The sequence below is a fragment of the Pipistrellus kuhlii genome, unplaced genomic scaffold, assembly GCF_014108245.1.
Source record: "Pipistrellus kuhlii isolate mPipKuh1 unplaced genomic scaffold, mPipKuh1.p scaffold_m20_p_1, whole genome shotgun sequence".
NCBI classification, from domain to species: domain Eukaryota; kingdom Metazoa; phylum Chordata; class Mammalia; order Chiroptera; family Vespertilionidae; genus Pipistrellus; species Pipistrellus kuhlii.
The window spans coordinates 38,484,835-38,556,923 of NW_023425404.1; the positions used below are offsets into that span (position 1 = coordinate 38,484,835).

The following is a 72,089-nucleotide window of genomic DNA, read 5'->3' on the forward strand; positions in this document are numbered from 1 at the left end:
AAGGCACAGAATACAGTGTTTATAAACAGAAGCACTTTGTGCCAATTTTAGAAACAGTTAGAGAGTAGATCATAAAGCCTGAAAAATGCTCACATCCTATTATAATTAATGAACAATTAATTGTGAAATAAACAGACTATTAACCACCATTTCATTATTAAATATATGGCTATCACTATACAGACTGTGGATAATTGAAAAACATTTTTCAATATTAAAACCTGGTATAACTGTGTGGTCAATGTAGATATTGTGTCTTGCATTATCTACATAATTGTCTCTAGTTTCCATTTTCATTTGCAATCTATATGGTAGTTATCAATTTTTAAACTGCTCTCATTATATAAGTGGTGTTTTTCCCCCAAAAATGTTAAGTCCCTTCCCCCTAAAAAAGACAGAAGATTTACAATAAGTGTGGTGAAGACTTGAGCAGGGGTGTGGGGTGGAGGGGATCAACAATGGGGTCAGAAAAAGGGATATCTATAATATTTTCAACAATAAGGATAAATTTTTAAAAAAGAAATGCATAGACAACAATAATAAGATCCAAATATGGACTCCAAGGTTAAATTCTGATCTATCAGGACATTCTTTTAATTTAGGATGAGGAGCAAAACATTTCTGTGACAATTCATTAGTTTTTTAATTTAAAAAAAATTCACCATGACATTTTCAAAATAGCAAGGTCTTGGCCAGAGCATCAAGCACTGAAGGAAAATTAAATCTTTTCATTCATAAAATGAAGGGGATAAAGCCTTTCCAAATCAGAGAGGGAGGGAAGGATATCCCATTGAATTTAGAGAAATGGAATAAAGTGGTAAAAATTATATTTAATACTAGTGGCCTGGTGCATGAAATTTGTGCACGAGAGGGAGGGGGTCCCCTCAGCCCAGCATGCACCGTCTCCAATCTGTGACATCCTTCTCACAATCTGGGACTGCTTGCTCCTAACTGCTCCCCTGCCTGTCTGCCTACCTCCTGATCACCCCTAACTTCCCCCCCCCTACCAGCCTGATCACCCCTAACCACCTCTGCCTGCCGGCCCGATTGCCCCTAACTGCCCCCCTGCCAGCCTGATCACTCCTAACTGCCACCCCCCATCAGCCTGGTTGCCCCTAACTGTCCCCCCTGCTGGCCTAGCCACCCCAACACCCCCCCCTGCCAGCCTGGTCTCCCCATGCTGGCTGCTGTTCAGTCGTTTGGTTGTCCCTCACTAACCCCCCCTGCCAGTCTGGTTGCCCCACCAGCCAGCTGTTCTGTCATTACTGTGACAGAGTCCCAAACAATTTGCATATTCCTCTATTATTGGTGTAGATTTTTAAAGATAGAGTGTTTTCAAGACTCAAGGTAAACATTTAGACTCATGAAAACACATTTCTTGGCACATGCACGCCATGAATAGAACAATCCCAAATGCCACAACACCCTGGCTACAGAGGTCTTGAGCTCCCAGACCCACTGGCAAAACCACCTTTGCGGTCCTTGTCCCAACTCCCTTCACATGGGAGCTTCCAGCTTCTGCATCTGTTGGATTTGTTTCTGTAGCTGGTCCTTGTCCAATTTCATCTTGGCTTCAAGAACTTGTCTGAGGGATCCTATGCTTTCATAGATGGCTGTAAACCCTTTAAGAGGTAAATTCACAAGAGTTAATATTAAAAAACAATGCTGTATCAAACTCTGCAGTTGTATAGTCATAGTTGATTTGGGCAAACATTATTAGTAGATGCTAAAACTGCTGGAGTAAAACTTTGATGGGAAACAGGATAGTTTCACAGTATCTCCCTACCTATTAATTTAAAAATATATATATTTTTATTGATTTTAGAGCAGGAGAGATAGAAACATCAATGATTAGAGAAAATCACTGATCGACTGCCTCTTGCACACCCCACACCAAAGATTGAGCCCACAACAAGACCATGTGACCTGGCTAGAATCAAACAATATCTTCCTAGTTCATAGGTCAACACTCAACTACTGAGCCACACGAGCCAGGCCAAATTACTTTTTAATTATCAAGAGGAAAGGAATTATTACAATAGAGAAATCTGGCAGCTAGACTTTAACCAAGTGATCAAAGCTAACTGCACCGATACTGGGAAAAACCAACATCATGTACCCCCTGATAAGGTACCCTGGAAAGGACACATCCCTTCTGTCACATTTCTGTCCAAAACCTACAACCTGAATATAATTGAGAGGAAGAAAACAGACCCAAACTGTGGGACATTCCATTCTTATTGAATGGAGAGAATATATTACAAATTAAAAGAGTAGGTTATAAATCAGCGTACATAGCATGAGCTTTCATATGAAACAGTACATTTATGTATATCCTATATGTATAAAAAGATACTCATAAAGTGATCTCTGTGTAAAAGAAGGCACAAGTATTTTTTAAAATGTTTTGTGCTTTATGATTTTTCATTAAAAAATGTATTGATTTTGTAAGAAAAAAATTAAATATTGTAAAATATATTTTATTGATTTTACACAGAGAGGAATTGAGAGGGACAGAGAGTTAGAAACGTCGATGAGAGAAAAACATCGACCAGCTGCCTCTTGCACACCCCCACTGGGGATGTGCCAGCAACCAAGGTACATGCCCTTGTCCGGAATCGAACCCCGGACCTTTCAGTCCGCAGGCTGACGCTCTATCCACTGAGCCAAACTGGTCCCGGCAAAATTAAATATTTTTAATCTTAAAAAGGTTCATATGCATTTATTACTAGGTAATAAATATTAAAAAACTCAATGGTATATTGATTAAATCATAATAAATTTACTCAGGAAATGATGCAAAGTTAAAAACAGGTGAAATAGTCAAATACCATATTCTAATATTCCAAAAGACCAAGAAAGAAACTTCATGTTTGCATTAAGTTCCTCGGCACATAAATTTAATTGTGGTTTCTACTTAAATAAAACAATATACTTTGATGGTAACTACAAACTTTTTCTTGGAGTATCTAAGTACTTTTATCTCCATGTGGCCAAATTACAACAATTCCATAGAAGGAAATTATAGAATCATGGAACTGGAAGGAGCTAGGAGAAAACTTCGTCCACCTTCTCACGTTATAAGGTTGTTTTCTCTTTTCTGACCATATCAGCAGCTTCCGCTTGAATACCTTCAACGACAAAGAGCCTTCAAGCTCACCAAGCCACCCGTGTCGTTTTAGGACCCATTAACTGAGGGTATAGTTGGTCCTCACTTAACAATAGGCTCTGTGACTAAACAAATGGACATTAATGAAACTGACTTTTCCATAGGCTAACTGACATAAACAGGAGTTAAGTTCCTAGGGTAGCTCAGGAATGTTTCAACAAAATTGCCTTATTACAGGACCTGCTGTACTTCTGCCTCAGGTTGAGTTAAAATCTGTCTTCAAGGAGAACCAAGATGGTAGCGTAGGCAACTGCCTATATTCGTCACCTCCCACAACCGCATCAAAATCACAACTAAAATACAGAACAACCATCATCCAGAACCACCTAAAAGGTGGCTGAATTAAAGTTCTACAACTAAAGAACTAAAGAAGAAAGCACATTGAGTCTGTCAAGAGGGGGGCAGAGGCGTGGAACTGGCTGGACCAGTACCCATGTGTGTTTTTAATTGGCAGGGAGATCGTCTCTGCAGAGGCCACCCATGAGGAGTAAGGGGTCCCAGACCCACACCAGACCCACAGCCCAGGCTCCCAGAGGATGTAAATAAGGTCTCCATAACTATGGGCTGTAAAAACCAGTGGGGATTGAAGCTTAGTGGTATAGAGGCTGCTGGAGACCCAGTTGTTCCTCTTAAAGGACTGGCCGCATGAAGGAACTTACAAAGTCCACTTTCTCTGAGCTCCAGGGTGAAGCTTTGGTGGATACAGACACATACAAGGAGAAACTTGATTGTTTGGAATTGGAACTGGAATTCAGGGGGCTTTCTCCCAGATGGAGGTGTTTGCAAGGGTCATTGTTCCTATAATGGGACCTCCCCGGTGGCTGGGCTGACTGGCAGCCATTTCTGTTTGCTCTGCCCAGGTGATTCCCTGAGACCCTGCCCCATCCAATTTACAGCCTCATTCAACCTGTGGGCAGTGGCTTTTGCTGACCTTACTCAGTCTTCAGACTTTGCTAAAATCTCTCAAACAAGCTTCAGCTGGGTCAGGAGCCCCAAACCTATCAATAAGAGGCCCAAGACCCAGCACTAGCTTCAGCCTTCATAGCTGGGCCTTGCTTGGACACTTTAAACCCTGCCCAGTGTTTCTCAAACTTTTGACATATGTGTACCCCTTCTATAATTTTCGTAACGCTGAGAACCCCTCGTACTCATGAGAACGTAGAATTAGGTGCAGCTAAGCACAGTGCAGTGCATATCCCCACCAAACTTTGGTGTAATGTGTACCCCCACCAAACTCTTCCCGTACCCCTGGGGGTACACATACCACACTTTGGGAAACACTGCGCCTATACAAATAGTAGGAATCTGCAGATCTCTCTGTATCTCCTGATGGATGGTCCCAGGCAGTGGCTGACTTTGCACCTTCCTAGAGACCCAAGAGCCAGTATACCCATTGGTCAGTGTCAGAACATACTAGATTACAACTCTGCACATCCGTGAGTGACACACTCAAAGGGCAAACTCAATGAGCACCAAAGCCCCACTGAAGCAAGCCCTGCTCCATAGGGGTGTCTCTTGCATAGCAGCTCTCCCCCTGTATTTGAAGCTGGTCCCCACAGCCAATTTGGCCTGGAGATCAATCCCTCCCAATGATACCAACAGCAATCAAATTTCAGCTACAACACAACTGTGCACACAGCCCACAAAAGGGCGCACCTAAAGTGCCCAGCTCAGGTGACTGGGGAGGCTAACCCATTGGGCCCTATAGGACACCTACAACACAGGTCCACTCTACCAACTCAAGAATACATAGAAGCTCTATGCAATATATCGAAACAACCACGTGAAATAGTCAAAATGCAGAGAAAAAGAAACATGCCACAAATGAAAGAAATGGAAGAAAGCAAGCTCCTAGATAGAGTTCAAAACCACAGCTATAGATTACTCAAGAATCTTCCAAGTGCCTCCAAGTGCCTCCAAGGCACTTAGTGAGACCTTCAAGGATCTTAGTGAGAATGCCAAAATAATGGAAAAGGAACAGTCAGAAATTAAGTATACACTGATGAAATAAAGAATAATATATAGGGATCCAAGAATAGAGTAGAAGATCCTGAGAATCAAATCAAGTATTTGAAATATGAGAAAGCCAAAATCACCCCATCAGAGGAGCAAAAAGAATAAAAAAATATGAAGATAGTGTAAGGAGCTTCTGGACAACTTCAAGCCTACCAACATTCTCATTATGGGATTGCCAGAAGAAGAGAGAAAGGAAGATACTAAAAACCTATTTGAAAAAAATAATGACAGAAAACTTCCCCTATCTGGTGAAAGAAATAAACAAGTCCAGGAAGCACAAAGTCCCAAACAAGAGGAACCCAAAGAAGACCACACTAAGAAACATCATAATTAAAATTCCAAGGGCTAAAGACAAAGAGAATCTTACCAGAAGCAAGAGAAAAGCAATTATCAATAGTTACATACAAGGACGTGCCAATACAACTGTCATCTGACTTCTCAACAGAAACTATGTAGGCCAGAAGGGAGTGGCAAGAAATATTCAGCAAGATAAATAGCAAGGACCTACAACCAAGGTTACTCTACCCAGCAAAACCATCATTTAGAATTGAATGTCATATAAAGAGCTTCACAGACAAAAAAAATAAAAGCTAAACAAGTTCATCACACCAAACCAGTATTACAAAAAATGCTGAAGGGTATTCTTTAAAAGGAGGAAGAGGAAGAAGAAAAAGATAAAACATATAAACAATAAAAAGGCAATAAATACATTACCTGTCAACAATTGAACCTAAAAATCAAAATGAACAAATAAGAAATCTAATGAACACAATAAACTGGTAAATAAAATAGAATCAGAGGCATGGAAATGGAACAGACTAATGATTCTGAGGGAAGGGCAGTGGGGGTATGGGAAGAGATTAACCAAAGATCTTATATGCATGTATACATTACCTAAGGACACAGACAATAGAGTGGTGAAGGCCTGGGACAGGGCAGGAACTGAGTGGAGGGAAACTATAAGGGGGTGAGGGTGGGGGGAAAGGGACATCTGTAATGCTCTCAACAATAAAGATTTTTAAAAATAGCCGAAACCGGTTTGGCTCAGTGGTAGAGCGTCAGTCTGTGGACTGAAAAGTCCCAGGTTCTATTCCGGTCAAGGGCATGTACATTGGTTGTGGGCACATCCCCGTTAAGGGGTGTGCAAGAGGCAGTTGGTCGATGTTTCTCTCTCATTGGCGTTTCTAGCTCTCTATCTCTCTCCCTTCCTCTCTGTAAAAAATCAATAAAATATATTTTTTTAAAAAGATTTTTATAAATAAAATCTGTATTCGGGTCATTTTCACTTACTGGTTCCAGTTCTGTATTCCTGACTCAGAGGGTAAATCTAATTCCTCCTTTTATGTCAGCCCTTAGAACTTGAAATCAGTTCTAACATTTTCTCCTAAACAAGTGTGAATTAGTGGGCCCTGTTTACTTCTGAGTAGAGGGAAACAACTCATTACCATGATGGTCCTATTAGCAGTATACAATAAAGCCTTCAAAAGCCCCTCAAAGATATGTGCTTATTTATGAGACCTAGTGACCTTGGCTATGAACAGAAAGGAATCCATACACAGCACTAAAGAAAGTAGTACACATCACCTACAGGCTAAGCAATCCTCATTTTGTTTGCTTGTCCCTCATGGTGGCTTTTCATGTCCTTGGAATTAAAATGATGTTTTAGTTGAATACAGCATAGCTTCTTAGAAAATCACCCAAGGCCATTTCACTGTTCTTACCATTAGCCAGGGTCATGGGCAGTTATAGGGAATACTAATTAATTGGTTCCTAGATCAAATAGAAAATAAACCATAGGAGCTGTTTTCAGCCTACCAGCATCAACTTCTGCTTTCATTTCCTTCATGTCCTCCGTCATCTGCAACTCCAGCTTGCTGATTCGCCCATGCACCTTCTCTTCTTCTTGCTTTGTTCTCTGCCCTTCCATATGCTTCTTCTGACTCTCTTCTATTTTGTCCAGTCTGGCTGACATCTGGCTGAGCTTCTTCTCCATGTCCCTCTCACTGGCTCCCTGAGATCCGTGACAAGAATTGCACCTGATTACTCAAAAAAGAAACTCTGTATGGCATTGGCATCAGCTATAATGTGTTTAACAATAGTCTGCAGGGAACGGAATCGCAAAGGTTGCTCGTTGGTCACCCTAATATCTATGATCCTTTCCTTTTTAACAGATCCCCAATTTACAGCTGAGTATAAGGTCACCCGGAATACAGATGACATTTACTACTGTCCCCTGAGTGTGGGGTAGCCATATGATTAAGTTTGGCCAATGACATGCAAGTTCAAGTGTACCTGGAAGTTTCCAGGAAGAGTTAAAAGAGAGCTGAGGCATGTCCTTCTTTCCCCTCTTTCTGGAATTCAGACAATGACTGGAGCTCCAGCAACCTTCCTGAACTACGAGGACAGGGGTCACTCTCTAGGATTGGCAATTATGCCAGGAGGATCCTGAGACTCTGAGGACTGACAAGCTACCACACTGGCCCAGACATCTTCTATGTGAGAGAGAAATAAACATCTATCTTATTAAACCCCACTATCCTGGGGCTTACTGTTAGTTATTAGAACAGTCCTCATGTAAAAATAAGTGATCCAAAGACCCAGAGTCTACACATGTATTAGCATGAATCTAAGTAAATCAATCAGTAGATCTGATAAAAAAAAAAAAATAGAGAGAGAGAGAGGACATCTAAAGAAATATGTGATATGGTAACTCTTCCCTTCTCTTCCTCCCTTCCCTTCCCACCATGCTTTATTTTTATGGGCATCTGTCTGCAGGTGAGCTCTGGAGGCCAGGACCACAAACTCCAAGCTGAAAGCGGGTGGGCTATGGCAGGACAAAGCTCTCACAATGCTGGTCAATGCAGAGTCTGCAATTCAACAGTTGGGCTTTCAGAGGGCAGAGCTAGAGATGCAAACTGCATCAGTCGCTTCTGCTCCGTCAATGTTCAACAGGAGGAAGCAGTGCAAGAAAAGAGAAGGGAGAGGGAGATGCTTAGGCTAAATGACCAAACCAAAAATGCTGCCTGCCAAGTACCGGTTTCAGAGTTTACTGGTTTTGAATCCTATCCATGCAAGGTTTTCTCAATATGGTGTGTGAGCAGTTCTGCACACCTGAGTCCTCTGGAAGAGTGGAGTAAAAGGACAAGGAAGCTGGGAAAGAAAACAGTGGATTCTCTTTACGTGTTGCACCATGATGTCTCATACTGCGGTTACAGTGTGACAGAGGGAGAAATCTAGCCAAGACTGGTTATACCCGGTCATGAAATTAAAACAACCTAGGTTGAAGTCTGTCACTGTTTGATTTAGAAAAGCAGATGGACAGTTTGGTTCATTAGGTCTTCACTTAAATTCATCTTAGCTGAAGCTATTAAAGTTTTCTACTTAGCCTTTGTTAACCAAAACAAATCAGAGTGCTCCATCTCTTTATGACAAAGAACCAATATGAACCATGAAATGGATTCTAAGGCAAGCATTGGAACAGCCTAATGTGGTGCTAAACGAAGCGATGATAAATTACTAGGTATTACTCCAACATTGCAGACCCTCGGCAAATGACCATGTTATTGCTAAACATCAATACCTACACTGTTTTCCTTAACAACCAAGGATAGCTGATCGATTTTCTGTAAAAGTTCTTTTTCTATCCGTTCCTGTTCCTGCTGCAACCAATTCCGAGCAGATAAAATCTGGTTACTGAGTTCCTCAATTGTACCTTTAAATCTAAAATAAAAGAGTCAGCAAGTTAGATGTAAAACAATTCAAACAGCCTCTGATTATAAAATTTCTCATAAATATGTTGGCATTAAATTGAGCCCACCCAGAATTACATGCTTACCTTTTCATAGACTTGCATTTAGCATTATTTTGGGAAGGGGTTTGAAGAAGATGATATAACAAAAAAGCACCTGACAATATTTCCTATTCATGAAGAGCTGACAAAGTGGGCCCGGAGGTGTCAGAGTCACACAGAGCCACACCAGGTGCTAATATTGCAGTTCAGAGGGTCCCCCAGGGCTCCCAGCTCAGAAGTCATTGTCCTGGAACCCTTCCTAACTCCCCTATTTATCTGGGCTCTTCCTCATTCTCCCTTTTATCTCCCAGAACTGGAGCCTGGCTCTCTTTTTCTTTAATAGTCTCCAAAGAGCCACATGTGGCTTGCAAGTCACAGTTTTCCGACAACAACCCTAGACTATCAGCTACACAAGGACAAGAACAAGACCATCTGGTTCTATTCATTACTGATCCTCAACACCTTGGCCAGTGCTCAACTATTTATCGAATGAATGAATGGATGATTATCCAACCAAGAAAACAAAAATGAGGCAGGTGAAGCGACAGCATGCTGCACAGATAACTTTTCCTTTCGATTTCCAGTACTGTTGTCACTTTGTTTATGCAATAAATAAGAGGGGGAAGCTGTTGTATTGAATAAATTCATAAAGAACTCATACTATTAGAAATAAAATGTTTATAAATTGATTACTTACTTAGTATCCAAGAGCTGAAGCTGGTGGTTACTATCTCTGTGGGACATCTTCAGTTTGGTGCTTTGCTCAGATATTGACAAGTCCACTCTGTTCAAAAGCTGAGAAATCTGGAAAAGAGACTTTGTGTGGAATATCACATCGAGTTTTTCAGAAGTCATTTCAGAAAACATTTCGTAAGCTATGTTCTAGACAAATGGCATGAAGATTCAGTCTAATTTAATACAGCCGTTTAGGACTTCACCTCATCTCTCCACTTCCATTTTCTTTCATGTGCCCCATCAAAAAGCAAGACCAGCAGCTCTGCCAAAATGTTCCCTGTGCGCTGAGCACTGAGCTACAGATCTCTGAGGAACACTACTGCCACCTGCTGGCACAAAATATAGTGACTTTTATCCTGAAATTTCTACCAGGAACCTAGCTGCTAGTCACAGAGAATGGAATTCTTCTCACTTACAAAATCCATTAAGGTCCCAGATTTACCTCTGTATCGTTTAGTTACCAGAAAACATAATTTGTATGCAGCCCTCCTACTCCTTTCTCCTACTGCCTACCCATTTCCCTTGTCTTTTCACTACCATTTAACATAAAACGAGTGCTAGAGGAAATGTCTTAATTTTCTGCAATGGTCCTTAAAGATTCATGAAACAAATATTTTTCAGATCCAGGACAAAGAAAAAATATATCTCCTTTTATGGATTTCTAGATGTATTACTCATGGTTTGGCTATCAGAAAGCTTAATATTTCCTTAGTATTTATTTTCTGGTATAATAATTTTATCTACACTCATTCTGTGATTAAAAAAAAAAAGCATTGGGCTTGTCATTTTATTCTTCTTTTCATGGTTTTATAATGTCTGTGCTTTTCTCACACACAGATATACCTACTTATTGGATGTAGTTAGGACACAAGTCTTGTTAATCCAGTAAGTTGACCAGATGCCCCACTTCCCTGGCATAGTCCCTCTTCAAGTAAAGAAGAGCAAGCAGAGCACACACTGTGGGGAAGTCCAAGAAAGTCAGGTCCCATTATGGCAAAGGGAAAATCGTAAGTGGCCAAAAAGCAAACTGTTAAATACCAAGAATTTTTTGCTCTTTGAAATTAAACTGTGAATTTCAAGGTGGAATACTGACAATCCACTCGCCGGTCTATCCTCCAGCTTTGCCCTAATTTCCTCCCACATACACACTGCGGGTGCACCAGCACATGCAATGAGTTCCGGTGAATACAGCAACCTTTTCCCAAACCCCAAACTGCGACGACCGACCGGCATGTGAAAGAATGCTGACCACTTACCTGTGCGAGAGGTAGTTTGGTAGTTATAATTTGGGATGTAGTGATTGTTTTCAGAATAAGGGGGGGGGGGGGGATCTTTGGAATTAGGACTGTAAAGAAAAATCCCGGTGATTTGGTTGCCCTACTCACGAAGCGCCACTCCAGTGACGCAGGAGGAAGGAAGAAGCAGAGAAAAGAGGTAATGTGTAGGCCGGATAGTTTCCCCTGTAAAAGACAGGCCGCACCAAGGCGCTTTAAAGAACATGACCCTTTTTAAACGGCTACCTGAAACACATCATACCTGGCCCTCTGCGTCCTTGATCTTTGTTTCCAGGATAAGTTTGGCAGCTTGCTGTTCTTTGTTCAGGTGCTGAAGGCCCTCATAGGTTGATTTGTGCTCCGCGGAGAGTCTGGCTATGCTGGCGTCACATCTATCCAGGCAAACAACAAAGCTCATTCTCATTCAAGTTTCAAAACAAGTGCTCGGGCTCCCTTGCGTGCTCTACAATGCATGGCCCCACTCAAAGGAACTACGCGAGGAGCCCCTTGTTAGCAGAGGCTCAAATGAATTCAGAGCTGCCCTCACTATGGTCTTTACGTTAAACCACAGGGGTGTGCTTAAAAAGATTCGAGATGTAACCATCAAAGGGCCCAAGGCTTACAAGGATCGTGACTACAAAACCGTATCTGCAGTGAGGGCCCAATTACAAAACACGATGGAGTGTGCGGATGTGGTGTGTCATCTTCAGAACCACCTCCGCATTTTCATGTGTGTGTGTGTGTGTGTGTGTGTGTGTGTGCGCGCGCGCGCGCGCGCGGGGGGGGGGGGGGGGGAGGGGTTGCATTTTGGAGGCAATTTCTACCACCTTTGAAATGTTCCTCTGAACCTCTTACCAAACCACCTAGAAGGCTGCCTGCGCTGAGGGGTCCAGGGCCGGGGGAGGCTCTGCAGCTGGTCCACGCGGCCAGGGAAGTGGCTCTGCCCCTGGGACCTTACACCCATTGGCAGTTCCAGTAATGCCCCAAGTATCCGAGGCAGATACGCTGGGTACCAGCCTCTGTCCATGGGTGACAGACCTAATAGGAGGATCACAGGATAGATCCCGGGGGTTTTAGAGCAAAGCCATCCCTGTTCCAACACTCTCGGTCCTGCCTGGTGGAGACTGCACACAGGTGGGCATTGAGCAGCACTCCATCCTCGAGGGGAGGGGTACGGACAGACACCAAGCCTGAACAGATCGTGAAGGTTACGCAAACTGCATGAGGCCCGACGCCCATGGCATCCAGCTCTGATGCTTCACCAACTCTCTTCAATTCACACCTGCGGCCTCTTGAGGAGTTTTCTGATGCCCAAGTGGACTGGAGGGGGGAAAAGTCAGGCCTGCTTTACAGATGGTCATGCCCAATAGGCTGGCACCTTCTAGAAGGCTGCTGACACTTAAAAGCCTGCTCAGGAGTAGTTCTAAGGGCCTTACAGCAGGGAAACCCTCATAGTGGGCAGAACTTCAAACAGTGTATCTGGGGGTTCACTTCGCCTAGAACACGTGTCAAACACAAGGCCCGCGGGCCAAATCCGTCCCGCCAGGCCTTGCAATGTGGCCCGCACCGCGCTGTCATCACTGCACTCCGCTGCGTTTCCATCACAATGACAGTTTATGACTGTTCAGTAAACCATTCGGCCCGCGATTTAGGCTGGATTTTAGATTTTGGCCCCTTCTCTGATTGAGTTTGACACCCCTAGCCTAGAATAAGAGGTGGCCAGACATTTATGGAAATAACTCGTGGTGAGAGACTTAGAAAAAGATATAGGAAGGCTAGTGACAAGAGTAAGCAATCACACCAGTGCCACCCAGAGCTGACACGGCCTTTTTGCTCTCTGTACCTCCTCAGGACAGGAGCCCCCAGGTTACACTTCCTGGATCCCCTTACTAGCGTGGGCTGATTTAGGTCCCACCCGTAGAGGCAGGTACGCAGGAGGTGGAAGGTGGGAGAGAAGGGGAAGCCCTATTCCTCTCTGCAGCAGCGGCAGGCAGGCAGGCACGGGGGCACACTCCCGAAAAACCCTTACTTCATGCCGCAGCCAGCTGAGCCCCTTCCTGTGGTTCTCACACTGCCTGTTTTCCCAGAGCCAGTAGGCGTCCTGCACTTTGCTTCCTCAAAGCTTCCACTGCTTTTGCAAGCTGTGATTTTCTATATGAAATCCCTTCCTGCTAACATAGTGTCTTCTGAATGCTTCAGTGGACCTTGATGCATATAATCATTAAAATATCACACGGAAGCTTACAAACTATTAACCAACTATCTCTGGATCGTGTGTGGTTATTTTATTTTTTGTTATTTTCTGACGTGCACAACTTTCCTGCAATACATACATGTAATTTTTATAATCAGAGAAAAACAATTCCACAACAAACTTGTTTTGATCAATAGCCATGTAGAAAGATTATGTTATAATTTTATGGAATAAGCACTATCCCACTACCTTTGCCTGGGCCCCCATGAAGCAGAAATGGGCTGGAGTATAAGGAAGCCAGAGCTGGAGACAAGTGGGCATAGGTCCCTGCTATGAAAGGCAGATCGGGGTTCAAGGCAACATACAGTAAAGTGAAGAGGCTGTGGTTGGAACCCCCAGCCACAATCCATTCATTCACTCAGGAAGTATTTGTAGAATGTCTACTCCACCAAATATGCCCAATACAGGATGGTGAGAACTTTATCTCTCCAGTACATTCACTATAGCAGTCTAGATTTTTAAACTGTTATGCCACTACTACCAAATGTGATTCATTCTATACCTATATTTTCCTGTTATTGATGGGGATTACATTTGACATCTGTTCACTATGCCCCTGATTCAGACAAATACGCTCAGAAGATTGTTTGGGAACTTGCTGAATAAGTCATAAATACTCACGAAGAACAACCTGTGGCCAGTCACACTTGCAGTGAACCAGCAGTCTACAATCATCCTAAAAGCACCCAAGATGTGTTCTTTAAGATGCACGTATGCGCTGAGGCCTGAACAAGGGTTATGGGCTAATCCGTAAAAGATGTAGACACCGAAAAGAGTCTCACTTTCTAAATCACACCGACTATTTGCAATAAACTAACAAAAGTTAAATTATATCCCTCCAGAAGCTGGAGAAAATAAAATATCACAGGGTTATGCTTTATAAGCCATAAATAAAAATCAGAGAGCATGTCAGTGCTTGGTTGGCTTTCTAATAAGCTATAATATTTAACCAATGTAATAATCACTTTGTATTAAAATGCTGCAAATATGTTGTTCATTATATTCCATAAATGAGTAAAATCCTGTGATATTTATCTTTCTCAGACTGGCTTATTTTGCTTAGCATAATGCTCTCTAGTTCTATGTTGCAAATGGTAAAAATTTCTTCTTTTTTACCAAAAAAAAAAAAGTTACTGGCAAGAATGAAAGAGAAATTATGTTAAGTGCTAGACTCATCAGTGTCAAAATCTAGCACTGCTTCAAAGATCCCTTACTCTGCAGACTGTCATCACAGCTGTACCCATGAGCTAATCATCTTAATAGAGGCTGGTTTAAATGTAAAAATAATAATAAAAAAATAAAAAATAGAAAGAGCCTTAGGAAAAATTAGCAATAAAAATGTGTTAAGCACCATATGGATCAATGTATTCTGGGGAATGTGGTAGAATTATATTTTTTATTCTCTTAAAGTTATTTCTTTTTTAAATAAAGAAATACAGTTTTTTTTAAAATGTTACAAATAGGAACTACTACCTGGTATTTCAGTTAAACGTGGTAGACGACACACATGACCTCACCTTGGCTCACTCCTGAATATCTATCAAGATGACACCAATGAGTTTTATAAAAAAAAAAAAAAAAAAAGGTACAAAGCCGAGGGTAAAAAGAAATGGGAGAAAGTGGAAAGCAGAGAGAAATGGCACAGAAGACAGAGCAGAGCAAGTGCTTTGCTGGTGTCAGAGGCTTGCTGAGCTCTGCATCTGAAAGCCAGCAGTTGTAAGAAGAAATTTTAGTTTCCACGGGGCAGGAAGGGCATGAACTGGCTCTACTTATGACCAGGGTAACGGAACCAGAGACTTGAGTGGGGCTCCACCAGCTATGGAAAGCACAACTAGGATCAAATAAGTTTAAAATAAATATATTTAAGATACTACAAAATAACAAAGACAGATTAACATCCATCAAGAGGATGCTAAATTAGTAAACAAAAAACAGGCAGAGATGAAAGAAAAATGAGTATGTAAGAGAAAACATTAGAAATCCTGAAAATAAACTATATAGTTATCTTAATAGGCCAGTCAAACTCTAAATTAGACATGACTGAAGATAAAGTCAGTGAACTAGAAGATAGTACCCAGGAGCTCACTCAGAATGCAGTAAAGGTAGACAGAGATTCAAAACATGAACAATGGTTATAAAACAAGGAGGACAGATAAAGGAACGCTAACCTAAGTCCAGGAGGAGCTGTGGAGTTTCAAAAGAGAGAAATGGCCCTGGTCAGTGTGGCTCAGCTGGCTGAGCACTGTTCCATGCCCGGAGAGGTCACCAGTTCAATTCCAGCAGGGCACTTGAAGGTTGCAGGCTCTGTCCCCAGTAGGGGGCATGCAGGAGGCAGTCAATGATGTTTCTCTCTCCATCTCTCTTCCGCTCTCTCTAAGATAAAAAACACATTTAACAAAAACAAAGGAAGAGGAGGAAGAAATGCAGAGAATGACATATGCAGAGATGCAATATTTGAGGTCTGAGTGCTGGCAATTTCATTACACTGAAGACAGACATGAATTTTAAAGTATTTAATGAATACAAAGTAGGATAAGTAAAAATAAATGGAGCAGGGTGAGACTCAGATAGCCCATAGTAAAGGGAAAATTTTAAAAGCTACCAGAGACTAAATACTGGTAACCTGCCAAAAACTGACTGCAAGAGCACACAACACATATGAGAAGACCATAGATATCACAAGATGATGGAGAAATGTATTTTACTCAGGGAGAATAACCTATCATCCAAGAATAAGTGCAAAATAAAAACAGTTTCAGGCATACTAAGATTAAGAAATGTATCGCCCACAGCCCATATGGAAGGAGTCTCTAAAAATGCACTTCAGTAAAATTAAAATCACACTGTTAGGTAGTTGTTTTACTGCACATTATATTACTACAATGATAATTATTTTACAACAAAGTATATGAAAAATCTTAAGAGGACAGACACCAGATTGTTAACATTAGTTATCTCTAAGGAGTAAAACAAAGATGGAGCTGGTGAGCCTTCATTTTCCATTTTATATATTCCATAGTATGCCTGGTTGTTCATTGCCAGCATATATCACTTATGTACTTTTGTAAATAAAGGGGTAGGGTGGGCAGGGAAAGTAGAGAGACACACAGTGAGTGATAACAGAGCCTCTCATTAGAAAATGTACACAGTGAAACGGACTTGTGTTTCTAATGTCAAAAAGTGTTATTCTTACTCTCAAATGTTTCAGAAATAAATTTTATGAAAAAATAATAGAGTAAATGGGACAAAATGTTAACAAATGGTGAACCTTGTATATTTTATAAGTTTGAAATTATATACATAAATATGTATTTACATATATAAAATTACATATATATGCATATATATGGAAAGCAATATTGCTATTTCAGCTGATATTGAATTAAAGACATCATGCTTGTCTTTTCAAAAAAACATTCATAAAAGACAGCCTCAGCACTCTAACATAGCTGCGTGCATGCTCAATAACTTTAGCTAAACAAGAATTTGCAATGAATCTGATCAGCTGTCCTATTTCATCCTTGATGTTTGTATTACAGATTCCAAATTTTTTTCCTTTTTGTCTTTTGGCAGCTATCTCCCGGCTATCCTAGTTCTGGCCATCAGGTGGCAGAATGACTCTACCACTTGGCCAAAAGGGTCCCAAAGTCTAGCAACAGGTATGACAGGCAACATACTTACGCAAAACTTTTCTTACTGCTTGTGACATGGTGACATAGTAACCAAAAGCAATGACATTTAAAACATTTTCTCACCCTAACCAGTTTGGCTCAGTGGATAGAGCATCGGCCTGGGAATTGAAGGGTCCCAGGTTCGATTCCGGTCAAGGGCATGTACTTTGGTTGCAGGCACATCCCCAGTAAGGGGTGTGCAGGAGATAACTGATGGATGTTTCTCTCTCGTCAATGTTTCTAATTCTCTATCCCTCTCCCTTCCTCTCTGTAAAAAATCAATAAAAAATATTTTAAAAATATTTTCTCATCTTCCTATTATAATTAACATATATGTATGTATGTGTAATAATTAACACATACATGTGTATGTATACACACACATGTACTAGTAACTAGTGTATATACACATCATTAAAGGCATAAGTGCTGGCAATAATTTAATTGAATCAGATCACAGAGCAATGTATGCTCTAGGGCCCTTCAAAAACAGTAGAGCAATATGCCAGCAATTAGTAGAGCCTAAGATTTGAGTGTGGTTCCTACAGAGGCAGACGGCTTAATAACGATCAGGGAAAGAGACAGAGAGTCTTGCTGAAACCATTGTAATTCCAACGTGACTTTGTACCTTCTGAGGAGTGACACCTGAGGCTAGTTACTGCACGGGAAACAGACACCACTAAAACAGTCCAGCCAAGTCATTGAACACACAACAACAAACCCAATGGTGTGTGTCAGCACACCAGATTGCAGCACTCTATCACCTGAAATGCCCAGTTGTTAACAAAAAGCCTGAGAGATGCGAAAACAAACAAACAAACAAAAAACAAACAAACAGGAAAATGTGAGCTATCCACGGGGAAGGAGCAGACAGAAGCTCCTGTGAAAGAGCGGATGCCAAATTTAAACAACAAAGCTCAAGGCAGCCATTATGAATATAGTCAAAGAAACACACTTTAAAAAGTAAAATATAATGACTTTTTATTTGTCTCATTAAATAGAGAATAGCAATAAAGAGATAAAAATTTTAAAAAGTAGAACCAAATTGACCCAATTAAGGAAATGAAAAGAAAACAGAATGGGGAAACTTTTTTTTCAAATATCCGATCAGAGAATTGCATTTGGAATATACAAAGAACTCCTACAATAACAAAGAGACAAATAACCCAATTTAAAAATGGGCACAGGATCTGTGTAAGTTTTACAAAGCAGAGAAATAACCAATAAGCATATTAAATTTTGTTCAACCCTGTTAGTCATTAAAGGAAATGCAAATCAAAACCGCGTAATGCCACTTCACACCCCTAGGTTGACTGTAATAAAAAAGGCAGACAAGTGTTGAATGCAGAGAAATGGGAGCCCTCATACACTGCCGCTGGCAGTAAAATGACATGTCCACTTTGGAAAATAGTCCGACTGTTCTGTTCTTCAAAAATAGAGAGCTACCACATTACTCAACAATTGCACTCGTAGATGTAAATATGCAAGAGAAATGAAAACATATGACCACACCAAAACTATGTGAGTGTTCAGAGCAGCATTACACATCATCCCAAAAAGGTTTTAATCTGATGATGTCCAAATTTATCTGTTTTTTTCTTTACACCTGGGCTTGCGTCACAGCTGCCTTAGTATACCGATAATTCTCAAGGCTCTGACACCATGCAAACAGACTTCATAGAAGAGAGAGGATATGGGACTGAGTCTTGGAGAAATGAAGAAGACAGGGCAAAAATGGACCAAATATTCCAGTAAGAACAGGAAAGCCTTGAGTCCTGCTTTAGAGAGAAATGGGAACCTCTGTGAAAGTCTTTTTTAGGATGTACTATGCTTAGTGGGGGTAAGTGTTTCTCACCTCCATAGCAAATTTGTTTTTGTCTCTCCCAGCTGGATCTACATGGGAGGTATCAGGGTCTGTTCCCTATCAATTACATCACCAATGGATCCAAAACACTAAGAAATAAATCTGAAATAATATAGCAGCCCATCCCAACTGGTGTGGCCCAGTGGTTGAGCGTCAACCTATGAACCAGGAGGTCACGGTTCAGTTCCTGTTCAGGGCCCATGCCTGGGTTTCAGGTTCGATCCCCAGAGTAGGACATCTAGGAGACAGCTGATCAATCATTCTCTAATCATCCTCTCTCTCTCTCTCTCTCTCTCTCTCTCTCTCTCTCTCTTAATCTCTCTCTCTCTCTTAATCTCTCTCTTTCTCATTTTCTGTTTCTCTCTCCCTCTCTGAAATTAATTAAAAAATATATATATATATATATATTGCAGCCCAGTAATTTAAGAATATCATTTTAAAAATTCATTCAGATTCCTTCAATATAATAACATAACCAATTCAAGAAAGCCAAAAATTTGCCAAATAATTTTTACTTCACATGAGTTTATTTCAACAATTAAAGGCTCATTAACATTATAGGAGAAAGACAAATATAAAAACAAAGCAAAGACATGTGGTGCTCCTAATACACTTTTAATTGTTGCAGAATAAACGTATTTGTTACAGAGAAAGAACAAGCTGAGTAGAGCAGCTAATAAGAAATTGCAGGGGGGAAGGGGGAGACATAAAATTTCTGAAAGTATTTCGTAATAACTTCTCTGTTTTGTAATTAGAACCAGGATAATTTCACATGCCATTCCATGCACTGCACTAGGCCTCTTACATATATTGCTTCGCTTAATTTTCATCTGCAGGAAAAAAGTGACCAAGAAGATCCTCAAAGTTCTCCTAAGGTCTCTATTCTGCCCTGCAGCTCCGAAGTTCTAACTTCTCACTGTCCTGAGAGCTATAACAAAGCTGTGGTTTCCTTTAAGCTAATCTCCATGGAAAGAATTCAAGTTTTCCATCCTATTACAGTGATTTTCTAGATCTATTAATTTCCAGGGACTATTCCCAGACACTTGAGCTACAAAAGTAAAAGATGGCACTCCACTCCAAGACAGTGAAGACAATAGAAATACTCAATAGAACAAAGAATGCCAGGGGACCTCAGGAGCAAGGGCTATCTGGAAAGACTTCCTCGAGGAGGTGACATTTGAGCAGTATTTTAAAGGCTGATCAGAAGCAAGAAAAGAAGGAAAGGCAAGTTGGGTATAAGAATAGTGTATGCAAAGGCACTGAAATAGGAAGCATGGCCCATTTAAGAAATAACAAGCAGTTAGATGATCACTGCTGAAAGGTACAGTGCTAAGATAAAGAGGTGAGAAGTCAGCAGGGTCATATTAAGGAGATTGGAGTTCACCCAGAGGAGAATAGAAAACCACACAAGAGCAGTCAACGAGCCCTCCATTCAATCTCTGCTCTTAGACTACTGTTCACCCAACAGATGCAAATCCACAGGCCCAGCACGCAATGCCCTTCAGGTGCTGTCTGCAGACACCTCCCGTCACTAGTGCTCTCTGCTCCAGAGTCCTTGGTTCCTGAGTCCCTTTTTTTCACTCCTACCCTTTGCAGACCACTCGCAACTTCACCTCATGCTGACTCAAACTGCCTGTGAGCTCCACATCTCCTGTGCTTGACCCTTACCTGCAGCAGAGGGCGGGAGAGGCCTGCGAACACTTTAGGGACTACTGGCATTTCTAACAGGATCCCCGGTGATATGATGCTGTGGGTGCAACAAGTAGTGAAGGGCCAGAACAACACTTTCCAACTGAGATAACAGAGCTCTTTTTAAAATTTTCACCCTATGATGGACCAATACATTCAGAAAATAAAATAAAAATGTAGTCAATAATATTGTAATAACTGTGCAAAGTGTCAGGTTGGTACTATCCTTATTGGGGTATATTAATGACTAATCATTATATTGTACTAATGAAACTAATTAGTAAAGGGAAATGCTTAGTGGGGGTAAGTGTTTATATTGTACTAATGAAACTAATTATATTAGATGAAACTAATATAATATTGTATACTGACTGTAATTGAAAGATAATTTACTAATAAGTGAGTTATAAGAAAAAATATAATTAAAAATGACATGGAAGACTGCTGAATATCTGAGGGAATGGTGGGGTGGAGGGGTGGGAAGAGATTAACCAAAGAACTTGTATGCATATATGCATAACCCCTGGACACAGACCATAGTGTGGTGAAGGCCTGCAGGGGCGTGTAGATAGGGGGAAGGGTAGGGGACTGGCTATAAGAGGACAATGGGGGGAAAAAGGAGATATCTGTAATACTTTCAACGATAAAGATTGAAAAAATATTCTGAAGAAGTTAATTTTAATGCCAGACATCAACCAAATGGTGTAAGACTTGGCAAAATGTTATGCCATAATAATTAAAAATATTTTTCCAAGTTAAACACAGATCATTTTCAGAAAAGGCGGAGAAGTATTTGCTTAGAATTCTAATAAAAATTAAAGGAAATAGAATTATAGTTTATAAATAAATAAGATATGCAAAAATGTAAGTCCCAACTTTGTACATTATTGGCTTCAATAAACATAATAATCTTCATCTGCCCGATGGCACCGGTCAGCTGAGCTCTCCTGCCACTTCCTCACACACACACAGTTCCCGTTGCAGACACACAAGAAGTCATGGCATGCTCATGTCCAGGTCTAGTGTCCATGGTTAAATTTTATGGGCAAAGGAGGTGATGTACGAGAAGAATGCAAACAATTTGCTTTGGGATTTCATGGATATGTTCCCTACTAAAATGAAGGGTATGAAAAATAGCTTTTGAGGAGTGGAGTCCCAAACATTTGACCACCTACCTTGCCACTCTCCCTCGAAGATCCCCCAAACCGGACAGCTGCCGCATCTCCAGAGTCTTTAAGGCAGAATTAGTTCCGTAGCTAATGTTGTCCCGGGCACGGATCTGCTCCTGGAGGACCTGGGCAACACAAAACGCCACAGGAGAGTCACTTGAGAGTTTGCATGATTCCACAAAACCACTTTAGGCAAGGATGTTGAGCTCTTTTCATAAGAGGCTCCTTTTTAACAGCCACCGGTATGTACAGAGAGCCAGGGGCTTAGAGAGAAAGAGAGACCTTAAGGATCACACCCACACCACGTCCCTTAATTTACCGATAAAAACACCGAGACTCTGGTGTCAAGTGAGTTGATAGAGATCCAGACCGGGACCCTGGCCTCTTGGTATGTATTTCTATCACTCCATGATGTTTTTTAATAGTCACTGTTTTAGGACTTACATTTATTAAAAAGTAATAAATCAGGAGCAAGGAGGGGAACAGGGCATCGGACAATGGCGCCAAATTCTGGTTCCTCCAAATTCTGGGCAAGTGTGTAAAGTTCTCTGAGCTTCCTTTCCCTCGTCTGTTAACAGGAATGGTGACTATGCTTTTTTAAAAAAATATATTTTTTTTATTGATTTCAGAGAGGAAGAGAGAGGGAGAGATAGAAATATCAATGATGAGAATCACTGATTGGCTGTCTCTTGCACGCCCCCTACTGGGGATCGAGCCTACAACCTGGACATGTGTCCTGACCGGGAATCAAACTGTGACCTCCTGGTTCATGAGCCACATGGGCCAGGATGGTGACTAGACTTTTAAGGCCACTGTGAATATTACATAAGATACACATAAAGCACTTAGTGCAATGCCTGGTACACGGTAAATGCAGCAAATATTCTTTCGAGTATTAGATGACAATACTTCTCCTGGAATGGCCGAATGGTGTCCCATAGGAAAGACATTGAAATGAAAGCAGAACTGCTTGAAGGGTAAGTGTCCAGATCTAAGAGCATGGCCTCATGGAGCATCCATCTGGGGATCCTTCAAAGGAATGATGGGGCAATGAGAACATCATCTGAGCATGTGCTGGGAAGTGCTGACATGCACCAAATCCACACAGGTGCTCTGTGAAGGGGGACACTTGGGATGCCCGTGTTCCCCTCCAGGACATGAGGCACAAACAGCTGAAATGATACGGCCAAAGTCGCCCGGGTAGCCAGTGGCTCACCAGGACTGCCATGCTGACTGCCACAAACAGGCAGGAAAAGAAAGAAGCTGAGGCTGAAGCACTCTGACAGAGACAGACAGACAGACAGACAGACACTCTAGAAAACCCATGTTCTAAGTAGTGGGAGCAAAAGGTTACATCAGATGTTTCTTTTGAGCATTTCCTCATTCTTTGGCACATCTTTCCTCCCCCTCGCCTTCCTCTACTATATTCTGTTCTTCACACTCCCCCTCACCATACCACCTTCTCGCTCCTTTTCCAAGAGAAAGCTTTTGGTTTCTTGGATCCTTTCCCTTTCAACCACTTTTTAAAAGCATTTTCTATTTTCTTGATGTCAGTTTAAATATCTGCTAACTCTTTCCTTTGTTTTATTCCTTTTTTGGTAATTTTAAAAGATGAATACACCGTTCCTTTATTTTTTATTATTTCTTTCTTAATAATGAAGATTTTTTTTAACCATATTTTCTGTGTCCATCAGTTGGGTGTGACATGTTTTCTTTTTCACTGTTTTAATTTGAGTTTTGAATTCCTCTTTGATCTAAGGATTACTTAAAATTGTATTTCTTCATTTCAAGCTAAGTGATTTTCATCATTTGTATTATTTATTTCTAATTGTATTGGATAATGATTAAAATGTGGTCTGTAATATGTTTAATGTTTTGTTATTATGGCCTGCTTTGTGGCACATGATTGATTTTTTAAAAATATATTTTTATTGGTTTCAGAGAGGAAGGAAGAAGGAGAAAGAGAGAGAAACATTAATGATGAGAGAGAATCATTGATTGGCTGCCTCCTGCACACCCCTTACTGGGGAGTGAGCCCACAACCCAGGCATGTGCCTGTGACTGTAATTGAACCCAGGACCCTTCAGTCCACAGACCAATACTCTATCCACTGAGCCAAACCAGCTAGGACCAAATGTTCCATGCAAAAAAAAAAAAAAAAAAAAAAAAAAAGAAAGAAAACTATTTGAGGAGCAAAAGGTTCAAAATTGTCTATTAGATTGAATTTGCTGATTCTATTATTTATTTTTTCTAGATTTAATTTATTTTTGTCTGTTGGATCTCTCAGCTTAAAAGAGATAAAATGAATTATTGTAAAATAATTTAAAATATTTTCATCAAGTCCTCACACTTTTAATATTTTTTTTAATATACTAGTATATTTAGCTGCCATCAGGCACATATAGATTTACAAAAAGTGGCCATAACCATCATATAATAACCATTTTTATATGATTTAGTACTTTTACTAATAATTTTCATCTTACTAAGTATTAACATTGCTACTATGCTTTATAAATAATAAGGCAAACACTTGCTTGATCTAACTGTTCACCAGACACTGATCTAAGAAGTGCTTTGGTAGGCTAACTCACTTAACCCTCACCATACCCTATGAAGGAGGCACTGTCATCATTCCCATTTCCCAGGTGCTTTTAAGTAACTTGCTAAAAACCACATCAAGAAATGACAGAGCTGGACGAAAAGAAAGCTGGGGTGGCAACACTCTTATCTGATAAAATAGACTTCAAAATGAAAGCTATCACAAAAGACAATAAAGGTCATTTCATAATACTAAAGAGATGGACCCAACAAGAGGATATAACCTTGGTAAACATATATGTACCCAATATAGGAGCGCCTAAATATATAAATATATATAAAACTTCCACAGGATTTTAAGGAAGAGGTTGACATCAATACAGTCATAGTAGGAGACTTTAACACCCCAATGACTTCACTGGATAGATCTTCCAGACAAAAAAATTAACAAGGAAACAGCGACACTAAATGAGACACTCGATCAAATAGATTTAATTGACATTTATAGAACATTTCTGCAGAATATACATTCTTCTCAAGTGCACATGGGTCATTTTCAAAGATAAACCATGTAATAATACAAAACAAGTCTCTACAAATTTAAGAAGTTTGAAATCATATCAAGCATTTTCTCAGATCATAATAGAATGAAATTAGAAATCAACTACAGTAAAAACACCCCAAAACATTCAAACACATGGAGGCTAAATAGCATACTATTAAACAATGAATGGGCTGGAACCAGTTTGGCTCAGTGGATAGAGCATCAGTCTGTGGACTGAAAGGTTTGATTCTGGTCAAGGGCATGTACCTTGATTGCGGGCACATCCCTATTGGGGGGGTGCAGGAGACAGCTGGTCATGTTTCTCTCTCATCAATGTTTCTAACTCTCTATCCCTCTCCCTTCCTCTCTGTAAAAAAATCAATAAAATATATTAAAAAAAAATAAAACAATGAATGGGTTACCCATGAGTTAGAAGAAGGAGAAGGAGAAGGAGGAGGAGGAGGAGGAGGAGGAGGAGGAGGAGGAGGAGGAGGAGGAGGGGGAGGAGGGGAAGGAGAACAAGAACAAGAACAAGAAAGAGGAGGAGGAAAAGGAGGGGGAAGAGGAAGAAGAGAAGAAGAAGGAAGAGGAAGAGGAGGAAGAAGAGGAGGAGGAGGAGGGGGAGGAGGAAGAAGAGGAGGAGGAGGAGGGGGAGGAGGAGAAGGAGAACAAGAACAAGAATGAGAAGGAGGAGAAGAAGAACAAGAACGAGAAGAACAAGAAGAACAAGAACAAGAAGAAAACAACTTCCTGGAAACAAATGAAAAAGGAATGCACAACCCAAAATCTCTGGGACAAGCAAAGCAGTCCTGAGAGGGAAGTTCATAGCATTACAGGCCTACCTCAAAAAACAAGAAAAATTAATAATAAACTATTTAACCCTACAATTTAAAGAATTAGAAAGAGAACAACAAGAAAAGCCCAGAGTAAGTAGAAGAAAGGAAGTAATGAAAATTAGAGCAAAAATAACTTACATAGAGATTAAAAAACACACACAACAATATAGAATATCAATGCACACCCCCTTCTGGTGTAACCAAGAGCTAGTTCTTAAAAAAAAAAAAAAAAAAAAAAAAAAAAAAAAAAAAAAAAAAAAAAGATTGATGAACCTTTAGCCAGACTCATCAAGAAACAAAGAGAGAGGATCCAAATAATTAAAATCAGAAATGAAAGTGGTGAAGTAACAACTGACATCACAGAAATACAAAGGAATATAAGAAAATGCAATGAGAAACTACATACCAACAAGCTGGACAAAATGGACAAATTCCTAGAAAAATATAATCTTCCAAAACTGAATAAGAAAGAATAAAAAACCCTGAATAGGCTAATAACAATGGAAACTGAAGCAGTAAAAATAATAAATAATACAAAACAAGTCTCTACAAATTTAAGAAGTTTAAATTAAAAAATAAAAAATAATTAAAAAAAAAAAACTCACAGAAAACAAAAACCCTGGTCCAGACAGCTTCACAGGAGAGTTTCAGTAAATATTTAAAGAAGAATGAATACCTATTCTCCTCAAACTATTCCAGTTTGAGGAGGATAGATGTTGTGTTTGGTTTTTTGTTTTTTTTAATGAGGCCAGAATTATCCTAATTCCAATGCCAGATATAGACACTACAAAGAGGATTACAGGCCCATATCCCTGATGAACACAGATGCTAACAAAATCCTTAACAAAATATTAGCAAACACATCCAGCAATATATTAAAAAGACTGAGACCTGGTGCTGAAATTCATGCACGGAGGGAGGAGTGTCTCCTCGGCCCAGCCTGCACCCTCTCACAATCTGGGACCACTGACTCCTTACTGCTTACCTGCCTGCCTGATTGTCCCTAACTGCCCCCCTGCCGGCCTAGTAGCTCCCAACTGCCCCCCCTGCTGACCTGGTTGCCCCTAACTGCCCCCCTGATGACCTAGTCACCCCTTACTGCTGCCTCTGCTGGCCTGGTCACCCCCAACTGTTCTCCCAACTGGTTGCCCCTCACTGCCCTAACCTGCCAGCCTGATCGCTCCCAAATGCACCCCCCCCCAGGCCTTGTTGCCCTCTGCATCCTGCTTCTCAGTTGCTTGGTTGCCCCTCACTAACCCCCTTGCTGGCCTGGCCACCCCATGCAGTCTGTTTGGTCGTCCATTCGGTTGCAATGGTCGCTTAGGATTTTATTATTATAGATCATACACCAGGACCAAATAGAATTTATTTCAGGGATGCAAAGCTGGTACAATGTTTGCAAATCAATAAATATGATACATCATATAAACAAACTGAAAGACAAAAATCACATGATCATATCAGTAGATGCAGAAAAAGCATTCAACAAAATACAACACTCTTTTTATCCCCAACACCCTTTTTTGATAAAAACTCTGAGCAGAATGGGAATAGAGAGATCACACTTCAACATAATGAAGGCCATATAAGACAAACCTACAGACAACATCATACTCAGTGGGGGAAAAACTAAAACTATTTCCCCTAAGTACAGGAACAAGATAAGGATGTCTTTTCAACACTCTTATTCAACATAGTACTGGAAGTCCTAGCCATAGCAACCAGATAAGAAGAAAAAAAGGGGCATCCAAATTGGAAAAGAGGAAGAAAAACTTTCATTATTCATTCATCCAAACAAATATTTATTGAGTATCTATTGTTTTGGCATGATATTGTATATAGAAAACCCAAAAGACTCCACCAAAAAACTGCTAGAGCTAAAAAGAAATTCAGCAATATAGCAAGATACAAAATTAACACCCAGAAATCAATGGCATCTTTATATACCAATAATGAATTATTATTAAGAGAAACTAAACAAACAATCCTATTTACCACTGCAACAAAAAGTGTAAGGTACCTAGGAATAAACTTAATCAAGGAGGTAAAAAAAACTTGTACTCAGAAAACTACAGGACATTGAAAAAACAGATAGAGGAAGATATAAACAAGTGGAAGAACATACCGTGTTCATGGATTGGTAGAGTTAACATCATTACCATACTACCCAAAGCAATCTGTAGATTCAGTACAATACCTATTAAATTACCAATGGTATATTTCACAGATTTAGAACAAATATTCCAAAAATTTATATGAAATTTAAAAAGACCGCAAATAACTGCAGCAATCTTGAGAAAGAAGAACAAAGTTGGAGAAAGCACAATACCAGATATCAAGTTATACTACAAAGTCATTGTAATCAAAACAGCCTGGTACTGGCACAAGAACAGACATATAGATCAATGGAACAGAACAGAGACTCCAAAAATCAACCCAAGCCATTAAGCTCAATTAATATTTGATAAAGGAGGCAAGAGCATGCAATGGAATCTCTTTAATAGTGTTGGGAAAATTGGACAGACATATGCAAAAAATGACACTAGACAACCAACTGATACCATACATAGGAATAAACTCAAAATGAATAAAAGACTTAAATGTAAGTCATAAAAATCCTAGAAGAAACCATAGGGAGCAAAATCTCAGATATCTCTCATAGCAATCTGTTTACAGATACCTCTCCTAGGGCAAATGAAACTAAGGAGAAAACAAAAAATGGGATTACATGAAAATAAAATACTTCTGCACAGCAAACGAAACCATCAACAAAATGAAAAGGAAGCCCACTGTATGGGAGAACATATTTGGCAATGATACATCTGATAAAGGGTTAATATAAAAAAAAACATAAGAAACTAATAACAACTTAACAAAAGGAAGACAAACAATCCAATTAAAAAAATGGGCAAAGGACCTAAATAGACACTTCCCCAAAGTGGATATACAGATGACCAAGAGACATATGAAAAATGCTTAAAGTCACTGATCATCAGAGAGATGCAAATTAAAACAACAATGAAGTATCACCTCACACTTGTGAGAATAGCTGCCATCAACAAATCAAGTGACAAGATGTGGAGAAAAGGGAGCCCTAGTACACTGCTGTTGGGAATCTAGACTGGTGCAGCCATTATGGAAAACAGTATGGAATTTCCTCAAAAAAGTAAATATGAAACTGCCATTTGACCCAGTGATCCCATTTCTAGGAATATATCCTAAGAGACCTGAAACATCTATCAGAAGGAATGTATGCACCCCTATGTTAACAGTAGTACAATTTACAATAGTTAAGATCTGGAAACAGCCCAAGTGCCCATCAGTAGATGAGTGGATAAAAAATCGGTGGTACATTTACACTATGGAAATACTATGCAACAGTAAAAAGTGGTACATTTATACTATGGAAATACTATGCAGCAGTAAAAAAGAGGGATCTCTTACCCTCTGAAACAACATGGAGGTACCTGGAGAGTATTATGCTAAGCAAAATAAGCCAGTCAGAGAAAGACAAGTATCACATGATCTTGTTCATACATGGAATATACTGAACAAAATAAACTGATGAGTAAAAGTGGCAGATCTGGGATTTGAACGAAGAAGTCTGGCTCCATGCTGAAACCAGTTTGGCTCAGCGGATAGAGCATCGGTCTGTGGACTGAAGGGTCCAGGTTTGATTCCAGTCAAGGGCATGTATATTAGTTGTGGGCACATCCCCAGTAAGGGGTGTGCAAGAGGCAGCTGGTCGACGTTTCTCTCTCATCGACGTTTCTAGGTCTCTATCTCTTTCCCTTTCTCTCTGTAGAAAATCAATAAAATATATTTAAAAAAAGAAAAGAAAAAAAGAAGTCTGGCTCCATGGACTATGCTCTCAATGACCCAGGCTGCTTTGCATTTTCATTCATCCCTTCATCTCACTTTGTTTACAATTTATGTTGCTTTTAGTTCTTATTGCCTTTCTCCTTTTTCTTACTTTGGTTTAATCAGGTCACCACTGATAGCCTTTCCTCCCCTTGTTAACTAGGAAATATTCCTGGACACTGCGATTCCAACATGAGACACTCATCACACTTGCACATCCCCCATCCTTCAGCCTCTTTCACCCTCCTATCCAGCTGGCTTATTTGGAAGGATTTGTGCTTGTTTCCCCTCTTGCCCTTCCCCCACCCCAACCTGGCTTTGCTAGAATAATTTGATACTTCCAGTTGGGCTATAATTAGGATTTTGCCTATTGAGTAGAGTATTTCTTCTATTTTGAAAAAAAATTTAGCACTTCTGTGACCCAGTCGCAGGCATTTCCCAATATCCATTTATATGACATGATGTAGGTGCCGCTATCTTTGTGCTTCTCCTTTCCGTTTTCCCATCTTAGGGTCTCTCTGCAAACTCATGGTGTTTGGGTTAGAATCCTTTCTCCCACATTTTCCTCAGATCAGACACTCGGACAAAAGATTCTGAATCCCTGCCATGCCAAGAATCATCCTTCTCTGACCCTAAAGAATGAGTGATAAGTTGAAAGGGTATAGAATTCTTGATTTAAATGCCTTTCCTTCCAGGAAATGTTAAGGCTACAGGAAATCTGATGCTTCAACCTCCTTACAGCTAGAAGTTTGTAAGATTTTTTTCTTCATCTTTGGAGTTCGGGAGTTTTATCAGAATGTACCTAATTGTGGCTCTTTTTTTTTTTTTTTTTTTTTTAATCAATTCTACCCAGAATTCAGTGAACTTTTAAATCTGTAATCACAAATATTTTTTTAATTCTGGTAAATTTTCTTTTATGTAACTATTGCTTCTCCATCTGTTTGTCTCCTTCAGAAGCTCCCCTTATTCATGTGCTGGGTATCCTGGATCTGTCCTCCAAGTCTTGTATCTTTTCACTTCTGGCTTCTCTTTTTGTTCTGCAATCATTGGAGTGAGATCAAGTAGGCGGTCCTCCGTGTGGTGGAAGGAACTTATGAACTAGAGGTGTAGCCAGCCGGTGAGGGCACAGAGCCGGCTCCAGGTGAGGCACCAGGAGGAAGCTCTCGTGTCCTGCCCTCCACAGCCCTCCCAGCCTGGAGGCAGTGGGGACACAGCCACCTTTGCATCCCTCCTCTTCTTTACCTCCACCTCCAGTGAAGTGCAGAAGACTGGCCTACCTCTCTGACTCCTGCACCACAGTGTCGGGACCTCAGTTCCAGGCTTTCCCAGGCCAGGTCTCTACTGGCTCCCCCAGGCCGTCCCACCTGTGTAGCCCCGCTGCTGGGGAAGGTGGCCCTGAGAACAGTGGAGGAAGGCACACTAAGTCACCACCTTCCCGTTACCTCCTACACCAGCCCAGGGGTTTCTTAAGCTACACTCATGTATATGCTTGTTAATATTTATTTCTAGAAATTTGATGACTTCTCATACACTGGCAGTCCAATTTGCAAATGATCAGAAAGGCCCTGTTAGATAATATAATTATGCTTGTTTAAAATGTGTTTGTGCTCCCTTTTAAATATAACATATATGCAGGAAAATGCACATATCGTCCCTTACATTTTTATAGTTTTCAAACTTCCTGGGAACAAGTAGACATTAGGAAGGTGAGGGTCCTGTGTTTTCCTTATTGGAAACCTGGGCTGAGCCACTTTAGATGGAGGGACAGTGATAGTGACAATAAAGGAAATATTTCACTGAAAAGAATTTGGAACTACTAGACCTATCTATTTGTTGTAGTTTCCAGATTTTTCTGAATGAACCTGCTCTATTAAGAAGAATGCAAGCCAGTTACAATCACCTGTGAATGACTAAACATTAGTCATGCCAACATATTCTTGCAAAGAAACTTTCAGATGTGACTAATCTGGTTCTGACACTCTCCCACTGAGGAAAAGGCGCTGCTGTGCACTCTCTTTTAATAGGAAGCCACACTCATTAACTATAGTTGATAAAAAGAAATCCTCACTTTTGTTTGTTTGTAATGCTTCCAATCTTTGTTTATAATAAGGCTTCAGACTAGTGGTTCTCAGGAGGATCCCTAGGTGGCTTGTTAAACATAAATCCCAGGCCCCACTCCCAGAGAACAAAAGTAGGAAATGAGTCCAGACATGAAGTGAGGGTCCATGGACCATTCCTGGAGAAACACTGCATTCAACACTGTAGACATGGCAAAGGCTCAAACCAATCATTTCATTTGAGTTGTTTCTCAATCAAAAAATCACTAAGCAAAGAAAATAAACAGCACTTTCCAAAACAGAAGAAAAAAAAGCCCACAAAACAACACATATTTTAAAATTCTACCTTTTTAATAAGCAAAGAAACAGGAAATGAAAACCATGTCACATAATGCACCCCTGAGGTGTGATGCTGCTGGGGCAGGCTGCACGTGTGGGGACAGTGGGGGGGGGGGGGGTGCTGGGGGTGTTGGGGGGGGGGGCCTCGTGTGAACTCTGCTTTCTGTTTAGTTCTGCTGTGAACCTAAAACTGCTCTAAAACTAAAATCTATTTAAAATTTTAAAATCATACCATCTTCATCTATTAAAGAAGCAAGTATTTTTAATCTATAATACCAAAATGTCTATCAAAAATTAAAAATGCACTTCCTGATACAACTTTTCCACAGCATGACCCATCAAAATATGTTCACAATGTTCATAACCTTTGACCCAGCAATACTAGTTCTTGAAATTAATTTTAAAGGGAATAATAAAAATGACAAAATATAGGCACAAAAATGCCTGCAGAGTGTGAGCCACATACCATGCATTTTACAAGGTTATCTACACAGCACATTATTATGCAACTGGTCTGTGGAGGGCTCTTAAAAACAAGGGAAATATGTGTCATTTAATATTAAGCAAAAAGACGCCCCAACCGGTTTGGCTCACTGGATAGAGTGTTGCCCCTTGGACTGAAAGATCCCGAGTTCAATTCTGGTCATTGATGTTTTCCCCTCCTTTCCACTCTCTCTAAAAATCAATGGGACAATATCCTCATGTGAGGATTAACACACACACTCTCTCTCTCTCTCTCTCTCTCTCTCTCTCTCTATATATATATATATATATATATATATATATATATATATACACACACACAATAAAAAAGAAAGGATACAAAACAAATGTACAGCATGTTCTAGCTGCTATAAGATGTATAGAAAATAACACTAGCATATTAACATTTTGCTTATCTCTAGTGTGAATTATGGTTAATTCCTCCTTTCTGTATTTTCTATAAAGAACTTACATTACTTTTATAACCAGATAAAAAAGTGTGTGTGTGTGTGTGTGTGTGTGTGTGTGTGTGTGTGTGTGTTTTAATGCTTAGAAATAAGAAAAGCCTATTTAACTTTCTGATGAATAACATATTGTATTAGAAGTGCTTTCTTTGAATAATTCAAAAAAGAATTATATCTGACCTTAGCACAATATTCACATTACTGAACACTGGAAATAGAAGGCATTCAAGAGTTTACTACTTAAAAGGAATTCTATGATGAAGTCGTAAAAAGCAACCCTCTGTAAAGCCAGTAAGTTCCCTAATTTGTCAATTTGGAACAATGTATAATCATCATGTTTACTTAGAAAAGGTTACAGCCCACCGAGTATGGAGTATCGTCAACGCTCCATCATTTTCAGTTCAATTCAAGAGTCTGTTTCCTGCATGCTCACCGTGCTGTGCACCAGGCCTGCCCTCAGGGAGCTCAGCTGCAGCAAGAAAGACTCAGGATGGTAAGTGGGTGGCATTTCACACAGGCAGGGAGAAGAGACCAGCCACCTTGAAAAAGCAAAGTCCCAAGTTTTCACTTATTTTCTCTGAGACAAGGCCTGTCTTTAAAGAAGCTCCCTTCCCAACACCTCCTGTGAGCCCCACCGCACTACATCCTGCTCACGCAAAAGGCCTGGGCTAGTATTGCCTGGGAATGACCAGGAAAGACACAGCACTATGGTTCTCCTTCTCCAGGATTTAGAGATGAAAGTCTAACTCCAATGTTACCTGGAGAACGGCCCAACGCCCCAGGCAAGGGCCTCATACAACAATGTCTCCCTTGGGTGCTTAATCTTCCCACTAGGACTTAAAACCCTCCAGTGTTCCAGCCCATCTACCAAACTGCCTTCCTGGCATTTTCACTGGGACTTTCAATGGCCCCTAGAACTTGCCCAGTCCTACCCCTAACATGGGCAAGTCCAGTGAGCTCTCTCTCCAAGTCAGATCCAGACCATCCACCTCTCTCCCTCTCCAAGGTGACTCCCTCCATCCAGCTGCAGTCCCCTCACCCTGAACGGCCCCCAACCCAACCCCCTGACTCCATTCTTGCTCCCCTACAATCCCCTCTCAAGCTGTAGCCAGAAGATATTTTTGAAACATAAATCAGTCTGTAAGCAACGCAACAGCAAGAGATGTTATCTGTTTTACCCACAATCTGTTTTACCCTCAGCACCAAGAGTGTGATTGCATTCAATTCCTTTGCTTAAAAATAAATCATGGCTTCCTACTAGTATTTCCAACTGCCTAACTTCCCATCACGGCCTTTGAGGCTAATGATCTGGCCATATTCCTGGCTCATGACAAACAGTTCCACTGGTTCCCTTTCTGCTCCTCAAACATGCCAAGCTTCTTCCTGTTCATGGCCTTGGAACCTGCAGTCCCCTCTGTCTGGAATGTCCTCGTCCCCATGTGTCTCCTCCCCCAGGGCTGGCCCCTTCTGTCATTCTAGTCTCAGTTCAATCACCTTACATCCTCACTATCCTTCCTATAATTATTGCACAATCATTCTCTGTCACATTACTGGAGCCCTGACCTGGGCTGAGATCACCTTGGTTACTTAGAGGTCACTCCTGTAAACCCTGCTTGGATGTACATAGGCCTAAGAGCAGCGGCCTTGAATGTGTGGGTGCCTACTGTAGCTGCAGGGCCTGTAACAGTGCCTCGCTCCCAGTGGGTAGCTGAGTAATGCATCAGTTCATTTAACTCCATGTTCCAGGACTTGGTTTTCTACATTAAAGGCTCAGATGTTTACTTAGAAAAGGTTACAGCCCACCGACTATGGAGTTTCGTCCATATAGCTATAGCTAGCTGGTGCTGGAGGTGATCAGGTCCTCAAAAGTGAACTTAGACTCATGAAAATGTACAGTGACAAAGGCCGACCCAGAACACCAATTAGTACAGTGAAACAACTATCAGCAGAACGGAACAAATACTCAAATTCCATTCAATTCACTGTCTTCGTGCCCTGGAGCCACACCACATGACAAACCAAGTCGAATGGGTAGAGTTAAAGTGAACTTGAGTAATGTGATGGTTAATTATATGTCAACGTGGCTGAGCCATGGCATGCCCAGGTAGCAGGGTAAACAGTAGTTCTGGGTGTGTCTGTGAGGATGTTTCTGGAAGAGATTATCATTTGAATAGGCGAGCTGAGTAAAGTAGAGGGCCTTCCTCAAAGTGAATGGGCACCATCCAATCCTTTGAGATGAAGCTGGAATTTGATTTCTGCCTGAGTGAGCTGGGACATGGATTTTCTCCTGCCATCAGCACTTCTGGCTCCCAAGCCTTCAGACCTGGACTGGACTCTACACTATCAGCCTTCCAGTTCTCAGGCCTTCAAACTACATCACCAGCTTCTCAGGTCTCCTGCTTACAGACTGCAGAACTCCATAATCATGTGAGCCAATGCCTTATAATAAAAAAAAGTTTATATATAGCCTACTAGCTCTGTTTCTCTGGGAAAACCCTACTAACACAGATGATAATCACCAAAGTCCCTCTGCTGGTATACCTGTTCTAATGGGACATGATTGCTGAGCTGCAAGCCAAACTTCCCTTTTTAGGAAAAATACCTGAAGTCCAGGAGCCAAGATTCTCTCCTCACAAGTTCCCATTTATCCATCCTTGTCCATGCCTCTGCCTTGACATATTCATAAAGCCCAACTCAGCATTCATCACTTGAGTTCAGAAAGCCCATAAACTATCAAACTGTGTATAATTGAATCAATTAGACAAAGGCTTGATATGGTTTCCCATAACCCAACTAGGTCAAAGCCAACACCCCAATCAGTGGGACCTTATGAAGCATGGAAACCAGGAGCAGCTGCAAACTCCAGTCAGCAGGTAGCAGACCTCACTGCCCACCTCTCCAAAGACACAGTAAAAGCTCTAAGGAGACATGAGGGCCCAACCACTTCCTCAAACCATCCAATTGGCGTGGAAAGGAAAGCTTACCACCAAACAAGGGCTATGGCCTGGTCACCGGGATCTGGCTCCCAGGGATTGATAAGAGCTTAAGTAAAAGACAGTATGGAGAATCCAGACATGCAAATTCATAGTTGACTATGTTACCTCTTCTAAATTTATAATGATGGTAATTTGTGTAAAGTTTCTGAGGAATGAATAATTGATGACATCCTCCACATTGCAAGGCAAACTGCCAGTGAAGACAATGGGTGGGAATGTATTTAAACAATGTATTTTCTCATTCAACATTTACCAAGCACCTTCTGTGTACTAGTACATAAGAGTGATCTGCTTTGACACCGGAATCTGCGGATAGAACATAGGCAATAATTACAGGATTCTGGTAGGCCTAAGGATCCTGGAGACATTGATTATGCAACATTTATTCAGCTCCTACTATGTGCTAGACTCTGATAGGTGCTAAAAAATAGAAAAATGAAGACTTAGTTCTAGTTTCTGAGGATCACAAAGACTAGTGGTTTGACAACATTTTACTTTTCCTCCTGGGTGTACTGTTTTCAGAGCCATATGGTAGAGAATTAGAAAGACTTTTCTAAATAAATTTACCGAGATATAGTATTCACATTAACTTAATTTGACTAGCTCTATCGGGAGCTTTGGAGTGAGCTCTATATGCTAAAACCGGTTTCAGTTTTAGTTTTGTCATACACAAAATCACCTGCATAGACACATTTTTATAAAACAAATGCTCCATAAAATTTTACTGAGTTAACTGAATATGTGTAAACCATTAATAAAAATAATTTTAGAACCACAAGCAATTTACAGAAGAAATTCATTAAGAATCTACAGTCAGCCTTGACCTGTTTGGCTCAGTAGATAGAGCGTCGGCCTGTGGACTGTAGGGTCCCAGGTTTGATTCTGGTCAAGGGCATGTACCTTGGAGGCAGCTGATGGGATGTTTCTCTTTCACTGATGTTTCTAATTCTCTATCCCTCTCCCTTCCTCTCTGTAAAAAGTCAATAAAATATATTATTTAAAAAGAATCTACAGACAAAAATGTATATATACACTTTTCACATCATTCAAATACAATCTGAACATCTTCACACCTCTATACTTTAAAGAGGCAAATGCTACATTTGTAATATACCCTCCTCCCAATTTTATATTACTGATAAAGACTTCCTTTTAGTACATTTAAAATTTTAATCTACACCATGATTTCATTTTTTTAAGTTTGGCTAAAATATGTCAATTTTGATGTTTCATCCAGCATCCTAATTTTGATTATGTTTGAGTAAACATACTCAAGTTTATAATATATAAAACCATGTAGTAAGTTTTTCATATCTACTTAACTTCCTAACTTCCTTCTGTTACTTTATAATGATGCCTAGTTATCACCAGTCATAAAAGCAAATGTTCACATGTGCAAAATTTTACCAGAGTTTGATTTTGCTCAGTACCCCTAGAATGGAAATAATCTTTTCAATTGCAAAATTGTACACTGCAAAACTTATATGCAAATGGGAAAGAGTGTTGTCTGCTAAGGCAAGAGTAACCATTATACATTATGTATAATATTTAGGATGAAAAAGCAGATTTAAAATTATTTTAAAACTTGTTGCACTGCAAATTGCTTTTTAAAATCATCTTAAGCACATTAAAGAAAAATTGTGTTAAAAACTTAAAGAAAAAAAATTAGCAAAAGCCTAAATAATTGATGACTTCAGAATTCTAGGTATGTTTGCTAATGACTCAAATTATCTAAGCTGTGCAATGACCTCGCATTAAAATAATGATGAGGCAGGGAAAAGTTAGTGAGATCTAAAGCTAGAATTACCCAGTGTCATGAAGAAATTCTTCTGGAATGGGTAGAAATATATAGAAAGCAAAGAATGGATGACTAGCACTGCCCATCGCATGTGGGAGTTGTATCTAGACTCTCTATGGAACTTTTACAACTCAATAATAAGACAAATAATCCAATTTTAAAATGAGTTCTAACACATGCCACAACATGGATGAAACTTGAACACATGCTAAGTGAAATTAACCAGATACAAAGGACAATTTTGAATATGATTCCATTTACATGACACACTGGAATAGGCAAATTCACAGAGACAGAAAGTAACTCAGAGGTTACCGGTGGCTGAGGGAAGAGTGGAATGGCAATTTATTGTTTAATGGGTACAGCGTTTCTATCTGGGATGACCAAAGTGTTTTGGAAATGGACAGTGGTGATGATTGCATACAACACTGTGAAGGTAACTACTGTCCCTGAATTGTGTACTGAAAATGGATACAATGTTAACTATCTTACCATAATAAAAAATCAAAGCTTTAAAATAGTCAGCAGACTTGAATATACATTTCACCAAATAAAACACACAAATCATCAGTAAGCATATGAAAAGGTGCTCAACATCATTAGTCATCAGGAAAACTCAAATTAAAACTACCATGAAGTACCACTACACATGCCCTATAATGACTATAAAAAGACAATAATACCAAATGTTGGTGAGGATGTGGAAAAACTGGAAACCTCATATATTACTGGTGAATTGTAAAATGATACAGCCACTTTGCAAAATTGTTTGGCTGTGTTTTAAAAAGTTAAGCAAAAGCTTACTCTGGCCTAGCAATTCCATTTTTAGTAATTTACCCAAGAGAAATAAAAACATATGCCCATACAAAGACTTGTACACAAGTGTTCACAGCAGCTTTATTCATAATAGCTAAAAAATTTGAAACAACCCAAATGTCCTTCAAATAATGAAGGGACAAACAGAATGTGGTATATCCATACAATAGGATACTACTCAGACATAAAAAGAACATTCTAGAACAAGGCTGAATCTCAAAGAGATTATGCTAAGTGAAAGAAGCCAGATGCAGATGACTTCATAAGATTCCATTTACATGGAATGTTTAGAAAAGACAAAGTTAATAGAGACAGAAAGCAGACTGGTGCTCACCTGAGACTAGATTAGAGGTAGGAATTGATTGCAAATAGACTTATATAAATTTGGGAGTGTGGTTTTTATAAATTTACTAAAAATCATTGAGTTGTACACTTATAATGGGTGAATCTTTCTGGATTTTAAATTATACCTCAAAAAGGCTGTTAAATATATACACACATGCATAAATACAAATCTGACACCAAAAAAAATGAGGTTTAATTTCCTAAGTATAATTAAGACACCAGGTCTATGACTTGCAACAAAGATTTTCCTTAATCTACTCAATGTACTTCTTATTCATATAGTTAAAAATTACATGTGGAGGATATTAATATTGTTCAGTGATGGAACCCAGGCCCTAAATAATCTTAAGGTTTCTGAACTAAATTATGTGATCCTGTGGTTGAATAAGTAGCAGTAAATTTACCAACTCTAAAAATAGACAACACTGGCTGTTTATTGGGCTCATTGCAGAGAAAAACAAAACAATAAAAAAGGAGTCTGAGAAGCAATTCAAATCTCCAGGTTGTTTGAGTAATAACTATATTATATAAAATCATCATGACCTAGAAATATTTAATCAGAAGAGCAAAGGATGACCTAGTAATTGGCCTAATAGCTGTCTTCAGGGATATGAAGAATTTTTACAGGGAAACTTTTTGACGAGTTCTCCTCTACATCGAGAGCAAAAAAAAAAAAAAAAAAAGTGATTTAAAAATCAGCAAAGTAAATTTAGATTAAACAAAATAACACTGGCAGTAACTGCTATCAAACACTGGAAGAAATTTAACAAGGATATTTGTTCAAGCTGTTTCCTGGACAATCCGTAAGAACAGACAGGACAGAACAGACAGAGTTGGCCTGAAGGCATTGCTGCCTGGCAGGGGCACTGGCCCGCCTCCTGGCGTGGAAAGAGTCTGCGGAGTGGAACACAGCCCGCCTGAGGCACACACCTTACCTCGATGTCCCGGTTCAGCTGCTTCACGATGGCCGTTATGTTTCTGATGTGCTCCTCCAGGAAGAGCCGGGCCAAGCGGTCGCCTCCCCCTTTGTTTTGCATTTTCTGCAAGCTGTTGACGATGTCGTCCTTAATTCGGAAGGCGTGCTCCACGAGGGCGGCGGTTGTTTTCTCGTGGCACAGGATCCTGTCTTCCAGTTGCTCCATGAGGTTTACAGAGTAGGGTGCCATGGTCAGGGACTGGCTGTGTCGGGGCATGGTTCTGACGCGTCTGCAGGAAGGAGCCATGTTACTGGGATTGTTAATCAGGGAAAAGGTCAAGGTTAAAGCCAGTTTCAAGACTTCCCAGAGAAGAAAATGCAAATTATCTGTCCCTACAAGCTCAGTGATGTTCAAGGCAGGGTTTCTGCCCCAAAGACTTTCCTTCCTGAGCTGGGCAGCATCTTTCAACAATCGTACCCAGAGAGTCAATGTGCTGGTAGCAGGCTCCATGGCCTCTAAAAGCTGTCAGAATTGGGCACGCTGACATGTTTTCCCAGGATAAGCTGTGTTATCAAGATCAAGCTTATTGCCCTGGCCAGTGTGGCTCAGTGGTTGGGCATCATTCTTGTGCACCAAAAGGTTTGGGTTCAATTCCTGATCAGGACACATGCCCAATTGTGGGCTCAATCCCTGATAGAAAGTTGTACAGGAGGCAGTCGATCAATGTTTCTCTCTCTCTTTCCCTTTCATTTCCCCTCTCTCTAAAAATCAATTTTTAAAAATCTTAAAAAAGAAGATCAAGCTTATTAATAAAATTTCCTGACATGCCCACCTCCTTTCTCCACAGAAAGCAGTGGTTACAAACCCAAAGCCTACAAAGGTCAGGCAGGTAACATGACTGAGTGAAGCACACCGGATAATGCAATAGGGAGTGGGGGGGACTTGGAGGATTAGAAAGGGTATTCCTCAACTAAAAGGAACCACAATTCTGCTCCACCTGAGTGACCACCTGGGAATGCCAGGTCCACTTTTCAGATCATCTGATATTCAAGAAGAGCCAGAAAATCCAGACTCGTATGAGAAATCAACTGATTCTTAAGTGATAACAACTAATTTAAAAAGTATTAAAGGTGATGTAGTAGATCAAACAATGTATGTCCACAAGCCAATATTGGCCTAATGGACACTCAATTTGCAACTTCTGATTTAAAAGGGCTCACAGAGACCTTAGCCACCCACGTCTCCAGAATTATATTTCTCTGCTGACCAAAAGTACATCCGTATTGCAGGGCTAGTGTGAAGCCTTCACCTCTCATGGTCACGGGGTGGCCCGTGGCATCTGACAAATGGAAAGCTGGAGAGGCTACACAACAATACTGCCCTTGCCCTTGAACAAAATCATTCTTGGATAATGTAACAGCTATCATAAAGTTCCATTTACAAAGGCCATCACTCCCACTAGCAGCCTCTATGGGATTGGTAAAAAGAAAAAGTATACCTTAGATGCATATTTTCCATATATTATACCTTTCCTTGGTGACAAGAGAAGGAAATACAGTGCTCCGTTGGGCCATTTTTCTTTTTTAATAATTCACATCTGTTGAAAAAAATAAGCATTAAATTATTTGACAGTTTATATCTAGAGCTTAAATTATCTCTAAAGCGTACTATTAAGTTGCTAAGTGGACCATACATGATGCTGACACACTGATCAGTTAGATTATTAAAGATCTTATGACTTGTGTGTGCAATAAACAGAAGATGTTTCCAAATAAAGAGAAAAGAATAAAGCAAAGTCAAATGTTCCTGAAATTAATATCACTAAGCCTAGTGAGACAGACTAACAAGGGCTGTTAAATGTAGTTTCCTAAAGTTTCCTCATCCCATATCTGTATTTCAAGCTTCAGAAATCACTTTTATAGAAATAAGACAGTTTCTGTACCAGCTTGTACTTCTCCCTAGAAATTACAGGAGGCTTCCTTAGTAAATTTGATCTCAGCAAATTTAGTAAATTATACAACAAAATAAAAGCACTTGTTTCTAAAATGAATCTAATAATTTATGAGCAGTGGGAACTGATTTGAGGATCTATCTATCTATCTACTAAGAGAATCCTATGCAATAAAGAGCTAATATGCAAATGGTTATCACACACTCACACCATCATGCAGTAACTGTTCAGACACTCAACACTGGGGAGAGAAGAATGGGGACCAGCCAGGTACAAATGTGCTCATGAGAGAGGAATGGGGACCAGCCAGGCTAAGGCCCAGGAGAGGGACAAGTCACCTGCCCCGCTGTCCCAGGCGCCTGCAGCTGCAGCCCAAGCGAAGCCACCACCCATGATCCCTTGCAGTTGGAGCCAGCCCTGGTGAAGCCGGCCTGGGTCCTGGGTGCCTATAGCTAGCCAGAGAGAGGGAAGCCTGGGTCCCAGATGCCTGAGACCAGCTGGAGGAAGGAATTCTGGGTCCCAGGTGCAGGGTGAGGCAGAGGTGGTTATGGATGATCAGGCCAGCTGTGGAGCAGTTAGGGGTGATCAGGCTGGTAGGGGAGCAGTTAGGGGCAATCAGGCAGGCAGGCAGGAGAGTGGTTAGAAGCCAGCAGTCCCATATTGCAAGAGGCAGTCGATATCCCCCAAGGGGTCCCGGATTGGAGAGGGTGCAGGCTGGGCTAAGGGACCCCTTAATCCCCACATGAATTTCATACCCTGGGTCTCTAGTGAGGATATTAATTAAAACTTTGTTGTAAGATATAATCATTCATATTACATCTTGCATATAAGGAACATTTGCTCATCACAACGCATTAGAAATCTGAGCAAAGCTGGAGGGTTTTAAAAATATTCCATTACTTAGGTTTCTCAAAACCATTATTAATTGGCTTAAAACAATGAATGCCTACTAACCATGATCTGATTCAGTAATGAGTTCTCATTAGATGCTGGCTTCAGAAAACATTTCTGATTGAAACCATTGTTTTGACATCATCTCTCCAGGATGTTATTTTTAGTTTTGCAATGTGAACATTTCACTTTCCTAGATACAGAACTTCAAATTTAAACAAATTACCTTTAAGAAAAAAAGTGATTCCTACTAAACAAGCTGTGATGCCAAAGAAGTTCTTCAGTAAAGATAAATAATTTCTGCCCTGCCCATGTGTCTCAGTTGGTTGAGCATCATCCCATACACCAAGAGGGTGCTGGTTCAATTCCCAGTCAGGGCACATGCTGGGTTGCAGGCTTCATCCCCAGTAAGGGGCATGCAGGAGGCAGCCGATCGATGTTTCTCTCTCTCATCAATGTTTCTCTCTCTCTCCCTTCCTCTCTCTTTAAAATTAATAAAAATATTTTTAAATAAATAATTTCTGTCATTTACTACTTAAAATCAGGACATATAATCTTTATCATTTTAAAGCTGTAAAATACTTTAGTTGAGATATTAATCCACAGAATAACCAACCTAAGAAATAGCTATTTGGTATCTATTACGTAGCCAATAATCTAATCATTTTTCTTGGGTAGCAGCTAGGTCAGGGAGGCGCTGATGAGAATGGGTAAGATGTTCCAAAGTAGAGAATAGCGAGATGGTTCCACACCCTTTCTCCTCCACACCCCAATACTATCCAACACATTCCCTGCCTCAAGGGCTTCACAGCCTACAGAGAAAGGTAGACATCTAAACCAACCAAGAAACAACGGGGTAGTGGCTTAGGAGCCATGTGAACAAAAACACATGGAAAGAAAACACTAATTGGAAAACATATGTGCAACCCATGTTTAGTGTAGGGTTATTTACAATATCCAAAATATGGTCGCAACCTAAGTGGCCACTGACTGATGAATGGATAAAGAAAATGTGCTACATACACAGAATAAAATTTTACTCAACCATAAAAAAGAATGAAATCTTGCCATTTGCACTCTGGCTATCATTGCTCAGTGGTTAGAGTATTGTCCACATACCAAAGGGTCATGGGTTTGATTCCCTGTCAAGGGCACATACCTGGGTTGCAGGTTGAGTGTAGATCCCCAGCCCAGTTCAGGTGGATGCAGGAGGCAACCAATTGATCTCTATCTCTCCCTCTCCCCCTTCTGTTTCCTCTCTGCCTCCTTCCTTCCTTCCCCCTTCTTCCCTTCCACTCTCTCTGAAAAAGCAATGGAAAAGTATCCTCAGGTGAGGATTGACAAAACAAAACAAAAAATCCTACCACTTGTGACAATATGGATGGACTTCAAGAGCATTATGCTAAGCGAAGTAAGTCAGGCAGAGAAAGACACATACCATACAATCTCACTTATGTGTGGGTTCTAAAAACAAAAATTAAAACAAAACAAAACAAAAAAACCCAAGCTCATAGATACAGAGAACAGGTTGGTGGTTGCCAGAGGTGGGTTTTGGTGGGTGCAAAATTGGTGAAGGTGGTCAAAAGGTACCGACTTCTAGTTATAAAATAAGTCCTGGGGATATAATTCACAGCATGATGACTATAGTTAGCAATACTGCATTGCTTCCTGAGAGTTGCTAAGAAAGTCAATCTTAAAAGTTCTCATCACACAGAAAATATTTCCGTAATAATGCCCGATTTTGTAATACTTACAACTATCAATTCATTATATTGTACACCTGAAATTAATATAATGTTATTTGTCAATTACACATCAAACTAGAGGGTTTTTGTTTTGTTTTTAACATCAAAAGCTACATGGGGAGGAAAAAAAGAGAGAGCCTCATTTTTCTTGTGTAGCACCTAGGACAGGGAAGCACTGATAGAATGGGTAAGATATTCCAAAGTAGAGAATAGAGAGATAGTTCCACACCTTTTCTCCTCTACACCCCAACACTATCTCTACTTGCTTTATTCTCAACGAGCTCTGACCTAACCCACTCTTCGAGCCGCATCCTGGGCCACTCTTACTGATTCCCCTTCTCCAGTTGACTCTAATGGAGAGAGATGAGTAAACTCTCATGGCCCAAAGACACTACCCACTAAGATAATCCGACCCACAACTCTGGCCCTGAGCCCACACTCCCCAGGCACATCATTCAGCTTCCCACGTGGCTGTGCATAAAAAGGGAACATGAGGCAATCAGCAAACTCAAGACCCAGTCTACCTGCAGCTACGGTTCTCATCGTGAATTAACCACCGGAATTACACCTCAGTGGGAACCGAGCTTGCGTAAGCCAGTCTCAGGAAATCTGATCGTCTCTAAGGGTCCTAACAGAGATGAATACCTAAACCCATGTCACTGAAATGTGATGATCACAGCATGGTTTCCATTGTGGGGGACAGACTCTTACACAAAGTGGCCTCCATGACCCTCATGTTCTGGATTTCACACCTTGTGTGATCCTCTCCCTTGAGTTAGGTGTGACCTGTGACTTATTCTTCACCAATGGAACACAGTAGCCACCAGCCAGGTGCCAGCTGTTGTCAGCTGGGATTCTGACACCGAGTTATACAGCGTATATATAGTGCAGCTTACTAGGAATATTTTCAATTTATTTAAAAATTTTTAATTATTTTATAATCTAACTTTTAAGTCATTTAATAGACTTCTAAACAATTGTCTTGCTTAGAAAACATCTCAAAAAAAAATTTTTTTTTTTTTTGGTAATCCTCACCCAAGGATATTTTTCCATTGATTTTTTTTTTTTTTTTTTCTTAGAGAGAGTAGAAGGGAGAGGGAGAGACAGAGAGAAATATCCACATTGATTGGTTGCCTCCTGCACACACCCCAACCAGGGCAGGGGAACTTGCAACCGAGGTATGTGTTCTTGACTAGAATTGAATCCGGCACCCTTCAATCCACTGAACAAAATTGGCTAGGGCTCAAAAGAATTTTTTAATTTACCTTTATTGTTGAAAGTAATACAGATGTCAAAAGAACACTGAAGACAGAGTAAGAACTATTTTTTCCCTAATAACAGTGGCTCTGTTCTAGCCAGGGGAAGCAAATTATAAAATAAATCTAATTTGTCACAAGGTACCATTTCATCCCATCAGGCTGGCCAAAACGCGGAGTGGCAAGACCATGAATTGACAGGAACTATACGGAATAACAGGAACACCAGGTGGGAATGGGAACTGGCACCACCTTGTTGGGAAGCAATCTTCAATATCTACAAAAACTAAAGTGGCCCAAACCCCGTGACTCAATACTTTTTCCCCAAATTTCTCAAACCTGTTCACAAAGAAACACAAGAATACTTAGGGCAGCATTGTTTCCAAGAGCGGAAAAGTGGGCTAGGGAGGACCAAAACTTGTGTTTATTCATCAGGCAAATGGGTGAATAAACCATGATATGTTCACAAATGGCTATTGGTTAAATGTCCAACAATGAAATGAATAATTTCACTGCTTTATAATTTATTTTGCTGTATAATTTTATAGTTAATAAAACATGCCACATCCACTCAGAAGAATGGCTATTTGAAATAATGGTTACAGAGGCCATGAAGTTGCACAGGAAATATTTACATGGTAGCTTAACGTTAAGGTTTGTTAAAAAGAACAAGAGATCAGAACAGAGATCCACAGTACTGGATAGATCCATAATCAGAGCCTGGAAACCAGAACTTTGTGCCATGGCAGCACAGCTTAGATAGTGCAAACATTTTAACTTATTGCATTTAAAAGAACCCGGCAACATTTTAAGTTCCATCCTTGTCATGTCCTCTCCTCTTCCTCCTCTTCCTCCCCAATGTAAGGAGCACCGGAACCTGAGCCAGCAGAGATGGTGTGGTCAAGGCCAAGGTCAAGACAACTTGACCTCTGCACCTCTGTATGCACAGCTTCCCTTCCTCTCCTATCTGACCCATCACCGGACCCCTCTCTCCATGAATGGATGCTTCCTGGGGTTTGTGGCTCTCTTTAACTCTGCTCCCCCACCACACCCTGTGCCAAATTGGTGGGATTGTTCTGTCGTGTGAATAGCTGGTGTCTGGGTAAATCATTTGTTTTCAGTACAAGGAGGAGGATTGTGTAACTGAGGCCAGGGACTAATTCCAAAATCAAAGTATCTAGACTGATAAGAAAGTCAGAGCCCTGGCCAGTTTTGCTGAGTGGTTAGAATGTCGGCCCTCAAATCAAAGGGCCTTGGGTTCAATTCTCAGTCAAGGGCATGTATCGATACCTCAGTTTCAGTTTCCATCCCCGGCCCAGATGTTGGGATGTGTGTGGGAAGCGATGTGATGTGTCTTTCTCATATCAATGTTTCTCTCTTGCACTCTCTCTCTGCTTCCAGCCAGTGCAGAGATTGCTGCATAACTGATGGGATCTGGTCAACCTACAACAGACATGTCAGGTCCAGATGGGGTCACAAATAGAATGGAAGCATCCAAACTTCTAGAACCCACTGGCCACTGATGCTATTGTTGTTTTGTGGTGTGTTTTTTATTGTTGTTGTTGTTAATCCTCACCAGAGGATATTTTTTCCATAGATATTTAGAGAGAGTGGAAGAGATGGAGGGGGGTTGGGAGAGAGAGAAAGAGAGAGTCAGACAAACAGACATCCATGTGAGAGAGATACATTGCTTGGTTGCCTCCCACATGCATCTGGACCAGGGCCAAGACTTGAACCTGCAACCCAAGTATGTGCCCTTGACCAGGAATTGAACCTGAAACACTTCGGTGCTCGGGCCAGTGTTCTCACTCTGGCCAGGGCAACTGATGTTGTTTTAATCTAGTCTACAGTTTAGAATAGTGTTAATGTTTTTAAGAGTACCTCTGCAAAACACACACACACACACACACACAAAAAAAAAAACAGATTGGTTTTTGTTCCCATCTATTAATAACAGCTATTTTGAAATGCTATTTGAGTCTCCCATTGTTACTTGAAGTTTTCATGGATTATGCCTCCCAACAGAGCTGCAGGGGCCAGGAGGGGCTGCATACTACATGAATCTGTAACCCCTAAGCAACCCAGCACAGCATCTCTTCACAGACACCCTGAATGTTTGTCCATTGGCTTGTTTTTCTAATTCGGTAAGGCCCGTTGTTGTAATTACTGAGTTGCTCTGCTCAAATGACATATCGATGGCTGACTCAGGGTCCCCTCCAGCTGGGAGCTTGGCAGACGGCTCCAGGTTGCCCTGCACGGGCGCTCACACATGCGTGCACGCACAACGAAAGAGAAGTGTCTTAATACTACTGTTAGGGTGTTTTATTATGATCAGCGGCTATATTTGGCAACTTTTCTTTCCAGCATTAGCGAAGACACATGACCAAATGTTGAAAAGGGAATCTGCCAAACGCAACAGCTAGAACAGAAGAAATATTATTCAAAGCTGGTGCAAACTACCTCCTCAACTACCAACACCCCCAGACGCACTACGGATCACCCAGGAGGGAGGCATGGCTTTGCACACTCATGCAGGCAAACTGCTAACTGTGACTCCGTGGTTCTCCCTCTATGACTTTCTACCTGAAAAGCTTAGGATTTGGGCTTGGAATCAAGACCCGGCCCCCAGCCTCAGCCCTTTTTCTCACACACAGTGGGAGGGGCCGGACTTCTCTGCTGAAACACCGGGAGTCCATGTGAGACTCTTTTATTCGTAATAACAGCTTGAGTCCAATGCATTAATTTTATAACGATTTTAGAGAGAGCAGGGGAGGCCTCCCGAGTCCTCCGAGAGATCATTAAAAATGGGGAGCAAAGAAACCTGAAATAAACAAAAGCAAGCTGAAGACACAAGGGGTTTCTGAATAACATCTTCCCGGTTAAACAATTTTAAGAATTCCATAATGCGACAGCAGCCCCCACACATTCCCGCCCACATAAACAGGCTTTTTATTTAAGCCTCACTCAGCTAAGCAGCAGATTCTCTTGCCTTCACTTCTGGAGCTACTCTATCCAGAGGACATGTGATCGGCACAAAAGCATTTCTAAGAGGGAAACGCTGACTGCCAGCCAGCAAGGACAGGCACGTCTTCAGGAGGAGAACTGTCGTTCCAAGAACCTCCACAACTCGCCACCCTCAAACCTGATTTCCCATCGCAAATGCCAATTGTGCCTGAACACAGACTGAAAAATTCAGGCCAGCACATTCTGTTTGTCAGCCAGCACACTCCCAGTAACTCTCCTGGTGTGCCCACAAGCTAATCAAATACACCATTTTATTGTCACTGATAACTACATTTTTAACATACCAAGATTCATTGACTGAGGGGGGGGGGGGATAATCAACACATGACCACGGAGTAATGAAAAGCAACTGTTTTCTCTTCTTTCACCTGCTTTTATGTTAGAAACCCCTGGCTGTAGTGTGGCTCAGTTGATTGAGTGATGCCCGTGTACCTGAAAGGGTGCCAGTTGGATTCCCATCAGGGCATAAGCTTGGGTTGCAGGGTTGATCACCAGTCAGCAACCAATCAATGTTTCTCACATCTGTGTTTCTTTCCCTCTCTCTCTCTCTCTCTCTCTCTCTCTCTCTCTCTCTCTCTCTCTCTCTCTCTCTCTCTTCCTCCCTTCCTCTTTCCCTCCCTCCCTCCCTACCTTCCTCTATCTCTCTCTAAGCATGTCCTTGGGTGAGGATTTAAAAAAAAAAAAAAAACACCCATGGCACATAACCACAGTTACAAAGTAAAAATAATAACAATAATAAAGTCATCAATATAAGGAAAAGGAGCAAACAGAAGAGGCATTGAGAGGAAGAACAGGCAGAAGAGTGGAATAAAGAAGAGGAGGAAGCGTGAAGGAGGCTGGGGGAAGGAAGGCGGCTGCTGGCAGAGCAGGGAATGGGCCAGACAATGAGGAGAGAGACAGGTGTCTGGGCTTCAAAGGGAGGACGTGAGCCTGAGACAGGGCTCCTCACACATTCAGCTGCTCGTTTCAGACGTGAAGAAGTAGATGGGCCTTTTTAATATACTATGTTAGATTTCTCTGCTCTCTTTTTAAAAAATCAAATGTGTGGTTTCTTTGTTTTGACACACAATTACACAAAATTAAGGTGTCACCGGGGGAAATCCTTTATTCCACTTACAATGTGGAAATACCTTTTTGAATCACCCATTGTTTGGCTAAAAGGCCCTATGGAAGGGTACTCCATCCTCTCCTCCTTCCTTTGGAGGAAGGCATAGGTCTCACCCACCTTGTACCCGGGCTAGCAGACCACTCTAAGGTCAATCTGTGCATGCGCTCAATGACTTTAATCAAGTAATTCAGTGCACTCAACAAATACTCACAGAGCCCTACAAAGCTGAATAAGACACAGCCCCGCACTCAGGAGCTTCAGTTCAACAGGGAAACAAAACAGACCACAATGCAAGCTGGAGAGGCTGGGACTGGCCACGTGAGTGCTACGCACCAGGACTTGCCTCTGAACGGAAGGCAGGCTCAGTTTGAACTTGGCCATCAAGAAATGCATTTGAGCAGCAGGTGTTTGAGTTGGATATTTAAAGGGGTGGATTAGGTAAATGCAAGCAGATGGGAAAGGATGCAGGGAGGAGAAAGTAGAGGAAGTACTGACTAGTGCAAATTACCATGTACACGGGTTCCTGTTGGTAAGCAGTCAAAGACAAGGCTGAGACTGGGACTGGGACTGTGCTCAGAGGCCTGGACTCCACAACAGTCTGGAACAGGAGAGAGACAGTAGAACCGGAAAGGAAGGGACATTTTTTAAAAAATATAGTTTTATGTGTGTGTGTGTGTGTGTGTTTTTTAATTTCAGAGAGAGAGAGAGAAACATCAATGATGAGAGAGAATCATTGATCAGCTGCCTCCTGCAAGACCCCTACTGGGGGCTACACCCACAATCTGGGCATGTAACCTGACCGAGAATCCAACCATGACCTCCTGGTTTAAAGGTCAATGCTCAACCACTGGGCCACACTGGCCAGGCAGGAAAGGACATTTTGAGGGAGATGGTGCAAGGGCCACAACAGCTCAACACTCAATGACCAACTAGATGTGGGAGTGTGAAGAAGAGGAGAAAAGTCAGAATAACCCAAGTGATGGAGAGCAGGTTACAGAGAGAAGAATGACAGCACAAACACCATTAAGGAGGTACTGAGGACACAGTATCTCCCCTATGGGCCGCCTTCCTAATAAGGGGTAACCTGGATCTATCGTGAGAACACACCCAAAGAACCCAAGTTGAAGGGTACTCCACAAGAAAATGTCCTTGTGGATTTTTTTAGGACATATACAATCAAGTGTTGGAAGTTGGGAAATAAAAAGGACCATGTCTACAAGTAACTCTGAAAAGGGTTCAATAAAAATTATAAGAACATATGCAGGTATGCATACATCTGAATGCGTGTGGAGAGAGGGAGAATGTGATAGAGTGAGAAGAATAAAGCAAGGTAAATAGTTAATGTTGTAGAACTGGAGCAAAAGGTGTCTGGGAAAAAGGATTAAGGAATCGAGGATGAAGAGCTATTTCGAGACACATAGGCTTGTGGGTATCAGATTCTGAATGGAATCTGGGGAGGGCACAGCCACACGTGCAGCTTTGAAGGCCTCTGGGAGGCCTGAGTACAACCTGGTTAAGAGCAGGTCACATTGCCACTCTGTTCCCTAACTGTGCCTTCCTTACGCTGTTCTCATTTCTCTCGGCCTCAATCTCTTGACCCACACAGCAGGAACGATAAGACTTATCTGCCTCACAGAGTGGGAGCGAGGGTTCCAGGACATAATCCAAGTGAAGCACGGTGCCCAGTGTGGCACCAGATAACTAACTGTCCACTAACAACTAATGTTGGAAGAGCAAAAGGCGCCCAGGATCCCACATAATCCTACGTTCAGACATCAGGAAGGTGAAGGAGAGAAATGAGGTCTGAGTTGCACCTGGAGAACCAGAGACAAGAATAGAGAGAGAGGTTCAGGAGGACAGCGATGGCCGGAGGCAGACCCAGGGGCAGAAACCAAGGTGGGGAAGGGCCTCAGCTCTGCAACCAGGACCCCTCCCCAAGAGCCGGACAAGAAAGCAATTTCAGCTGAAAGATGAGGGCGAGGCCAGAGAAGAGGGGAGGGGGGTCAGTCAGCGGAAGGAGGCAGGAGGCATCAACATAGGGACCTCGTAAAACACACAATTACTGCCTCATACCGGAGCCCACGGACCACTTAAATAGGATTTGAATTAATTTAAAATTGACAAAAATTAGAGATTCAATTCCTCAGTGACACTGGCCACACCTTACACGCACAGCAGTTGCAGATGGCTAGGGATTCCCATGTTGGACAGCGCAGGTATCAAATATTTGCATCATCGAAGAAAGTCCTACTGGTCAGAGCTGGGACGCCAGCATGGTGCCTTCTATTATCAGAATGATGACTTATTTGACTATTTGGTGAGGGGAAGGTTGGGGCAGGGGAAGGAGGGACGGAGGAAACTGAAGAAAGAGAATAACAAATGGAGCAAGTTTCCAGAAGAGGCGAGGAGGAAGAGAAGAAATCCAGAGGCAGGAGAGTGTGGAGTGCATGTGGGTTAATTTGGTGAGGGGAATGAGAAATAGTTTCTTCCCTGGAGAAAGAAAACAAAGCAGGGCGAAAATGGGTAAAGACAAAGGCTTAAGTGAGGAGGGTACTTTGGGAGCTTATACTGAGGGAGAGGGCACTCAACTGGGACATGGATATCCTATCTAATAGAGAGGAAATATGCTAATTGACCCTCACGCTGTCGCAAAGATGGCAGCACCTATAGCCAATAAGGAGGGAATAAGCTAATTGATTACCTGCCCTCACAGATGATGGTGCCCACAGCCAATAAGGAGGGAATATGCTAATTGACTGCCCCGCCCTGAAATATGGCAGCGCCCACAGCCACAAGATGGTGGCGCCCAGTCCCCTTAGTCCCCCAGCCGCCTAGGGCTGGCCCAAGGCACAGACAAGCCTCAGATAGCAGCTGCCCAGCTGCCCAGGGCTGCCTGAGGCTCGGGTAACCAGGGTCGGCCGAGGCTTGCGCTGCCAGCAGTGGCAGCAGCAGAGGTGTGATAGGGCATCCTCTTCCCCTGATTGCCAGGTCGCCTCATGTCCCTGAGGGTTCCCAGACTGTGAGAGGGGGCAGGCTGAGCTGAGGGAACCCCCTTATTGCATGAATTTTCATGCATGAGGCCTGTAGTCCTTGATTTATCAATGAAGAAAGGCTATCTTCTGAGAGGAAACTGACTAGAAGTTTAAGAAATAGAAAAGTCTGGCATAAACTCTAAAAGAATGCAGTCCAGAGCTAATTAACCAAGCATATTTTTTATTGATTTTTTTTACAGAGAGGAAGGGAGAGAGATAGTTAGAAACATCGATGAGAGAGAAACATTGGTCAGCTGCCCCCTGCACATCCCCTACTGGGGATGTGTCCACAACCAAGGCACATGCTCTTGACTAGAGTTGAACCCAGGACCCTTCAGTCCACAGGCCGATGCTCTATCTACTAAGCCACACCAGTTTTGGCTCAAGGATTTAAAAAAAAAATTTTTTTTTCCACAGAAAAGCTAGACCTTGGTGAAATTAGAGTAGAGCCAGCATAAATGTTGAATGGAATCAGTCTTCCCAACTTTGTGACTTTCTCCTAGATAACCTGGCAGGTTGTAGAAGAAAAATCTGATAATGAGGGTGATTTTGGATTGAGGACTGCCATATGAGAAGTCCAACTTGTTAAGACAAAGGTTCTGGGATTCCAGACAGAACTGAAATGGCTGGCAACATATAACGTCCAAATGGAGAAATGGAGCCATAAAGGGAATAAACAAAGCAATGAAAGGACCAGAGTGTCCTCAGTGATGGCTGAAATGTGGTGCATTTGGGGGGGGGGGGGGGGGGGGGGGGCGCGGGGGGAATGCCCAGGAGAGTCAGATAACCAGGATGAAGTCCAAGGTGAAGTCCAAATCTTAAAGGTGGAAAAAATTCCCAAGACTAAACAAGCCATGGGAGTTGATATTGAGGCCCTTGAGCAACTTCAAGGTCATTGAATTAATAGAGCGTCAACATAATTCCCCAAGTCACTGGCAGAAGACAAGGTAGAAAAGAGAACCAAGCCAGTTGCTCATGCCTGTTTGTTACTCTAAAAAAAAAAATTATTGATTTCAGAGAGGGAGAGAGATAGAAACATCAATGATAAGAATCATTGATCGGCTACTTCCTGCACACTCCACACTGGGCATCAAGCTCACAACCCGGGCTTGTGCCCTGACCAGAATCAAACCATGACCTCCCTGGTTCACAGATCTATGATCCACCACTGAGCCACCCCTGGCAGGGCTGCTACTATTTTTGTAGCATCAAGTGAAGTGATGCCCAAACCTGTGTGTACATCAGATCCACAGGGGGAGCTGTTTTCTCTCCCCATCTTCTTTTCTCCCCCTTCCTTTTTTTTTTTGGGGGGGGGGGGTGCTGTTTTTAAAATAAGGATTCATATGTCTTGCTACCTTGATGATTCTAATGTGGACTGTTTGGGAGAGTCTAAAGCCACATTTTTTTTCCAAAATGCTCCAGGTGATCCTGAGGAGCCCAGCACTGATGAAAGGTTAGAAGGACGGTGTGGGGCACAAGCAGGCAGCAAAGTCTCTAGAGACTTTGTCAGTGGTAGGCTCACGGTTTGGAGGTGGCTCTGAGAAGCCAAGGGAAGGCCAATCCATGTTTCTGAGAGATGGGAAAGGGCTGGGGTGGGGGAGGGAAGGCCGGGGGGGGGGGGGGGGAGGGGGGGACATGGAGATAGGAGATGGGCTCCACCTCAGAAAAGTGAAAACACAGGAGTATGTCTGTAGGATGTAAGGAGCGAGACTGAGAGGTGGGTTGGAGACACACAGGTTAGTGGCCTACAGAGTGGTGGCTGAAGTTCATGAGGGTTCCTGGAGTGTGAGGTGTGATTCCTTAAGGGTTTACAGGCTTAGTGGCTGATTTCCTGCGAAGTACAGATTTTTCTGTCTGGATGCTCTCAGATTTCTAACATGTAACCCATGAAAGATGATTAAACCCTCAGGTAAACAGGCTTGCAGGAGCTTATTCATTAACACGGAGAATGCTGTCTTCCCCACCCACCTTTTTATACAGATGAATCCGGACTGGAATGAATGCCAAGGACAGCCAGCCTCAGAGCAGAACGCGAGAAGGGTCAACCCCAGGGGCTGTGAGAAGGGCCAGGGATTCCCTCCCTTCCCTCTCAGGGTACATGCTGAGAATGCAGAAAGGGGCCTGCGGGGTCTTTTTAGCACTAGCCAATGCTAAAAATAGAAGAGGTGTCACAGCCGGATCTCAGGAGCACCACACACACACACACACACACACACACACACACACACTCCATGCCAGAGTCCTGAAGGCCGAGACATGTGCAAATCCTAGGGATGGTTCTCAGTAAAGAATATATTTACTATCACAAACCCAACTCTTATTTAAGAGCAAGCTGCCCCTGCTTCAGAGAGAGAGCTGCACTTCTGTGGATTCAAATCATGCTAGCATTATTTCTGGTGACTCCTATGAAATAATTTCTAAAACTGACATACACAGACAATAAGATGAAGGCGTGATCCCAGCCAGGCACTCCCGTGCACCACACACACACACACACACACACACACACACACACACACCCTCTCTCTCATGCTTACTGAAGAAATGACTCATTTAATCTCCTGCTGCCTGCCACTACTGGGTCTTGATTCCACCTCTTCAAATACAAAGTTTCCTATTAGATTAACTACAGGAGAGAACTCAGGAGTATTAACCCTGATGTCGTTCGTGACTTGAGAGCACCCAAGAGGTTTTCACCTGGGCATCTCGAGAAGCAGCTCTCTGGACCACCTACCGCTTTCTCTCCATACTCGTCTATAGAACTGTTAACGTTTCTGGCCACTTGAGAACCAATGAATGGACACCCTTGTACACGATCCAGAGTTGAGCCCTGTCTAGCCTGTCCCTGCAGAGCCAGTACTTTGGGGCCCTTAGTCGTCTCACAGGCCAACAGCACCGTGGAACTGCGAAGACCCCCAGCCTCTCCTTTTAACGAAGGAGGTGGGGGGGGGGGGGGCGTAGGTTGACCCGTCCAAGGTCACCCAGCTCCCTGGCAATGTGTGCACCACCCTAGCCCCTCCAAACAACCCCTCAGGGCTTCTGTGGGTTTGCTTGCATGCAGCCTCTCCTCAGCCCCCGCAAAAAATTAAAATAAAATAATAAAATGCAATGTCGGTGGCGCTTTGTGCCCAACTTCATTCCTGCGCGTCAGCCAGCCGTTAACCCTCTCGCCGGCAGCGGGTCGCCCGGGCCACGCGCGTCTCTCCGTGTCCCCCAAGTCTATGCTAGCATTGGGCTGCCCCAAGGTCACGGCCGCCCCGGCCCGCAGGATGCCCAGCCTGGGGGCCCCCCCGGGACGCTGCACTCACCCTCGCGGCGGGGCGGGCGGGCGCGCCGCGGCTCCCCTGTCCTCGCGGGCGCGGCTGGGTGCGGCGGCAGCCGGCGCGGGTGTGCGGGGAGCCCGGTGCGGGCCCGCGCCGCGGGGAGCGCCGTCCAATCAGCGCGCGCCTGCCGCCAGGCCCCGCGCGCGGCCCGGCCGGGTTCGCGGCTCCCGGGGGACGCGTGCCGCCGCGCGCCGCCCGCCCGAGCGGCTTCCGGGCGCGTTGCCTGGACGCGGTTGCCGTGGCAGCCCGAGCGGGAGGCTTTCCCCGCGCCCGCGCCCCGCCCGGCGCCGCCCCGCGCCCGCCCGTCGCGCGCCCGCACCCAAAATAGCCTCTCCTCCCGCCGCCGCCGGCCCCGCGCGCCCAGCCCCGAGCCCCGCGCAGCGGCCGGGGATCTCGCTCTAGGAAGATAGACCCTGGCGCGGGGCTGGCCAGGGGCTGAACTGAGAGGTGCTGAAACGGTGCCTGATGAGGGTAATAGCCCTGGCGGTTGCACTGTAATGCTCTGCGGAGCTCTGCTCTGATATCCCTATTTACCAAACCTCTTTCCCAAAATTATATATATATATATATATATATATATATATATATATATATATATATATATATGAAACCTCTTTCCCAAATAAAATAAAATAATAAAATAAAATAGCATTATTTATGTTCACCCACCCATTCACATGGGGACGAGTTCTTTTCTTAGGCCACTGCCTGGGAAATCTCTCCCACCCGTGCAGGTGAACTGACCCTCGCGCCTGCCAGGTGTCTTTGGATGGGACATCTTGATACCCGCGCCACAGGGACCAGGGATGGTGCCTCCCCGCACCAGTCAGACCCTGCTGCCACCCCTCTTTCTCACCTTCTTTCCTGCCCCCTCCCGCCTCATGCCCAGCTCCCAGGGCGTCCTGACTCTTTGCACTTTTTTTCTATGTGCTTTCTAAGCAGGAGGCACAAGCCAGTCCACTTAATTTTGCTTCCTCTCTGCGAGCTGGGTTTAATGTAAGCAGAGTTGGAGACCCCTCCTTTGCCTGCCTCGCGGCCGCCTCCCATTCCTACCTCTTTTGCGTTGCTAGTGTTCACCCAGGAGAGGTTTTCCGGGCCGCCTTCCACACCAGCCGGAGCCCCTCCGCCCGGGGGAAGGAGCGTGATGTAGTAGAAAGACCCCGGGGTTGGGAAGCTAAGCTGAGCTGTTTTGGAGTCCTCCTTTCCAGCAGTTATTTCTGTGTGGTCTTGGGTATTCTGCGGCTGTTTCGACACCTATAAAACAGGATAATACTTCCCCTACAAAAGGTTCATGCATCCCTAGCATTCTTTCAGCCAGCAATATTTATTGGATGCCTGCCAAATGCTAGAAACTGCCTCCCCCTGAGCTAAGACACAACGGCGGAGGAGAAAAAGACACCTGCTCTGGGCTCTCAGAGAGGCTGCAGCCTGAGACACAGTAATCCAATCATCGCAGACACGTGTGCCACTGCCATTGTGCTGAGCAGAGTTCGTGACCTTGAGACTTGGGGTGCATCCCTTTAGCACAATGATTATTCTTTCCTTTTCTCCCTTAGCTTCCCACTGCCTGTCATGTGGTATGCACTCAGTAAACACATGTATTGAACTGAATCCTATGGCACAGTGATAACAATATCCCCAGTAACTTTTTGCCAATGGCTATATATTTGAAACACATGTCACTTGTCACTCTGTCTGGAAGGGTGTGCAGGTGTTACCGGAAAGTGCCCATTCAAACACAGCCCACCACCCAGGCCTGAGAGACTCTCAGCTGGTTCTTGCCTGGCCCCAATCAGGTTGCCTTCCAGTGGGAAGGTTGTGCAACTCAGGGTGGGCACATGCGAGACCCTTCTGCCTAATGTCCTCTCTCTGCTTACCATTCCACTCTCTCCCCAGGTCCCAGCTCCACCCTGCCACTCCTCCTGGAGTCAGAATCCCAGGGCACCCATTCCTGGATTCCTAGGAGGGTAATAGCGGATCTAGTTCTCAGAGTGACAACCGTTAAACAGGAAACTCCTTCCTGCTACTCCGCTGGCCTTCAGAGCATAACTTTGTTACGTTACTTGCCATCGCTCTCAAGGGTAGAGAAGGACGGTGGCTGGGAGGTGAGGGAGCTTTGTCACCTATATACACCCTCTATTGGTAGGTTGACTAATTTCTGTCTCAAAAGCCATACCAATTAACATAAGTAAAATCTAACACTAAAAAGAATTCATTAACAAGAAGACAAAGTTGTAGCTCTTTCAGACTGAATTCCTCAGTAGGAATCCTGAAGTTTCACAGCAGCCTTAAGCCAGGCCCATGACTTCCTACTTCTGACTTTTTTTTTTTTTTTTTTTTCCATTCCAGGTGGTTGTTTTGAATCCGAGGGGGATGAAATTTAGTGCACAATGATTTAAACCTACCCTAGCTTCTCCAACTCTTACACGATTTCTGTAGCATAAATTTCAAAGAACTGTTTTTCCAGAATCGTTTGATGATGACTCATTACAGGAAATAGACTTTTCTGTGTTACTTTAAATTGAAAAGCTATGATTTCTCACAAATTATTTTATACTGGCAAAGGCTACCAAAAATAGTTCATCAAAGAGAGCAATGTTATAAACGTGTTAGCTGTCATACAATTCACTAACCAGTCATTACATACAAATACCCTGTGCAGTATATGGTACTAGATACTGTGGAGATTTTTTTAAGTTCTTGATTGATTGCATAACTGAGTTCTGGTCTTCGCTGTGTCTCAGCACCCTGTGGATGAAGACATGGTGTACAGGGCATCTGTGAGGCCAGCAAGCAGGCTCATTAGATAAAGGCCAAGGGCTTGTATCGGTCATAAGTGGTCTTTGTAAAAGGGCTGGGAAGCAGGCCAAGAAGGTGGTGAGCCCTGCAGTCTGGCTACGAGTGAGCACTTTACCTTAGAGTCAGCAATTCTCAACCTCCTTATACCTCCTTGGGGTGTCAAGATCCATTGTTAAGCCTGTCACAGTGTCCCTCTCTAGTAATAAGGTGCCAAAGGAATGACCTACAAAGAATGGTCATATATAGAGTCCAAAAAGAGGAAGAGGGATTCTACAGAGGGAACAATGAGGAAGAACCAGAGGCGTAAGAATAAGCACAATCTCAGAGATGCTCCAGAGGGAAAGGCTCAAGGTGACAGGTCCTGCCAACAGTCAGGGAAAGTATTCTCAGATTGCTGTGGGTTAAAAAGAAGAAGAAGGAGAAGGAGAAGGAGAAGGAGAAGGAGAAGGAGGAGGAGGAGGAGGAGGAGGAGGAGGAGGAGGAGGAGGAGGAGAAGGGAGAAGGAGAAGGAGAGGGAGAGGGAGAAGGAGAGGGAGAGGGAGAAGGAGAAGGAGAAGGAGAAGGAGAAGGAGAAGGAGAAGGAGAAGGAGAAGGAGAAGGAGAAGGAGAAGAGAAGAAGAAGAAGAAGAAGAAGAAGAAGAAGAAGAAGAAGAAGAAGAAGAAGAAGAAGAAGAAGAAGAAGAAGAAGAAGAAAAGATTGGCAACTGGATAAATGCAAGAGCAAGTGTAGGTCACTCTCTAGAGAAGTCTGTCAGTGTAGGGAAGGTGAAAAATAAGACTAACAGAGAGGTTTCTAATGCCAATGGACATGTTCAAGATAGGAGCAAATGGTCTCTGCGTCTACAGTACTGTCGCAGTCGTGGAGAAATGAAGAGCATTACCCGGCTGGTGTGGCTAAGCGCTTGAGCACTGGCCCAGGAACCAAGAGGTTACTGGTTCAATTCCCAGTCAGGGCACATGCCTGGGTTGTGGGCTCAATCATCAGGAGGCAGCTGAAGTTTCTATCTCTCCCACTTACTCTCTCTCTAAAAATCAATGAAAACGTATTTTTTTAAAAAAGAAATAGAGAGCACAACATATCTTTTTGCATTAACTCAGTCTAAATCTTGCCATTAATTTCATCATCACGATATCCTTTTTTTTTTTAAATCATCAAATAAGAGAAATCTTATATTGAGCAAAGGTGGGATTCAGACCTGGGACATTATTCTCTTAATAACCAACTAAAACCTTGGGTTAACAATCAGTTAATACAACACATGTTATTCTTTACGGCTTTTCTTTGTTGATAGTAGTAACATCCTAGAATTAAGAAAAGCCCACTTTTTCCTTTTTTTTTTTTTTTGATGTAGAAAGAATGGATTTTTCATATGTTTTGAGTAAACTGTATTTGACTTATTTGTTTTTACTAATAATTTCCCTTCATGTGCTGGCTAATTCTCTCAAATGCTATGTTTTGCTTATTAACTTGTTGGTGTCTTATCTATCTCACAAAGGTGTTTAAAAGAAACTATAATTAAGTTTAATTATAGGAAGGAAAGCATAAAATATTAAAAGATTCTTTCCTGCCCAGTCAGTGTGGCTCTGTGGTTGAGCATTGATCTATGAACCAGGAGGTCGCAGTTCAATTCCAGGTCAAGGCACATGCCCAGGTTGTGGGCTCCATCCCCAATGTGGGGCATGCAGGAGGCAGCCGATCAATGATTCTCTCTCATCATTGATGTTTTTATCTCTTTCTATCTCTCTTCCTCTCTGAAATCAATAAAAATATTTTTAAATAAAAAAAAATTCTTCCTAATTGTGTTGATTTGGGAAGTGTCACTTGTGTCTTAACTTACATAATTGCTGGCAGGGTCAGCCTGGGTTGTGTTGAAATAGCACACAAGAACGCAACACCACTTTCCAGAGGGTTAAATCTGGAATAAAGCAAGATTCTTCCAAAGAGTTTATGAGCAGAAATTCTAGACTAACCTTATAATAAAATGGATTCATCCAAAACCCAGTTTAGTGCAGGGGGAGCATTATGGAAAATTTCATTGCACATTGATTTTGGAAAACATTTCTTTCCAACAATTTTCATAAAAATAAGATCTATAAAGGGTGGGGCAAATGTAGTTAACAGTTGTGAGTATGTGAAACACAGAGTTTATTCTTATATTACTTATTAATTATTATATTATTTTTATATGACCTCTATATACATATATGTCTTTAAGCTATTCTGAAATTTCATGGCACAATGGCCCAGTTCAAGACAGTTCCGCACACATTTGTGTTTATTTACCTTATTAGGACACCAGTTTAAACAATGAAGCCGCACATAAATGGATGTTCTTGTTTCAGCTTCTCAGCCAAGTCGTACATTATTGAACAGTGACCCAAACAGGTAAGAATATTAAAAGACAACTTTTATTGCTGTTCAACAACAAAATAAATGACAATACCCACTGCACAATGATACATGCAACATTCATGCTACAGTGTACAATGCCATGCCAAGCCACACTGAAGAGGGAGAAAGAAAAATCAAAACTATCGGTCCTGTTCTTTAAAAATTATTTGTTTATCATTGATTTTTTATTTTGAAAATACTGCATTAAAATAGTACCTTCATGACTGAGCTTTTAGGGAACCCCCTTAAATTTTGCACTTGAGACAAGTGCCTCATTCACCTCACCTTCACCTGTTGTCATAGTAGCCAATGTTTATGTGCCCCGTGCTAAATGCTTTACCTGCAGTATTTTATTTATTGCAACAATCTATGAGTAAAACTGAGGCTTGTTCAAGATCCCAAAGCTGCTAACTGCTAAAGCTTGAATTTGAACCTGGGCACCTCTGTTGCCGCAGCCTGTGCTTTAACCAGCGACCACATGAGACTGAGTTCATTCACAAGCTTCCATATGTAGAGTGTGTGGCATAGTGAGACCTAAATAAATATTTCCTTTCTCTTTCCCTTTCCTTCCTCAAGGATACCATATATCAAAGAATAAGAATAGAAACATATTTAAAAATTATTTTGAGACAGCAAGCTAATTTTAGCATGCTATCTGATTTCTAAACCTTTATCTCAGATCTACACAAACAAAAGAGTGAGGATTTATGGTAATCTTCCAAATGAATCTGATAAAAGAATCCTTATTTTTCAATATACAGAGCTAAAACTGTTTTGGGACTTGATCATCTCCTTAAATAATGAAACTAAAGCAAGTTCTTTATTAGTGCATGCTTGCCAGCTAAAGATATAGAGAGTGATATATATATATATATATATATATATATATATATCCTAATTAATAGATAATACATATCCTGCACTTAAAATAAATTAATATTATGCAGTTGTCTTACATGATAGCAAGAATTTCTCTTGTTTCCCTTCCAGCATTTGGATAAATTCACCATTTTCATGCACATATAATATTAATAGACTTCCCAAGGCAATGTGAATGAGTTGTAGGATTTTCTCTCAGGATCTGGAGCCTTACATTGTCATTTCATAGGTTATCATTACTACATACTCAGGAAATAGCTTTCTCTTCCCCATACAAATCATAAATTTAACACATTTTTTCCCTTAGAAAGATCCATGCTGTAAAATTGCTGGAACTCATTGATATGTGATTGGGCAATTCACCTGGCCTCTCTTTGACTCAGTTTTATCTGTGAAAATGAGGCTAATGTAGCATCTACCTCATTGGAGTCTAATGAAGATCAAAAGCACCAGTTCATGTAAAAAGCTCAGAATACTACTTTAGTTACTATTTTAATGTCTCTTATTATCTAATATCATATAAATTTTATTACTTTTTCCTGAAACCCAAAATTAATAATGGCTCGACTATCTTACTAGTACTGACGGAACAAAATTACATAATTAATCTGGTTGACTCATTCCTCACACTATTACTGATGCTCTTATCTTAGAAAAATTCTAAGTATCCTTCTGGTGTCAGCCACACCCCATAACTATCTCTTTCCTTTGCATGTAATTATCAATGTCCTAGTCAATGTATATATCCAGCTCTTAATATCCTGCATCATTTGACAAGGTCTCTCTTCTACAACACAAATGACAAGGTCTCTCTTCTACAAGAACAATGAGTGAGATTCTCACAGCTTGGCCGCTGCCTTATTTATCTGAATCCTTCCTGCCCCACCTATATGATTCAACCAAGTAAGTATCCACCAGGCCCTTAAAAGGGGGAAGGCTTATGTATTTGGTGCTCTGGGAGAAGTAGAAATGACGTCACTGGCCCATCCTTCTTCCTCCCACTGCCAGTTGAAGTCATTCTTCTCACAATGACTATCTCTTAGTTTGAGACGAGCTTATTTTGTAGCCGGCAATGCCAGGAGTCAATGACCACCACCATCTCCACCTTCACCAGACAACAATCTGGCCCTTGCTATTAATTGTTTAGTTCATTGTCATGAACCATAAAGTAAGATTTCAAAGCATCGCGAGCATAAAGAAAACTTCCACCTCCCTAGCCCCACTCACCCTGACCTGGGTTCTTCCTAAGATTCTTTCCTCCACCCCTCTACCCTGATCTCAGCATCTGGTGTGGATGTGGCCCTGCTCCTGATGAGTATCTCTGCCTGTCTTTTACATCAGAAAGTAGGGAGTACTCTCTCCCAAATCTAGACAGAATAGTGAGCAACCAATTAATATTTGTTCAACTATATATTTTATTTTATACATGGAGATAGACTTTAAAAGTCAGAACATCTTTTTTGGAAAGGTCTCAGTGACAAATACAAAAGTATTGCTAATTCATTTTAAGTTTAAAACCTTAACATAATCAATTAGACATTTATTTTTCCAAGGAAGAGCCTTAGCTGGTTTGCTCAATAGATAGAGCATCAGCCTGCGGACTGAAGGATCCCAGGTTTGATTCTGGTCAAAGACACGTGCCCAGGTTGTGGCTTGATACCCAGTAGGAGGCATGCAGGAGGCAGTCAATCAATGATTCTCTCTCATCATTGATTTTTCTATCTCCCTCTCCCACCTCCCTTCATCTCTGAAATCAATAAAATAATAATAGCAATATTTTTCCAAAAAAGAGTCCACCTTTTTTCCAAAGGGAGAAAATAATAATAGTATTAGTAGAAAAATTTCCACAAAATCTATCAGCTTTTATGAAGTTTAAAGAGAGAAAATTATAAATAAAGCTTTTTAAAAATCTTCAACGTAGGCATTTCTTCTGAACAATGTTGAAGGGCAGGACAACTAATAAAATGGCCCATAGTAAGTCCCCTAAAATTGCAGAAATTATACCAAAAAAATTAGTATAACTCATTTTCACTGAGGAAACATGCATATCTAGATTGAACAGAACCACCAAGTACCTGGCATAGTAAATGAAAAAAGACCATTACCAAGGCAAGTCATTTTCAAATTTCAGAACACTAAAGATAAAGAGAAGATCCTAAAATCTCCCCCCAAAATGCACATACACTTTGAATTATTATAAAGTCAGTGTTTATTAACTAACATACAGCTCATTTTCAAAATTAAGGGAGTTATCAGATGTTCAAGTGTCTATACAATTTTGGGATACCCTATATATCACATACAAAGAGGAAGGAATCAGAATGATGTCAGATACCTCAAGAGTATCACTGGAAGAAAGATCAGTACATTTAAAATTCTGAGAGAAACTTATTTCAATCCCAGAACTCTATACCCAATTAAACTACCCATTAAGTCTGAGGGCAAAATAAAGACATATTCATATATGCTAATTCAAAAAAATGTTCCCTATATGTACCTTTTTGAGGAATTACTGTAAAATGTAAACCATCCTAACTAATAAAGAGGAAATATGCTAATTGACCCTCACACTGTCACAAAGATGGCAGCACCCACAGTCAATAAGGAGGGAATATGCTAATTGACTGTCACACCTTCAAAGATGGCGGCACCCAGACCCCTCAGTCACGCTGGGATAAGTGCACGGCACCTACCTCCCAAGTCCTCCAGTCCCCTCAGTCCCCCAGCTGTCCAGGGCCAACCCAAGGTGCAGGTAAACCTTGGATGGCAGCTGCCCAGCCACCCAGGGCCAGCCCAAGGCTCAGGTAACCAGGGCTGGCAGGGGCTTGAACTGCCTTCCCCTGATCACCAGGTCACCTCCTACCCCTGAGGGCTCCTGGACTGCGAAGGAGGCAGGCCGGGCTAAGGGACCCCCCTCCAGTACATGAATTTTCATGCACCGGGCCTCTAGTATGATAATATAAACCAAAAAGAAATAAACACGGGCCCAGAAAGTGAAAGATCCACTCCAAGGTAATAGCAAAAGGCATTCTTAGGAATCTAATCTAAGAAACCCCAGGACTAATGCCCAGGGGCCTCATGGAGAGCAGCCAGAGGAGACGGACACAGAGGAGCACCACAGGGAGGCTCTCCCACCATGAGAAAGAGAGAGAGAGAGAAACAGATTTCCATGTGTCTGACCACAGTGAGGGAAATTACAGTTCATTCAGAAAGTTATTAGATGAATTAGGGAAACGCACAAAAAGAACAAAGCAATGGCCAAAAGAAGCAATTAATCATGCCAAGAGTAAAAAAAAAATTTTTTTTTAAATAATAAATAAATAAATAAATAAATAAATAAATAAATAAATAAAAAGTTGTACAATCATACTTGGCTCAGCTGTGAGCAACAGACATTATGTAAACATTATTAGTTTAAGCAAAAAGTGTTAAGTCACTATATTGAGAAGTTTGGGGGAGAAGAGGTATATGTGGCTGAAGGTAGACGGAAGCATCTAGAAAGCTGAATGAATCCTCGTGCTTCCCGGTGAAGACAACAGATAAAATCTAACAGCAAAAGGCCAAGGAACATCAGTACCAGCACATTGGACTTTATAAACTAAGTACGTGTCTTTCTTAGGTGCAAAAAGTTAAAAGAAAACCCTAGAGTTATGAGGGGGGAAATCATAGAGTAGTTTTTAAGTACATGTACCTATTATTTTTAAAATCCTCAGGTTATTTATTTAAGAGTCTTATTATTGCTTTTCCTCCTAGAACATACATATTTCTGTATTTCTATTTTGGGCACATTCAAATGTGTGCTTAGCAAACCACAATTCCTCCATTTGAGAATGGGATTATGAAACCTTTTCTTAGAGAATTTAAGACTCTCATTTGAAAAATCAGTTCTGTTCAAGAGAATGTAAAAGGATTGACTACAAAATAAATTGTTCCAAATATATTTTAATAACTTTAAAAATAAAAAATAAATCAGTATATAGCTCTGGCCTAGTAGTGCAGTTGGTTAGAGCATCTTCCTGATAAACCAAGATTGCAGGTTCGATCCCCAGTAAGGGCACAAGACTCAACCAATTAATGCATTAACAATAAATCTCTCTTTCTCTCTCTCTATCTCTCTCTTTCTCTTTCTCTCTCTCAATATGTTTTTTTTTAAATCAGTAAATAGATTTTTCTGTCAGTTTTAGCTAATTAAAAATAGAAAGTGTGACCTAGTCAGTTTGGCTCAGTGGATAGAGCATCAGCCTGTGAACTGAAGGGTTCTAGGTTCAATTCCAGTCAAGGGCACATTCCCGGTTGTGGTCTCTATCCCCAGCAATAGAAAGTGTGTCCTAGCTAATTTGGCTCAGTGGATAGAGTGTGGGCCCACAGACTGAAGGGTCCTGGTTTGATTCCGATCAAGAGCATGTATCTCAGGTGCAGGCTCAATTCCAGGCCCCAGGTTGGGGTGAGGGCAGAAAGTAAACATCTCCCATCAATGTTTCTTTCTCTCTATCTCTCCCCTTCTTTCTCAAAAAAAAAATTCAACGAAAAAATATTTTTGGCTGAAGATTGACAACAAAAAGTATATTACTACAAAAATATTTTCCAGATATATAGCATATTAATTTAAAGTGTGATGTGTGTATGCACCTGTAATAATGTTTTAGAGCAAGGTAAAAGAAAAAAATTTTCATGTTAGTTTTTTTGTAAACATTATTGAATAAGGAAAACCTACCTGGCTTCCCTCTCCACCTGTGTTTTTCTTTTTTGTGAGTCTTTCCTTTTCTACTCATGGGGAACCCTCACTTCTGACACTTCCTGTCACTAAATGTGTGGAGGTTTTTCCCCACAGAAGCCATTTCCCCGTGACACCAGCTGGGTGCTGTACATTTTTAACTCAACTCTGACACTACCTACCTGGAGATAGTGTCAGATCCCACAGGATAAGGGCTCAGCCCCATGAGACTGGTCCCACCCACTTCAGACTCCAATCACAAGTCCAGGTTGTCCCCTGTGCTTCTGGCCAATCCACCATATAAATCAGAGGTTCCATGACCCCCTCCTGGGGTTCGATTAACTTCCTACAGCAGCTCACAAAAACTCAAGAAAACAGCTTCCTTATGTTGATGAGTTTATTATAAAGAGGGTATGTTAAGAGACACAGAGGAGCACCCAGTGGAAGACCTGGCCTGTGGGAAGGTGAACGGAGCTCCGTGTCCTCTTCACGTCACTTCCCGCCAGCACCTCCACTTGTTCACCAGCCTAAAGCTCTCTGATCCCCATCCTTTTGGTTTTTTTCTGGAAGCTTCATCGCACAAGCATGAGCGCTAGTAACTCCATTTTCAAACCTCCCCCCCCTTCTCAAGAGAATGGGGGTTGGGGTTGAAAATCCCACGCTTCCAATCATGGTTTGGTCTTCCCTGTGACCAGCCCGCATGCAAGACCCCACCGAGAGTCACCTGGTTAGAATAAAAGACACCTATATCGCCCAGGAAATTACAAGGGTTTCAGGAGGCCTGTGTTAGGAACAGGGATTAAAACCCAAATACATTAAAGCAAAAGCTGCCCCTAATAGTTTTATGGCTTCAGAAATCACAAGGGTTTTAGGAGCTCTGTGCCAGGATCCAGGACAGAGACCAATATATATTTTCCATTATTTCACAATTATGAATAATAAAAACCCAGGTGACCCAAAAATAACTCCAGGATTTATAGTAAAAAGACTTGGGTTCAAATTTTGGATTCATCTCTTACTAACGGGATGGTTTGGGGCAAGTTATTTTTTGAGCCTCAATTCCCGCATCTGCTGAGCACCTAGACTGTTCCAGGAGTGATGGGTACAGTTGTTAGTGTGGTCTGTGCACTCATGGAGCTTATATCTTAAGAGATAATAAACAAGCAAGCAAAGCATTTTTAGATAGTGATGAGGATCATGGAGAAAACAAAACAAGCCATATGATAGTGACCGGTATGGAGCTTGGTGACTAGTTCAAAAAGGATAGTTAGCATGGACTTCTCCAGGAAGGTGATATTTGACACATGAATGGTCTAAAGTCAGCTATATAAAAATCTAAGAAAACCCAGCCAGCATGGCTCAGTGGTCCATCTATGAACCAGGAGGTCACAGTTCCATTCCCGGTCAGGGCACATGTCTGGGTTTCAGGCTCAATCCTCAGTGTGGGGTGTGCAGGAGGCAGCTGATCAATGAGTCTCTCTTATCATTGATGTTTCTATCTCTCTCTCCCTCTCCCTTCCTCTCTGAATTCAATAAAAATATATAATTGTTTTAAAATCTAGAAGAAATGAATCACAGGCAGAAGGAACAGCCAGGAAAGAAGGGGCTTGGTATATGTGGGACTAGAAAAAAACCTGTGTGGTAGAGCTTAGAAGGAAAGGGAGAGTAGGGAACTAGGTGAATTTAGAGGGCAGTGTATGCAGGAGCTTGAAAACTGCAGAAAAGCATTTCAGTTTTATTTGAGATAAAAACCAAAAGACAGTTTTAAGCAGGGGGGTCACCTGATCTGGTTTGCTCTGGTGGCAGTTTTCAGAATGGATGACGGGAGGACATATGAACAAGCAAACAAACTAGATGTAGGCCTATTGTAGTGGTGAGGGATGATGATGGCTTGGATTACCATGGTTACAGGGGAAGGAGGGAATACATAGAGTTTGACTGGTTTCTGAAATAATGTGAAGGTAGAGTTAGTTAAGCCAACTTCTCATGAATTAGTTAGGAATGGAGGAAAGAGAAATCAAGGTGGTGGTTGTTATTGTTGTTTTAATATGAGCAGCTGGGTAAACTATGATGTCATTTTATGAGATGGAGAACTCTGTGGAAAGAGCAAGTTTAGGGGCTCAAATCAAGAACTCAGTCTTAGACGTGTTAAGTATAAAATGCCTATTAAACCTTAAGAAGAAATACCAAGGTGGCAGCTAAAACTATGCATGTAGTTTTGGGGGAGTCTGAGCAGATGTCATGTCACAGCATGAGCTACAGAAGGAGCACTGGGAGCCATGGGACTGGATGAGGTCACCGGGGGAAGACATGCGGATGGGGAATGGCCCGGGTCCCTTCAGAACTACGCCTGGGCGGAGGAGGGGGAGCCAGGTGCCTAGAATCAGAACCACAAACCAGTGAGAAGGGTGCGACTGTGTAGTTGAAAGAGAACCAGGAGAGGGTGATGGCAGAAGGCAAAAGAAGAGTTTCAAGTGCTGACCCAATGGCCAACTGAGCCAAAGGCTGGTGAAAAGTTTCACAAGTTAAGGCCTAAAAAGCAAGTGATGGATTTGATAATATGGAGGTCATTTGTGACCTTTTCGAGGGCTATATCAGGGGAGCGGTGGGGACATTATCTCTATAGCAGTAGGTTGGGGAAAGAAGGGAGATGAATGAAGAAGCAGTGAGCACAGTGTAGTGAAGGGGAGCAGAAAAATAGGAAGGTAGCCAGAAAGGCATGATGTGGAATCAAGAGAGGTTTTTTTGTTGTTGTTTTTAAATATATTTTATTGATTTTTTACAGAGGAAGGGAGAGGGATAGAGTTAGAAACATCACTGAGAGAGAAACATAGATCAGTCTCCTGCACAACCCTTATTGGGGATGTGCCTGCAATCAAGGTAGAAGCCCTTGACAGGAATCGAACCTGGGACCCGTCAGTCCACAAGCTGATGCTCTATCCACTGAGCCAAACTGTTTAGGCAGGACAAGAGAGGTTTTGGTATTTGTTTTTAAAATGAACATTAGAGCAGGTTTGTTTTTGGGTGTTTTTTTGTTTTGTTTTGTTTTGTTTTGTTTTTTTGCTGGCAGTGATCCCCTAAAGGAAGAGAAATAGGTTATGCAAGAGAAAGAAGTAATAGTTATAAATCATGATTTTAAAAGTCCTGGGAAGATTTCTGGTGTTCTGTTAGCTTCTTATTCCTTGTTTCCATGTTTCCAATCCTGAGTGTACATGTAGCCAATATTTTGCTTGCTGAGAGTTTAACAAAATTCATGCTTGTCACAGATAACAAGTATGTGTCCACAGCATTATTTTGCTGTGATTAAGAGATCAGGTCCTGGATTAAGCCTCAGCTCTGCCACTTCATAGTAGTGTGGCCTTGGGCAAGTTAATTGAATTCTTGGCGCTTCAGTGTTCTTTTCTGTCAAAAGTTAATAATAGTACTTATTTAATTAGATTGTTCTGAGGCTTAAATAGGAAAATATATTTAAAGTGTCTGGCATATAGTAGAATAATATTCCATGAATAATAACTGGTATTATCATTATTTTCATTGCTACCTAGGCAAATAACAAAACAAAGATAAAAAGTATTCATATAGCTAAGAGATTTACAATTGTTAGAGTCAATAAAATTGCCCAGTGAATCCAATAAGTGACAGAAATTTCTTCTGAATCGCCCAAGTAATCTTTGCTTTCATTCAGCTTTCAAAAGGTATGCATTAAGTGTGGTAGGTTTTGTTTTTTTGGAATTAGGTAGAGGTGGTGGTTATACAACAGTGTGACTTTACTAGATGCCACTGAATTGTACACTTTTAAACAGTTGATTTTATTTTATGTAAGTCTTATGCAAATTTTTAAAAGAGCATTAACACCTACTATGTGCCTCTGCCTTATTTTGTTTATGAGGATATGGCCACAATGAACTTTCTTTTCCTTTCTTTGTCAAGAACATCAAATTAAAGCAGAGATGACAGAGAGATGATAGATAGATAGATAGATAGATAGATAGATAGATAGATAGATAGGGTTTAATGGTTTAGAAGATCTGTCCCCAAAGAAAGAGCTTAAAGACCTCACTACTTTTTTCCAGGCAAGACAAAAGGCTCCAGAAAGTATTGGCCAGAAATAAATATGAAATATAATCAAGCAGAAAAGTCCATGCAGGGCACATTTACAGGCAAGGAATTAGATGGATGCTTTAGATAAAAGAGCAGAAATTCAAGAGAGGGTTCTGTGGAAAGCAGACTTGGAAGAAGCCTTAAGCAGCACCAGGGAGAGCTCCCAGGCACTCGTCATTTCCTAATACATATAGTATCCCAAGAAGAAGCTACCTCCCTTCCAACTCTGAGGTCCTGGGCTCCTCCTCTGGAAACCTAAAGCTCTTATTCTAAATGATTGCCAAGGTCTACAATGGCAGCTTGTTTTACATGGCTTATCAGTGTCCACATGATAAAATGAATGACAAGCTCTTGGACAGGAAGGTGGTTCCACACTAAAGCACTGAGGGGGACGGGGGGGTCCAAGAAGCTCTGCCTCACAATGACATGGTTTGTAAGAGCTGCTGGGGCTAAAGGCAGTGTGGTAGACCAGATGCCATGCAGATCCCGTGGAGTATATGTTCATTGGTCATTGCAGCATTTCCAGTGGTTTACCTAAGGCCCCACAGCTAGTTAGTCACAGAGATAATATTAATGGCAAAAGGGAAGAGTATTAACACATTGACCCCCTGGTCTCTATCAGGCATGAAAAAGAAGGAAGAGGAAGAGTAGGAATAGCTGCTACTCACTTTTTTTTTTTCCTCCAAGAACTCAGGTCTTCCCTAGCTTGTCTTCCCTTTAAAGCAGGGACATCTAGAATTTAAAGACTTTTTTGATCTCCAGTGATGGGGATCACATTTGCTCCCACATAAGAATCTTTGGCCAAACTTTCAGGGACCTGTATTTCCACTGAGCCCCAATTCTCGAACATTGCTACCCAAAATGTGGCATGTGGACCAGGAATACAAGCACCACTTCTCTGTTAAAACGCAGATCTATGAAACAGAATTCCTAGTCCATTCCTATGCACCTTAAAGATTGAGGAGCATTCCCCTGGAGAACAGGACCCCCAGAACTAGAGCCCAACCCTCAAGGGCCTTGTCATCTTCACTGTGTGAGGAACTGTGGTCTAGGAGATAGGAATCCTGGTCACTAAAATCATTGGGGAAAATCTGGAATTTTATGTTATATTGTAGACGAACCCCAGTAATACCTTGCCACTTGGAATTTTCAAGGAGTACCTATTTGATTATATAATACGCCATATAAAAACAGGGAGAAAAGTGATAAATGGGGAAATTCTCTGTAGGTTGATATTCAGTATGCA

At 41.7% G+C, this 72,089-nt stretch overlaps 1 protein-coding gene across 2 annotated transcripts; it reads right to left on the bottom strand.

Annotated features, from left to right (window-relative positions):
• Positions 1–1,198: 1,198 nt before the first annotated feature.
• Positions 1,199–56,185, bottom strand: FAM81A (family with sequence similarity 81 member A). 2 transcript variants are annotated; one of them, XM_036440214.2, is made up of 9 exons: positions 55,944–56,185; positions 41,156–41,225; positions 39,647–39,917; positions 21,638–21,756; positions 11,247–11,376; positions 9,673–9,779; positions 8,770–8,905; positions 7,001–7,196; positions 1,199–1,622 (listed from the first exon to the last, which is right to left on the bottom strand). In XM_036440214.2, the coding sequence occupies exons 2-9, from the start codon at positions 41,200–41,202 to the stop codon at positions 1,498–1,500; spliced, it is 1,131 nt and encodes a 376-aa protein (XP_036296107.1). In that variant the 5' UTR covers positions 41,203–41,225; positions 55,944–56,185; the 3' UTR covers positions 1,199–1,497. The 2 variants fall into 2 exon arrangements, with proteins under 2 accessions (XP_036296107.1, XP_036296116.1); XM_036440223.2 differs by having other exon boundaries at positions 41,127–41,225; positions 55,944–56,179.
• Between the last annotated feature and the right edge of the window lie 15,904 nt (positions 56,186–72,089).

Coding starts and splice junctions, on each gene's coding strand:
- FAM81A (XM_036440214.2), bottom strand. CDS start 41,202: ATGGCCCAACGGAGCACTGTATTTCCTTCTCTTGTCACCAAGGAAAG. Junction 9,780..11,246: donor TCAAGGACGCAGAGGGCCAG/GTATGATGTGTT, acceptor TCTCTTTTCCAG/ATTTCTCAGCTTTTGAACAG. Junction 7,197..8,769: donor TGGTTGTTAAGGAAAACAGT/GTAGGTATTGAT, acceptor CACGGATCTCAG/GGAGCCAGTGAGAGGGACAT.